The sequence below is a fragment of the Magnolia sinica genome, chromosome 4, assembly GCF_029962835.1.
Source record: "Magnolia sinica isolate HGM2019 chromosome 4, MsV1, whole genome shotgun sequence".
NCBI classification, from domain to species: domain Eukaryota; kingdom Viridiplantae; phylum Streptophyta; class Magnoliopsida; order Magnoliales; family Magnoliaceae; genus Magnolia; species Magnolia sinica.
The window spans coordinates 5,785,141-5,857,229 of NC_080576.1; the positions used below are offsets into that span (position 1 = coordinate 5,785,141).

Below are 72,089 nucleotides of genomic sequence, written 5' to 3' on the forward strand. Positions count from 1 at the left end.
AATCGCGCACTTACGCAGAACTGCATGCATTGTTAGTCTATGCATCGTTCGATCGAGGACTCATTGATCAATCAAGTGCTCGCTATTGATCGACATCAATTGAGTAGTCCTCAATCGATCAAGCCAACATGTTTGATCAATCGAATATGCGTAAAAGTATTCAGAGAGTTAATTGGTTTTTTTGAATTCTGTTGATTGATTGACCAGACAGTTCAATTGATCGAGATCGTCCAAAATTATCTAAAGACCAATTTATATAATTCAATATTCACTCGATTGATCAACTAGGTCGATCTATCAAAACCTTGTTCCATGTACAAATTGAAGATATCCGACAACATGTTTAACCCAAATTGAGCCGTCCGGATGGTGGGCAAATACAACAATGTACATTTGAATTAGTCTATTAATGAACTATTGGTGAATAATTAGGAGGATGAAAGTGAAATTGTCAACGATCCCAATCCATGAACCAAATACCCATTTGGTCAGGTGAATTTCAGATTTCTGGATGGTTATGTAACGGTTAAAAATGAATAAATCCAATGGTTCTATTCCAACAAAAACAAGAGCCTATGAGTCAGTGGTAATGATCGTAATGATTGTTGACGAACGTGGTTTTCATAACATTTAACTTATTTACCGTGATTTACACGATTTAATTGTACCTAATTGGTTCAATTTATGCCCATGCGTATAATTTCTTATCGACTCTGTATCAAGCCTTAAAAAATATGAAATAACTCGCAAAAAAGAAAAGAAAATAAAATAAAAGCCATTAGCCGAACCGAGCCAAGCCGTACACCAATAGCCTACATGCTTGTGCACCCAATAAAAAGTCCACACGTTTAACATTCTCGTCAGACGCCCGTCGTGGGTGTGAGAGCCGCAGTTGCCCACGAGATAAACACATACGTGGCATTCACTCATTGGCCAAGTACCACGAACGGGTTTCGGTAGGAGAAACGCATTTAAAATGCACTCGCCTACACGTGGACCAGAGTCAAACATGCAAAAATCAGATCCGTTCGTAAGTTTTTTATCAGAAACTCAAATCCAATTCTAAATCCTTCTCTACAGCATCTTCAGCCATTCCAAAGTTGTACAAAACAAAGGAACGGTTGAATGAAATTAACCAACAGTCTAGATTTTATGTATGAGTGTGGTCCACTAGTTGATCATATCTGCCTGAATATTGGATGATCGAATTTTAAACACTGAGGATCGCCGAATGAACAGGTCTGATCACACATTCTTAGGAATCATCACACGTGTGATACGAGTGCGTTTGAAAAATATCTCGAGCGAGTTAAAGGAAGACAGCAAACGCGTTTATATAAGGCTGGTGTGTGGCTCTTCAACCTCAAATAAAATCAAAGCAATTTCGAGAGAAAAAAAGAGAGGATTTTTGAGAGATTTTCCATCTTTTCTTCTGCAATTCAACGACTTCCTCTTCTTTTCTTCTCCCCCTCTGTATATCCCGCTTCTCTGTAATCCTTTCTGTCATCATCTGTCTTCTGGAAAAGCTGTTTTATTTTTATTTTTAATTGGGTGGTGAGAGAACTGAGATTCAGTTCTTTTGATTTGTTGGGTTTTTTCTTTTCTTTTCTTTTCTTTTCTTTTTGTGATTTTTAGAATTTAATCAGCCAAGAGGGTTTGTTTTTCTATCCCTCAAGTTGGGTTTTTTTTTTTTTTTTTTGTAATTTTCTTGGAGAAAAGAAGGTGTTTTTATCATAAATCTCTTTGCTCCTTTGTGTAGAAAGGTCTTTTGGGTTTCTATCCTTTTCAAATTCCTTGCCTGTTCTTTGGTTTTTATAAGAATCAGGTGGGTTTTTATTTTTTTTTCTTTTAATTTGGGCATCTTTTTCTTGTAATATACTAGGAAGTCTTTAAAAATCTTTGCTTGTTAGAGAAGGCAATGGCAACTGCTATAGATTACTACAGTAGCAGGCCTGTTTTCTCAGAAACATTTGGTGGAGAGCTCATGAAAGCACTGCAGCCTTTTATCAAAGGTGCTTCAACCTCTTCCACCACATCTCCTCCTCTCCCTTTCCCCTCTTCCTCTTCTCCTTCTTCCTATTCCTTATCTCCTTCTTTCTCTTCTCTTTCAAATCTCCCATCTGATTCTTGTTCAACTTCCTCAACCCACATGGATTTTCAAGGGTTCTCTTGCTTTGATCAAATGGGTCTCGCCCGATCAGGCCCGATTGGGCTTAACCAACTCAACCCATCTCAGATTCAGCAGATCCAAGCCCAAATTCAGCAACAGCAGCAGCAGCAGCAAATGGCTCTTGCTGCTAACCAGGGTCTTCGGCATTTGCAGCAACAGGTTGGGAGTTTCCTTGGCCCACGGGCCACCACCCCCATGAAGCATGCTGGCTCGCCGCCAACGAAGCCTATGAAGCTCTACCGAGGCGTCCGGCAGCGGCATTGGGGGAAATGGGTGGCGGAGATTCGGCTACCGAAGAACCGTACCCGGCTGTGGCTTGGCACATTTGACACTGCTGAAGAGGCTGCCTTGGCTTATGACAAGGCTGCATATAAGCTCCGTGGGGAGTTGGCAAGGCTGAATTTCCCACATCTCCGCCATCAAGGGTTTCTTTTTGGAGATGAATTCAGCAACTGCAGACCTCTCCAGTCTTCTGTTGATGCGAAGCTTCAAGCAATTTGTGAAAGCTTGGCTAATCCGCATAAACAGGTGAATCTGCCTGACCCCATTTTCTCCGTCGAGGCAAAGATTGATATCCGAACGCAGATGGGTTCTTCCAGGTTCACCCCAGTGTCAGAGGTTACAGATGTTGCGAATGTGGAAATTGGCTTCTTCGGTTCTGAAGATAGTCACAAGGTGGAGAACGTGAGCTTGCCATCAGTATCCGACAGCGACGATTCTCCTGGATCTTCACCAGCTTCTGATACAAAGTACCCAGATTTCAATGAACTGTCGTGGGATGAATCAGAGAGCTTTCTGTTGCAGAAGTTTCCGTCGTTGGAGATCGATTGGGATGCTATCCTCTCCTAATTGTCTGTCTAAACTTTTATCCAGCTTTCAATATCCCTTGTTGGTCTTTTTTGCAATTTTAGTTTGGGATCTCCAGTAGCTGTTTGCGATGGTTTTTTTCACATTTGCAAAGCTGCTGTTGAGAGTGTTTGGGTGTGGTAATTAGGTGTCATTATCAGTAATTAGGATTAGAGTCTGCATTAGTGTAATTTTATTTTATTTTTTTAACAAGTTAAGATCCCTGGAATGCTGGTTTTTTCTTGCAATGCCAGGGAGGAGTCTCTCATGTACTTTGTTTGTAGCAGTGTAGTTATCAATGTAGTGTTGTTATTATGTGGTGTAATCTGTTTTGGTTTTCCTGTTTATGAATTGTAGCAGAACTTAAATCTAGATAATCTTACTGCTGTGTTTGGATGCACACGAGTCAATTCAATAATTCATCCAAAAGCACTCTCAGCATGTTTTCTGGCTCATGGTTTTCTCATTTGCTGGGAGGGCTTTCTCATTGTTGGGGGCTGCCATCAGGGGAAGTCAGATGGCTAAGATCATCCCATCAGTGTGATTTTGGGTATATGCTGCTCCATCCATTTGGGACTACAAGATAATGCAGAATCGAATGGAGTGTAAGCGTTGGTTTCCATGGTTGCATGTTTCTTCTCAGATGGTGTTACAATCAAATGTCTTTGCGGACTAAGGGTGCATTTGGACAGCCCCTGATTAGTTAAATTCTATGTAACATGCTTGCCAAACACATGGGAGGATCATCTGGCCAAACAGATGACGTGCAGTTGCAGTTGTTGCTAATTACCATCTGAAACTCAAATGGTATTAAGTACAATTGTGAAGCCAAACACTAAACTTTTTGCTTTGTTTGATTATGCTTTCTAAACTTCCAATCCACAAGCGAAAGGTATCTGCAAGGGTCCATTTGGCAAAATCAGGAATGGTGGGCCCCATATTCTACGCATGAATTGCCACACATGATTGTAAATTTGTAACTATGTGAGTTTCACCCATGACAAAGATGATGGCCGGCCTGGATCTGATTCTGAAGCCATCATCAACGTAGGAAAATGAGCCCTTGTTTTGTTCCTTTGTGCTTAACAACCAACGACAAGGGGCATGAACTTTCCTTCCAAAATGCTATGATTAGAATATCCCATCATCCTCTCAGGCTTGAAGTTTACTATTATCATTAGTTAGAAAGAGATGCAATGATCCACCTCCAACTAGTGGCCCCAATTCCATTGCACATCGGCACCGTCCATCACAACCAAAAACGTGGGTTGTGGGTCCCACCAACCTAACTTTGGGCCGTTGGTGATGGGTCATTACTAAACAATGGATCATTCTTAAAGTGAAGGAAACAAATGGGGTTTCCATTCCATTTTAGAAATGTGAAAGTTGAGAAGAATCTGGAATCTCCCCACCAAGGAAAGTGAAGGAATGCTTATCCTTGAAACTCCAATTGACAAGTGGGAACACCAAAACCATATTTGTTTTTTCTTTCCTCCCAAGATAAGGAATTTGGAGATGAGCTCAAAGGCAAACCCACCCACGCCTCTTTATTCTTTTATTCTCTTTCTTCCCACCATGCAAAGATGAATACATGCAACCAACCAATAGAATTTTGGGTCTACACTATGGTTAGTCCACCGCCACTATTGAATTTTGTGGTACCTCATTCACCGTTCATGTGGCATACATTATATCTACAACAACCTACAATCTATCAGAATTTAGGCCCCATCCTAAAATTCTTGCTGATCAGACAATCTTAACCATCTGATTTTGCTTTTGGCCAGAATCATAAAATAGGATTCAAACAGCTGACCCCAATTAGTTGGGATAAAGCTTACATGGTGATAATGATGATGAATATTCAATAACTGCCATTGGGATGACGAGGATCATTGGATGATCGATGTGTACAAATGGACGATTCAGATTAACACGTGCAGGCCATTTAAACTGTGCACGAGACCCCAGCTTATAAAAAATAGGCTTTAGTTGCCTACCCAAGTTGTTCCGTTCAATGCACCCCAGTAGAAAACCAGAAGAGGTGTGAATGGAACTTGCGTTTTCCTGTTTGAGGTAGAAAGAGGGGCGATTTCTTTCATTTTACTTGGAAGAAAAGCTAGTCCCACTTGGGCTTCTCTTGCTTTACAGGTAAGATGGGTATATTCAAGTGGGGTTGTTTGCTTTGTGATCTCTCTATCTCTTCAAGTGGGGTTGTTTGCTTTCGTGATCTCTCTCTCTCTCTCTCTCTCTCTCTCTCTCTCCAATGGAAATGAGAATCTAGACTTTTCCTCAAAAGCTCTGATTTTAGTAGTTCTAGAGGATGGCAAGATTTAAAGGAGAGAATCTCTGTTTGGGGACCACGGAAACAAATTTAGAATTCATATCAAACACGCGAAAGATAAACTTAGCAAAGCATGCACAGGAACACACAAATTTTGTATGGAAAACTCTCATAGGAAAAAGCCACGGAACAAAGCGACAACAAAATTTACTATAAAACGATATTACAAGAGAGAGGTATACTTACAGATGTGAAACCCTTCAGAAAACCCTAGCCTTCCTTTGAAACCTTCTTAGAACGTTTAAGCTTTTTTAATCATTTCGATACCATAATCCCGCATTACACCCATATCTATAGTAAAACAACCAGAATAGAAAACTATTTGCACAATTACGCAAAACTGTGCACACTCTTTTATGAAAAACATGTGGGACTTAATCTATATGCGGAATAGGCCCACAGATCTGTCTGTACAAGGGACATGGCGATCAGGGGTTCAGATGGCTTACCTAGATGGGACGCCGCCATGGAAGCCGGATAAGAATACCATAATACCAGAATTCCTGTAGAGCTAAGGATCTTCCTCTCCCTTACACCTTTTCTGCAATTCAATAGATGAGACTCGAATTTCTGCCGTGGTGTAGGATCGGGGACCCAGCTCTCTTTTATAGAGTTTGTGGAGAGAGAGTTTGAAACTCATCACAACTCTCTCTCCCATGCTCCACATTGTAGCATCCTAGTTTAACTCAAACTGCTGTCTGCGTAAGACAGTTATAGCATTCCAGCCCTAGTACACAAAGTTGCGCAGATAGACTGTGCAACGCATCACCTGAAGTGGGGCCCACTGGTTTACTCAATCATCCAGTCCAACTGAATGACAATCCAGACCGTTGATCAGTAAGGCCTACTAAACAGAGTTCTTACATTCTCCCACTTGGGCCTCATTGAGCAACGTCAATGATAGTCATATATAATAATTTTGTAAACAAGTTTTGATATTTTAAGAAAATATCCAAATGGTTAACCAATGAAATAGTTGGACAATATGAGTAATGCTATTCAATCTGGTCCATTAAGATGTCAGTATCGAAACACGGTAGTCATCACAACATTTAATTTAGGCGAAGTAAGTTTAAGCGCGATCACAAATACTTTCAATCTTAACGACATAGATCACAAACTAGGAAATATGGTATAAGGATGACATACTTTAGTGTGATGATATGTGCCTATCCCTAAGAGGTCCTGAAGCTTTTTCATGTCTCCAACGAGACACAACTGTAGTTCCACTTATTCAAAATTTGTGCATATATATAGAGAAGTAGAAATAAATCTTTATATCAAAATCATCCAAACAAAATGTATAAAACGAGATCTCTAAGTGTCTGTGAAAATCAAAGTACGCTCAACTCCCACTAACTTAAAACATCTGTGGGATCAATGACTCCTATGAATGTTACATGCTCCTAAAATAGCGTGATAGGGAGCCCTTTAGTGAGCGGATCTGCAATTATCTACTTAGTGCCGATGAATTCCACGGACACTTGATGATTCTGAACCCTTTCCTTTACAACAAGATACTTGATGTCGATATGCCTTGGCCTTAACGAATGCTTGTTGTTAGTAGAGAAGGAAATAGCAGAAATTATCGCAAAATATTCTCATTGGTTTCGGGATATGCTCCATACACGCAAACCTGAAAAGAAACTCTGTAACCATAGTGCATGATTAGATCTCATGGCAGGCAATAAATTCGGCTTCCATAGTAGATGAGGTGTGGTAGATTGTTTCACGCTTTTCCACGACACAGCTCCTCCCACCATCATGAAGATGTATCCTGAAGTAGACTTCTTAGTATCGACGCAGACTGCGAAGTCTGCATCTGAATATCCGATCAACTCCAACTGATCAGACTTTCTGTATGTGAGTCCGAAGTCTTTTGTTCTCTGAAGATACCGTAATACTTTCTTTGCAGCTATCCAATGTTGCATTCCTGGATTAGATAGATATCTTCCCAACATTCCAGTGACAAAGGCAATGTCCGGTTGCGTACAGACTTGAGCATACATGATGCTCCCTACTACTGATGCATACGAAATTTTTTTCATTCGATTCTTTTCTAAATCATTCTTTAGACATCGAAATAAACCAAATTTGTCGCCCTTCACAATGGGCGACTTTCCTGAAGCACAATTTTGCATGCCATACCTTTTGAGTACCCTAGCAATATAGGTCCTCTGTGACAAGCTGAGCAGTCCAAGTGTTCTATCACGGCGAATCTCAATGCCGATGACATAAGAAGCTTCACCAAGGTCTTTCATTTCAAATTTTTGAGATAAAAATTTCTTGGTGTCGCTCAACATACTGGTATCACTGCTAGCTAACAGAATGTCATCAACATACAAAATCATCATAACGAACTTACTCCCACTGGTTTTAATGTAGATGCACTCATTTGCAGTGTTTTCTACAAAGCCATATGAAGAAATTACTTCATGAAACTTAAGGAACCACTGTCGCGATGCCTATTTCAACTCATAAATGGACTTCTTAAGTTTGCAAACCAAATGTTCTGCGCCAGTAGCTACAAAACCTTCGGGCTGCAACATGTACACATTCTCATTTAGATCCCCATTGAGAAATGCAGTCTTTACATCCATCTGATGTAACTCTAAATCCATATGAGTTACAAGAGCCATTATGATCCTGAATGAGTCTTTCTTGGATACTGGTGAGAAAGTCTCCTTAAAGTCAATGCCCTTACGTTGGTTAAAACCCTTGGCAACAAGTCTGGCTTTATATCGTTCAACATTACCTTTGGAGTCCCGTTTGGTTTTAAATATCCATTTACAACCAATCAGCCTTATTCCAGTGGGTAACTCTACAAGATCCCATACTTTATTGTCTTGTATGGATTTCAACTCATCTTTCATGGCATTAAACCAATGAGAAAGATCAGCACTTTGTTTGACTTGTATAAAGGATTCAGGATCCTTTTCCACCCCTATATCAAAGTCGTGTTCCTATAAGTATACGATGTAATCGTCTCGATTTTCAGGCCTTCTCTCTCTTTCAAATCTTCTTAATGGTTCAGCTTGTTAGGTCTGATCTTGATTTTCCTCCTCAGTGGTTTGTATATGAGGTTCTACATGGTGCTCTGCAGTGACTACAGAATCAACTGCATCATTAATGTCCACGTGATCTGGATTGACTATGACAGGAGTTACAGTCCTTTGTTCTCAAATACAAAATTTCTTATGTTCGTGCTCCCACTGTTTTCAGTGTCCTTAATGAATTTGACATTCTCAGTCTCAACAATCCTGATGGAGGGGGAAGGACAGTAGAATCGATAGCCTTTTGATCTTTCTGGGTATCCAATGAAGAAACAACTTATGGTTCTAGGATCAAGCTTCTTTTCATGCAGGTTATAAATTTTGGCCTCAGTAGAACAACCCCAAACATGTAGATATCGGAGACTTGGTTTTCTCCCATTCCACAACTCAAAAGGAGTTTTGCTTATTACTTTGCTGGGAATCCTGTTTAATATATGAACTGCAGTTTTGATCGCATCACCCCACAGAGATTCTGGCAATGTTGAATTACTGACCATACTTCGCACCATATTCATAAGGGTGCGATTACGTCTCTTAACAACTCCATTTTGCTCTGGAGTACCAGGCATAGTGTACTGAGCAACAATGCCACAATCCTGCAGGTATTTAGCAAATGGCCCTGGATTGTGTCCTAATTCGTCATATCTACCATAGTATTCACCACCACCGTCAGATCTGACAACTTTAATTCTCTTATCGAGTTGATTTTCAACCTCAGCCTTATAGATTTTAAAAGCATCCAGGGCAGTTGATTTTTCACTGATAAGGTATAGGTACCCAAAGCAAGAGTAGTCATCTATAAAGGTAATAAAATATTTGTAGCCACTTCATGAGGCTGTAGGAATGGTCCACAAATATCTGTTTGTATAACCTCTAATAGACATACACTCCTAGTTGCACCTTTCTTTTTCGTTCTAGTCTGTTTTCCTTTTGTGCAATCAATGCATACCTTATAGTCAGAGAAGTCTAGAGAATGTAGAATTCATTCTTACACAAGTCTATGCATTCTCTCACGAGATATGAGACATAGACACCTGTGCCACAACATGGATGAATTCTCATAGTTTAGCCTTCGCTTGGATCCCGCTACATTTCTATGCAAGGTATTAATATTATAGACGTGAGAGACAATCAAGTCTAACTGGTATAAGTTGTTTACTAAAGAGCCGGTTCCAACTTTAATCGAAGTAAATACTAAAACTTTTATTTCCAAAGTGAAACGAATATCCCAACTTATCTAAACAGGAAATTGAAACTAAATTGCGCCTTATAGACGGCACACGGAATGTATTAACTAAATTCAAAAAATAACCAGACTTCAACTTAAGCCTATAGACTCCTATTGCCTCCACGTCAACTTTGACACCATTGCCTACGTATACTGAGCGCTCCGCATCAGTTGGTGGCCTGGCCTGTAGTAATTCCTGCATAGAAGTGCATATGTGAATAGTAGTTCCTGAATCTATCCACCAGGAATCTGCTGACACATCGGTCAGATTAGATTCAAAACAGACAAGAACAGAATGATTACCTTTCTTTATGAGCCAATCCTTAAAACCTTTGCAGTCTTTCTTTAGATGACCCGTCTTTTTACAAAAGTAGCATGGTTTGCCTTTAACCCGTTTGCGTTTAGATCCATTTCCAGATTGATTCTCATGGTTTCCAGATGGAGGACCAGAGAATCCACTATTAGAACCTTGTTTCCTCTTCTTTCTACCTTTATTTCTTTGCCCATGCGCTTGTCCTGAAGTCACCATATTAACATTTTGAACTTTTATCATCTGTCTGATCCTGTCTTCTTCTTGGGCCTGAGTGATGAGTTCATCCAATGTCCACATGTCCTTGAGTATTATAGTTTACCAGAAACGCCGAATTGGGGAAGTAGGTTGTTCATGATCAAATGAACCAGTTGATCATCGGTGAGTACAAGCCCCAGAGCACGGATCTTAGAAACAACTTCGATCTGCTCTCGATGTATTCACGGATGTTGCCTTTTCCATCGTAGGACGAGCGAGTCATTTATTCAGAAGAAAACCCACTTCAGCTTTATTCGATTTCTTGAATCGTTTTCCCATTTCGATCGGAAAACTTTAGCCTTATCTGTTTTAGGCATGGCACCCTTCATCGATTCAGAAATTGAATACTTAATGACTTTCAGGCATGTATCATTTGATCTAAACCATGCAACCCATCGATTATATTCAGCTTCGGTGGCATTATCAGATGGCTTTGGCGGTTCTGGTGTTATCAGGGCAAGGTCTAATTGAAGACAACCCAGTATAACTTCAATGGCGTTCTTCCATTGAGTATAATTAGATCCATTTAAGGCAGGGACTTGATGCGTATTAGTTGGAATTGAGACTGAAATATAAGAGATACACATATACTCACATTAGTTCATTATTTCACAAAGCAATTTAGTGAATGTAAATGAATATCAGGCAAAGAAAACTGATTCAGTTAGGCATTTGCTGAATCATCCAAGATGAAGATGGGCCCAACCATCACATCTTAGTGAGAATCTGTCACATCATCATCATTCCTCCTGTGGGAGGTAATAATAACATATTAGTGATCTTCCTGAACATGAAGCTGAGTGATGTAAGTCATGTAAATTTGAGACACTCAACACCTATGGGTGAGATGAGTCTTTCAGTTTTACATTACCAGCACCATTTACTTCACCCGTTCACTTGACTACCAAAATGGTAATCGTCTATGTTTTCGTTACCGTATGCATGAAAATGTGAACGCAACTGTATGCAATCCACTTATCCCAATGTTACAAGTCTGTACTTGCAATATTTTCATCGATTGAGGTCACTATGGTGGCTAACACAACCAAATCCAAAACTACAAATATAGACTTTAGGATTGCTATTATAATCCTGCCTCTCTATGGATTATATCTTAATTATTCTGATGCGGCCCACTAGATAGTTAGTTTTGATCAATGGAAAATAGATGATCTAAAGAGAGAAACTATCAGATATGTTTCGCTTTCTACGATCCAATGGTCTGTAATAATATTAAGGATGGGTAATGGGCCTAAATAGGGGCTTCATCAAAATTTAATCTGTATGATCTATACATCATCCTTAAGGCACTCATAATTAGAATAGAATTATCACAAGATGGGTGGTAATAATATGTTTAGTTCAATTATAGTGTATACACACCCTTGATCCCCGCTTAGTGAATATTCTACATGAGATGCCTACGGAATACATGATTAGATTTATTAATCAATGTCCACAATGTAAACACAATGTTTACAATGTCAATCATATATGACCTTGGCCCATCAATGGTTATGAAAAATCAGGCCCATGGATGTCTTTTAGAAGACTAATGGCCCAAATATTCAGTGGAATGTGCCTAAGAACCAGAAATGGGTTTACACATCATGTCAGGCCCGGTTCATAGACCCAGAGAGCGGATCCGATTGAACTGCAATCGGGTCTAGAGAACGGATCCGATTACACTAAAATCGGGTCGGAGGACCCATACTATTATAAGGTTGGTTTTCGACCTTATTCCACTCGCAGAAGAAAAAAAAAACCGTAGGTCGTTTGCATTCTCGGAAAAAGAAGAAGAAAGAGCCGGTAGATCTCGACCCGCTGTTTGCATTCTCCGAAAAAGAAGAAGAAAGAGAGATGAATCTCATCTGTCTTCCTCTGTCCGCTCGGTCAGATGAAGGGAAGATCGACGACGACATCTTCTCAGTTTCGAAAACCTCGTCTGAAGAAGCGGCAGCGGCTGTGGCATTGGCTGCCATTGATGGACGCTGAAGCTCGAGACGCTGGCAATGGCTCCAGATGGAGGAAGAAAGGAAGTTGAGAGCCATCACCATCGTCTAGCTCGAGTGGAAGAACCAATCGTTCATGGCGGTCTTCACCTATTCATAGGTATGGGTATACAAATCCCTAATTAACGGGATTTAGGGTTTCGAATCTGAAATCCCAACATCTGGATTTGGGATTAAAATCCCTAATTCCGAATTTGGGATTCGAAATCCCTAATTGGATGACTGGATTCCAAAATCCCGATTTGGGGTTTTGAATCCAAAATCCCTAATTGTCAGAATTTGGGAATCTGGATTCCGAAATCCCTAATCAGATATTTGTATTTAGGGGTTCGAATCCAAAATCCCTAATTTAACTGGATTTGGGGATTTCGAAATTGAAAACCCTAATTATCTGCTGAATACAGGGATTCTAAATCCCTAATCTTAGCTGGATTTTTGGGGTTTATGAGACTGAAATCCCAATATTGGATTTGGGATTAAAATCCCTAAACATTAACACAGCTTCGAATTTGGGAAAAATTAAACCCTGATTATCTATATGGGTTTTGAATCTAAGTGCAAAAGTCATCCATTCGGATTCAAGATAGGTGCACGTTTTACTGGAGTAGGATATCTATAAGCTGTGGGACTTAATCTATATGCGGAATAGGCCCACGGATCTGTCTGTTCATGGGACATGGCGATCAGGGGTTCAGATAGCTTGTCTAGCTGAGACGCCGCCATGGAAGCCGGATAAGAACACCAGAATACCAGAATTCCTTTAGAGCTTAGGATCTTCCTCTCCTTCACACCCTTTCTGCAAATCAGTAGATGAGACTCGAATTTTGCTGTGGTGTAGGATTGGGGACCCAACTCTCTTTTATAGAGTCTGTGGAGAGAGAGTTTGAAACCCATCACAACTCTCTCTCCCATGCTCCACGTTGTAGCATCCTAGTTCAACTCAAACTGCTGTCTGCGTAAGACAACTATAGCATTCCAGCCATAGTACGCAAAGCTGCGCAGATAGACTGCGCAGCGCATCCCGCATTACACCCATATCTATAGTAAAACAACCAGAATAGAAAACTATTTGCACAATTACGCAAAACTGTGCACACTGTCAATCTAAGCATTGATTGACATCGATTGAGCAATCGTTGATTGATCGAGCCATTGAGTTCGATCGATTGAACATGGCCAAAACTGTCAAATGAGCAAACTAGAAAAAAAAAAAATGAGATTTCTCGATCGTTCGATCAAACTCCTATATTTCATCACATATTGAAGACATTTAAACAACAACTTCCACCATGACTTCAATCATCATGAATCACAGTTCTTAGCTCCAAGATCTAATCGCCTCCATCATAGCTTCCCCATCGTCGTCGCCTTTCGTGCACACTACGTCTTCATTAGTTTGACGCTAAGCCTAAAGAAGTCAAACGGAATCTACACGTTTCTGCGAAATCACCTTCGTAAGTATATTTGTCAGGTTCACACTCATGTGAATCTTCACGAGATTAACACCACTTTCCTCAAGCACATGTCATACAATGATGAAGAAAATTGATATGTTTAGTACGAGAATGGTAAACCAAACTCTTTGCCAAGTTAATTGCACTTTCACTATTATAATTAATCGGCACGACCTCTTGTTGAAAACTCAACTCATTCATCATTCCACTTAACCAAACACCTTTTTTAAATGCTTCTGTCACTGCCATATACTCAGCTTCGGTTGCGGAAAAAGTAACCACAAACTGAAGCTTTGACATCCAACTGTTCCATCTACCCACTGGTACAAATGAATAACTGGAATTTGACCTTCTGTTGTCCACGCTCCCTGTGTAATCGACGTCCTCATAGCCTACCAATTTCCATTGTACCTCGACCTCTTGCTAAAGACCCAACTCATTCATCATTCCACTTAACTAAACACCTTCTTTGAATGCTTCTGTCAATGCCATATACTAAGCTTCGGTTGCAGAAAGAGTAACCACAAACTGAAGCTTCAACATCCAACTGATCCATCCACTCACTAATACAAATGAATAACTAGACGTTGACCTTCTGTTGTCCACGCTCCCTGTGTAATCGACGTCCACATAACCTACCAATTTCCATTGTACCTCGAAGATACCAAAGTAGTTATTTCACTACTTCTCAATGTTACTTACCAGGGTTTGACATGTATATGCTCATAATCCTAACTTCATGTAAAATATCTTGTCTCGTAAATGTTAGTGCACTAATTTGTGCACATTGTTTGTCAATCAAGTTGGTTGAGCCTTTGGAAGCTGAAGACCAAAAACACATGAAGATTGAAGCGTAAAAAAAGTGAAGAACAAGAATATAAGGTGCCTTAGTGACCATAACCTAGACCCAAAACAACCCTAAATCTCTACATGATCCTAAACTTAATAAGTAAACCCTTGGTGATCATCCCTTAGTCTTAGAAGCCCAATTAGAATAAGATAAGTTAGGCTCAAAGAAGTACGAAACTACTATGAAACCATATTCCCAAAATAACAATATTTCAAGTGGTCTTCAATGACATTGAAGATCCCCTTGATAGCATCTAGGTAACTCAGATATGTCTAGCAAGATTGTGATTATTTTATCTGAGTTTCTTAACGGCATTCAGGAACCATTCGATCACATCGAAGGATACCATCGATGGCATCGAAGACCACTCGATGGCATCGGGTATAAGTGCGTAAACTGTCCAGCAACATTTCAGCTGAAAATATGAATTTCTCAATAGCCTTTGATGCCATCGAACTAATCGATTCCTGCCCGTTGGAGCTTGAACTTTATATAGAGAGCATTCGGTTCTTAGACAGTTGGATGAGTTTTTTGTGCAATGGAAGCTTAAGAGATTCCTTACTCATATCCCTCATTCTTTGCCTCTAAATCCGTGAGATCTAAATCATCTTCATTGTGGTTCATCACTTGAAAGATGATTCCAACTTTAATGAAGAAGATGAACTTGATCTCCACCTTGTTCTAGATATTAGACTCGAACTTATAGTAAAATCTTTATCTAAACCATCAAGAATACTCATCTACGTGAATTCCCAAGGAATACAACATTCTCATAAGTTGTAGGAGATTCACCCAACCTCTCATTACCCTAGTCACCTCAATGGAGCATCACATGCAAGGTGTTTGATATTGGAGCTAAAACATTAGCAAAACATCAACATCAACAAGCATTTGAAGAGCGAATTTTTGAAGAGCGGATTCAAACACAGGGAAGCTTTGAAGAAGTGACTCAAGAATGACTAATGACTCATCAAAAGGGCTCAATTCGATAAGTGTCGTGTATGAGTTCATACTTTTTTTATGTAGGATTGATGGTAAGATTTTGTGACCCAAATTCGATAGGTTCTTATGTAGGACCTAAGCTCTTGTGTAAGCCGAATTCATTGGACACAGGTGTGTACGTGTTAGTCTCCATGGGAGCCCCCGACGGGAGTAAACGTAGGTTTTTGGACTAGGACAAAGGTTGATGGTTAGTTGATAGAAAACCAACTACAGTCTCTTGCGGGAGCCTTCGACGGGAGTGTATGCTACGTTCTTATATAGGACCACGATCATTGTATATGGATGTAAAGGTTAAAGGTGAACCTGATTTTAAACATTCGATAGTAAATATCGATACAATTAGGGAGAGTTTGTCCGCTGGGAGCGGAGTAGAAAAATCGAACCACTATATATGCTTGTGTTTAAGATTGTCATTTGAGCATTTTTCAAATTACGCCTATGTAATTGATTAGTGTATTGTATGTATGCATGATTAGATGAATGTTAGGATTTGAATAGTTAACACATCCTACACACATACACTATTATTTATAGACTAGTTCCTTGGAAGCTTTAATGTTAATTGACTTAGTTTAAATTGACATATTAATTTAAGTAAGAAATTATGTGTTAAAAGATATAAATTTTATTTTGTCCTAATCACCCCCTCTAGGAATAGTCATTCATTCCTTAGCTCCTCCGAGCTTACACGTGTCGTAGTAGACTATTCCATGCAATTTCAATAGAGATTATGGCATACATCAAATAGCCAACCGCGCTTGAGCAGGGCACACGAGACATAAACTGATTTTCTTCATTTCTAGTGGGACATTGCTTAAAGAATGCTGAAAGTGAGTGGCATGGGGTGTGCTAACTAATTTAGCTTTATCCATCCCAAACTTAATCAAACACCTTCTCAAGGTATTCAGCTTGAGGCAACTGTAACATGCTCATCTCTCCATCTCTGTGTATATCAATGTCGAAAATCCTCATTGCAGCCTTCAAATCTTTTATTTCGAATGTTACTGACAACCAAGTCTTCAATATATTGATGTCAGACGTGCTACGGTTGGCGATAAGCATATCATCAACATATAATACAAGTATAATGAAATCTCCATCATTCAATGCCTTAAAGTAAATATAATGATCAAATTCACTTCTGATCAACCGCTGACTCACTATGAAAGTATCAAATTTCTTATATCACTGCATAGGCGACTGTTTTAAGTTGTACGACGACCTCATTGACCTGTGAACTTTATTCTTTGACCTCTGCACCTCAAACTTATCTGACTGCTTCATGTAGATCTATTCTTCCAATTCCCCATATAAGAAAGTAATTTTTACATTTATTTGTTCTAGTTCTATATTGTATTGGGCAGCCAGTGCCAACACAAATATGATGGATACCTTCTTGACAATTGATGCAAATATCTCATTGAAGTCGATGCCTTCTTTTTTAGCATACCCCTTCGCAACCAATCTCGCATTGTATCTGTCATGTTTCTTATTGTAAATCCACTTACATCCGACTACTTTACGTTCAACAAGAAGCTCCACTAACTCCTACATCTCAATCTTGTATAAGGAATTCATCTCGTCCTGCATAGCCACCATTCGCTTCTTAGCGTTTGTGTCATCTAATGTTTCTCGAAAGGTAGGCCAATCCCCCGCATCTGTAATGATAGCGAATGCTGTATGTAGTCAGTAATTTATGATCTCTCGATAAATTTCTCCTCACAGGTGACAGCTCCACCTCCTCAATGATCCAAATTGTTGGTCTTTTAGACTCCACCTAATATAGATAAGATATATCCAAATATGAGATCTTCTTTCAAGGTACAACTCATCCATTAATGTTGTTTGGCCACTGAGAATCCAGTCCTAGGGAAATGAATCCCATTAGTTAGGGGCGGAATTTGTGTTTGTTCTGGAAAAGGATGGAAAATGAATTTCCACATAAATTCCTTTCTCGAAATTTACCCCCTTTCCGATTTTCATCTTCACGATGGGATGCAAAATTTAGAGAAATGCATTCCCATCAAACGACTGTTTATTTATCTATTTATTATTATTTTGCGTTAAGGATAAAAGCTCTCTCCTCTCTCAACAACTCTTTCCTATGGTCCAAACACAAAAATTGGATTCTGACAATAGCTTTCCCAGTATCCAAACACCGCAGAATCTCTTTGACTGGAATCATGTGCGGCGGTCCTACGATCCCTTGTCTATACCAAGAAGAGCCGGTTGATACGTTGAAGGGGCGTGGATTGATGTTCCACCTCTTGCCAGACCCCAAGAGCTAAAGATGAAAGGGGCGTTGATTAGGATGGGAAATGGGCCAGGCTGTGCTGAGCCATAGCAACTGCAAGCCGAGCCCATGGGCAAAAGACCCAAGTCCAGTCCAAACCAGTGAGCAAAGCAATCAGTTCAGGCTGGGCCGGCCTGCCATTGGTCTGCTCACCAATTTCTTTTTTTTTTAAATTTAAAAAAAAATAAAAAAAATAAAAAAGAGAGAGAAAGAAGCAGCCAGGTTGCACCTATCTTTCAGGACAGAGCAGATGCAGGCCAGGTCAAGTCCAATTAATTATTCAGCTCAAAACTCAGGGCCAGATCCAATCCACAGGCCTCTGGGCTCAGGCCGAATCCAGTGTAAAGCACACTGATCATCTCACATTGGAATGGGCAATGCATCAAATTCCAGTTCCTCCATTTTCTGGGGTTTGGCAGACACTGCCAACGACAAAGGGAGAAAATCGTTATGTTCTTGCATTCCACCGACTCCCATATCAGCAAAAAGGCAGCCCCCCATAAAAGGAAACAGATATGGAATAATCTTTCTTAAAAAAGAGGGCGATCTCCTGCTCCTAGGCTCCCACCGGATGATATACTGGTTGATTACTCTCTCTAAAAGTGAGGAATGAGTGATCCTGCTTGATTTTACACCCGAGATTCTGCTTCAAAAAAATAGGCAGCCGGTCTTCCATACAATATCAGGCAAAACACTAAAACACAAGGACAGGATAACTAACCTTTTTTTTTTTTATGGCCATCTGACATATGGTAGGATGTTGTCCTTCAGCATCTCTGCCTTCAATCGTGGAATCAGCAAAATGCACATGCAAGTTTCTGAAATTTTCTGCAAAGTACTTGGATTTCTCCAAAATTACTAGATCATTTCATTCACAAATCACAAAATTCCCACCAGCTTTCACAATCTAGATGTTCAACATTTTCTAGCAATGGTCCATTTTTTGCAGGAAAACAAACAGAAAATGCTAAATTACATTGAGGTACTTTCGTGAAGAGGTAAAATAGCAAAAAGAGGGGGGGAAACTGATCTTATTGACTCGCTAAATTAATTTCATGACATCATCTAGTTGTTACCTGCCAATCTTTGGCAGAGGCCATTCCATCTTCTGCACTACAGAAAGCCATTCAACATTCAACCTAGAGGTGAGCCCATGAATGGAAATTGACAATCAGCTGAATTTGACAAGCATCCCAAAAGTAATCATCTCAACTCATCCTTCTGTCGAAATCCATTCAGCTGACATGCCAGAGTCAAGCTGTACACATGCAGTTGACAATCAGCTGAACTTGCCAATTTCCATCTTCTTCTTGATCGCCTTCTGACCATGATAAATGAATGAATCCAATATTCCAGAAACTGTGAAGACACCTGAACATAAGTAAATATATACTTAGATTGTTTTAGAATATTCAGTCAAATATTATAGTCTTGTTACTTTGAAAAGCTTAGATTATTTAAGAATATTAAGTCAAAATTACAAACTTGAGACTTAGAAAATACAAGTGTGGAAAAATAAAATGAAGAAGACGAAAGTAAATATCCTTCAACAGTAAATGCTCATGTCCCTAGTCTGCACTTATAGCTGATGAATCCTGACAAAGATGAAATGTTGCTATACAAAATTTTCAAGAATGATGACGAAAATCATAGCGGTTAATTGAGAATGGAACTGGATCTTAACCTTTCAATTTTTGGCCTACAGGTAGATGGTTATTAAGAGAATAAAATAACTATCCACATTCAACAGTAAAGGTTCCTAATATTGGTCACTGAGATCTCGGTGGGACTTAACAGACCAACGCTCTGGATCATCAAACTTATCAGTCTGCATTGACTTACGGGCTATCCATCTCTACGTAACCCATGAAATCAACAATCCTGATAACTGCACAATTTCCATGCGTACAGTAGAATTTTTTGGAGTGCACTCAGAAGCAACAAGAAGGAAAAAGAAGATGAGAGTATTACCTCCAACAATAGCACAAACATTTGTGAGGAAGTGTAAGAAGGACACATGTTGCTCTATGAAAGTCACCTGCAACAGAAGTACTAATTTAAACATGTGATGAGAAGTAAGCCAAAAGGAATGACTACTGCTTAGTTTGAGTAAAGAGAATCGAATGTTCAAGATTTCATTGCTGAAATCAAGTTGTAATAGGAGACACCCAGATCCATAGCTCAACTGGCAGACTGAGTGGAGATACCTCGTTTCAACACTTGAAGTCTTGGTATCGATCCCTAGTGGAGGTGGCTAACATGGAGTGTGTGTACTGACATGGATGTGTACTAACAAGCTAACCCAAAAAAAAAAAGTTGTAATAAGAGAGAATCATGCAGAAGCGTGTTTATTAGTAGATCAAAACACCTGAAAGAGAATGAATGCCATAAACAGTCAAGAGAACAAAATAACTAAGGTTGTGTCCATGAGATTTTCGAAGGGATGCATCAAGTAACAGTAACAATGAAACTCTGCATTGATCAGAAACTGAAATTGATTGTAATGATTACTAAATCATGATAATGACACCTTTATGATGTTACAGTCATCAACAAGATCTAGAGTATCGACATAAACCAGTACATATCACCCAATACGAACTGATTCCAGTGCTGAAGGATACACCTAAAACGCTCAATACAGGGGATACAAACGGACTTTGTTGGGGACCAAAGCTCACCTTAATAGGTGAAAGATCATAAAAGAAGAAAACTCCAGGAAGAGCCTGCACAAGACCAAGTTCTGCACCCCTAAAATGCTCTGTTACAGAGAACTGCACAATCCAGAATGCAAGTTAGTTAGAATCAGATAACGCTGCAGAACAAAGCAGAAATTGCAATTTAAATGTGTTAGTTGCACCTGATTTGACTGGATTGTGTGCCTGCTTATGTCAGTGTAAACAGTAGGAACCACCTGAGACAGCAAACCAAGAAAACATCTCTCACTGAAACATATCTAATTCTGACTCAGTGAAGTAATACCATGTCTTTGAGGCAAATATGAAGAAATAGGGGGAAAAAAAACAAAGAAAAAAAAAAAAAAAAAGAAGAAAAAAGAATAATGAAAACATAGAAACCAGACTGTGCACAATAATTGAATTGCCTGCCATTATGACTGTGCCTAGGATGATTTGGCCAATACAAGAAAATAGCAGTCATGTAGATGATGGGCCACCGACTAGGTTCTTTTACTGGCCTTCTCTCAATTATGCATGGGACAGAAAAATAAAAATGTCTTGGGCAAAACAAATTTACTTCTTTGGGCTGCCGTATTTTTGTTCCTAAAGAATAAGAATTTCATTATACATACATTGATGAAGGCAGCTTTGTGAGACTAACCTTGATGAAATACTGATACATCCCATATGGTGTCTTTTGCACCCATTGTACCCTGAAAGTTCCAGCGATTAAATGTAAGTCAATATTCATAAAAATTCTTTCAGTTTCAATCAACTGAATGGCTTACTGGGATGAGGTAAGAGGATTTCTTTTCTTTCTTTCTTCTTCTTCTTCTTTTTTTTTTTTTTTTTTTTTTTTGAGGTAAGGGGAATTACCCATCAAGAGGATTAACAACGCCTGGGAAATGTGCTCCAAAGGATAGTTTATTGATTGTGTGGCTAATCTGGTGACAACAGATGAATTAGATAACATTATTGTTGTTGAGAAAAAAATGATAAGAGAACATTTACGCAACAGAATCTCATATTTACTAAAATGACAAATTTTAGTGCAAATTTTAGTGGCCATTTCATATACAGAGATCGAGATTATTTCTTTTCAATGAATATCTCAAAATTTTATTGAAAGGAACTGAAAAGATAATACGGGATCAATCTTACATTAAAACTATCCTTCTGAAATGCCAGCAAATCATGCACATGAATATTTGACTGTTGGAAGCTTTTCCCAGGGGCAAAATGAAAATTACCAGCGACCTTATTAACTTCCAAGAATCCATAGATGTTGCATCCTTCACCTTCTTCATCTTTAATTCTTTGGAGAAAACCCTCTCGTTTGCACTAAAAGGGTAGACACAAAAGTTAGAAACATTTGAACATCATCCATCTATATTCATAATCATAGGAGCCAGCTATTCCAGTATTCAACTTACATAAGTTCACAATTCCGTATACTGGCAAAAATATGTAAGGCATATCATATTGATTTTCCCCATTGGTATAAAGAAGTTTTGTGGTAGTCAATTATGGGATAAAACCGCCATTTCATCCACCCAGCCATCACTGAGCTAGAGGCCACAGGCATGTGCCTTAATAGAATGTTGGTTGGTCCGAAGGGTTATATCCATAGGGGGGAAAATGGTAAACCTGCAAAATTCCATAGTCGTAAATCTTTTCTGGAATGTAGTGAGTAGTGATGCTTCCTGCAAATTTGTATAGTTGCAAATCTTTTCTGGAATCTAGTGACACTTCTCCACCAAAATTATTGTTACACAGCTGAGAGGCATAGATACCCTTAACATCTACATATGAGGATTCTTACATAGTGCATGCAAGGCCTATGGAAAAATATTTTTTTAGTTAATAAACAGCCTCGTTTAACTCCACTAGTGTGCGTTTTTGTGCTCTCATTGCTGGTCCCAAGGTGGATAAAGGAGGGTTGTGTCAAGTGGGCAACCAAAGCAAACTTTTTGCCATATCCTTCTCATGAATCCTGACATGACATTTCAAGCTCATGCTAGGGCACTCCCTGCAAGTGACATGCTGCACCAACACCTGGGGACAATGAGAAATGGGCAAGGGGTTGGCTAGGGGGTGTCCCTTAGGAGTGACATGCCAAAATGGCACATGGTTGGGGTGAAAAGTAGCAAGGATTCCTACTTTGTTTTGAATGTGTGGGTAAAGAAGCTAATTCAGAAGAATATGACTCGTCTTGTCCCATGAAATGTAAGAATTTTGACAGGTAAGAATATAGAGTTAGTGGTTATGATGAAGCTATATGAGAGACCAATGGAGGGGTGCAAAAGCTAAGGAAATTTATTAGATTTGAACTTTGTTATATAGGAAAGGACAACAATAACAACGGGGCAAGGATGGTGGTAGACAGAGATTTAAAGAAAAAAGTTGTAGACGTTAAGAGAAAAAGGTGTATGCAGAATTAGAGGGGATAATTAAGAAACAATTTTGAGAGGAGATGGATGGACTAATTTAATGTATTTCAAATGGAGAAAGGATATTGATGGTAGGGGACTTAAATGGTCATGTAGAAAAAGATAGTAGGGGATATGAAAAAGGTACATGGAGGATATGGTTTTGGAAATAGAATTACAATGGGAGATGCTATAATTGATTTGCCATGACATGCGATTTTGAAATAACAAACACATACTTTAAAAAAGTAAAATGATTACTTAATAACCCTTTAAAAGTTGATCATATACAAAGCTAGATAGACTTATTTCTACTTAGGAAGGCAAAAGGTCAATATGTCAAAATTGCAACGCCATGCCAAGGAGGAGTTTGGCCATGCAACGTAGGCTAATAGTTATGGATGTTTACATCAAGAGAGGGAAGAGAGTGAGTGAAATTAATAGGTCTCCATGGCGAAATTCAAAAGGAATAAATTCCTAAGACAGTGTTATTGGGGAATCAAATGATTAAATAAGAAAAGTGGTGTGTCAAGGAAGTTAATATTATGTGGAAGGAGATGGCTAATTTTTGAAAGATGACAAGAAACTTCATTAAAGGGGCACTGAGATAGCGCCAACAGAAAAACAAGATGTGCAAAAAAAAACAAAACAAAACAAAAACAAAAACAAAAAAACAAAAGGAAAAGGGAAAAGGAGATTTATTTTTACTTACGAAGGCAAAAGGTCAATATGTCAAAATTGCAACGTCATGCCAATGAGGAGTTTGGCCATGCAACATAGGCTAATGGTTATGGATGTTTACATCAAGAGAGGGAAGAGAGTGAGTGAAATTAATAGGTCTCCATGGCAAAATTTAAAAGGAATAAATTCCTAAAGCAGTGTTATTGGGGAATCAATTGATTAGTGGTGTCTCAAGGAAGTTAATGTTATGTTGAAAGATGACAAGAAACTTCATTAAGGGGCACTGAGATAACGCCAACAGAAAAACAAGAAGTGCAAAAAAACAAAAAACAAAAGGAAAAGGGAAGGATTACGCATGCCGCCCCCCCCCCCCCCCCCCCCCCCCAAAAAAAAAACAGCCTTTACTCACCACCCAACCAAAAACTGAAAGCCAAACATTAGTTGCTACCCACCCTACTTGTTTACTTTCGTTATGGTAACATCCAGCATTTCTTTCTCCCCAAATCCGCCAAAGGCCAGCAAGAAGATAAAGCCTCCAAACATCTTTAGGACTTTTGCGGATAGAGACCCGGTGCCAAGCCAATAAAAGATCCTCCACTTTCTTTATGAGACATTATCCAGGCCAAATGGAATTTAGCGAGAATAGAATTCCAAATGCATGTCACAAAGGAACAATGGATGAATAGATGGTTGATCATCTCGGCATCCAACTTGCACATGCAGCACATATTGGGAATGAGCATTGATCGTTTCTGAAGATTATCAATTGTTAAATCTCTCTTTCTACCGACAAGCCACGCAAAAGCTCCAACCTTGGGAGGAGAGCCATAATGCCACACATGAGCCGTTACTCCATTCTTCTCTTCACTAATGTGGAGCATGTGATAAAAAGATCTAACTGAAAACCTTCCTGACTTATCATTTGTCCAAACCTGTGAATCTTCCTCATGAACCGATGGGATACACAGGAGCAAGAACTCCAGCAGGGTGGCAGACTCTTCTATCTTGTCATCACGAAGGTTACGACGGTATGGCGAGTTCCAAAAGATCGACTCTCTACAGGTCTCGAAGAAACTTTTCACCACGATGGAGCGATCTAGAGCTAAGCGAGAAATCTTAGGGAATCTGGTTTGAAGAGGCTCATTGTCCCTCCACACATCTTCCCAAAAACGAATTCTTTCCTCATTACCCAAAGAGAGAGTCATCCCCTCCTTGACTTTAGCCTTATGAAAGTGGCGAATAAACTTTCAACAGTATCTCTAGGAAAAAACTAGTCTTGTAAGGAAACTTAGCAGTGGAATGATGAGGTCCATAAAGCTATTATTAAGAATGATCATGTTAGAAGGCTTGGCAAGGGATATAAACAACAGAAATTTAGAAGATTATGGACATGCCAAAAAGAATGCTAGAATGTAGCAAGTGAAGCCAAACTTAAGGAATATGATGATTTGTCAATAGATTGGGGACAAGAAAAGGTGAAGGATGTCTTCAAACTTGCAAAATTGTGGGAGAGGAAGTATAGGACCTAGATCTTGTTACATACATATCAGTGATAACCATATGTTATTAGTTAAGCATGGCGAGAACAATGAAAGGTGGAGAAGTCATTTCTAGAACTTCTTGAACGACGACCACTCTTGAGAATTTAAGCATGAAAAGAATCATAAACTCAAATGAGGCCTGAGACCGTAGATACTTTCATAGGATTAGTATATCGAAATGAAAGAAACTTTGAGAAAAATGGGGAAAGGAAATGACCTTAGGTCTAAATGGTATACCCGTAGAGGTCTTTAAGTGCACAGAAGACAGATTTTCTTTTCAGCTGCCTAAGTTGTTCCAAAATATTGTACGAACTACGAACAAAGAAAATGTCAGACGAATAAAGGAAAAGTACCGTGGTGCCTACTTACAAGAATAAAGGATACATGCTTTTGTACTTTAAAGGGATCTGTTATGGGGGTTTCTAAAAAAGAGAGATACATGCATAGCAACACTAATTATCATGATATTAAACTCACAAGTCATACTATTAAACTCTAGAAGAGAGTGATCAAGCTTAAGAAGACATGAGTATCTGAACATCAGCTTGGATTTATGCCAACGTCAACCATCAAGGTTATTTTCTCACTTAGACAGTTGATGGTGAAGTACAGGGAGAGGAGAAAGGATCCCTACATGCTTTTTATTGTCGTAGAAAAAAATGATAACATCCCTATAGAGATAATTTGGTGGTTGTTGGAAACAAACAAGTTTCAAGATAATACATTAACATGATGTGAGGGAGCAGAAACTAATGTGAAGATCACTAATGGAGAGACAAGTGAAGTTTTCTAATTACAGTACGCCACCAAGCATTAGCGTTAAGTCAATATCTCTTTGCATTGGCTATGGATGTGTTAATCAGGCACTTACAGGAAGAGGTCCTATGGTGCGAGTAGTTTGCAGATGACAAAGTTTTGATCAATGAGACAATGGAGGGGATAAAGCAAAGCTCAAACCAGGGCGAGATGCTTTAATATAAAGGTTTTAAAATTAGACAGGCAAAACTGATAATATGAAATGCAATTTTAGAAACAATAAAGTGGAAATGATGAATTAGTTTAAGATTGATGCCCAAGAAACACCAAGAAATGACCATTTGTGATATTATGGGTCGGTAATTCATGAGAACGAAGAGATTAAGAAGGACATTGCTCACAGAATTAAAGTTGGGTGGATGATGTGGAGTGCCTCCGGAGTTTTATGTGATCTCCACATGCCAATCAAATGGAGAAGGTTTTATAAGATGGCTATAAGACCAACTATGCCTTATAGGACAGAATGTTGGGTAGCCAAAGAAGAACACGTTCATAGAATGAATGTAGCTGAAATGAGGATGTTGAGACTTTAGATAGATGTGTGGCGAGACGAGGAAGGATAGAATTATAAATGAACACATTTGAGGGGACTTATGAGCATATCCTCAGAGATAATAAAGATTTGGGAAAGTAGACTTAGATAGTATGGTCATGTGTATCAAAGGCCAAGAATTGTAGTTAAGAGCAGTTGGTTCAAGTTGAAGGTTATAGAAGGGGAAGGAAGGCCCAAAAGGACATGGATGGAGGTAAGAAGAAAACATTTTATTACCTATGGTTTAACTAAGATATGCTCCTTGATAATGTGGAATGCCGGAATAGGATACACATAGCCAACCCCAAGTAGTTGGGATAAAGCTTAGATGATGACGATGACAATGAAACTGCTTAATTTTGTTTTGTTTTGTTTTGTTTTTGTTTTTGTTTTTTAAATCTTGGTGATTCAGAATTTACTAACAGTGTCCTAGATGATCATTGTAACAAATATCCCCTCAAACATCATGTACTGAGTGCTTTTATGGAGTAAAGAGTATGGACTAAACGTGAAAACAGACAATAGGTTTCTTCCAGAAAAACCTGGTCAATCAAATCAGGATTCGACAGCCCCCAACCTTTCTTTCTGTATGCTTCACGAACTTCTTCACACGAGTTACAACAATCTTCATCAAACTGCAAAAGGAACATGGAACTCAGATGCAATGTAGCAGGAAAGCATCAAAAACATAACTGAACACAACGTACTAGAAACAAGAAATCAAATTCTAACACAGAAGCAGAAAAGCAATAGTTGAAGCTTTGACTATGCATTGGCGAGTAAGAGCAAAGTAACAAATAAACGGCAAAGTATACAAATGTTAGCAATTACGATATCCAGTCTCTTAAAGGTATGGATATAAAAGATCATTAAAAACTTGAATAAGAGGTATCTGATTCTGAACCTTGGACTCAACTATAGTACACCCCACAGCCCACACTTGATTTAATCTAAGCCTAAGCTGAAGTGGCAAAACACTGTTCAAACTGCAGATCCATTATACATACACAATAACCTTACGATCACAAGAAAGAAAATAATATCTAGAATAGGGCAATTAGAAAAATCATTAACTAAATTACTTCCAGTGTTTTAAATAGCACATAGTGTATTGCGTAGCGTTCAACCCTCTATAGCATGTATCGTAAACTACACGATACTTCTATTTTTTAGTTAAAATAATAGGAAAAAATGATAAATAGTATGAATAAATATAAAAAAAAAATTAAAAATGCCTAATAGTGCTTCATTTTTTCACATAAAAGCATGTTCAAAACAAGTTATTAATTATCAATTATCAAAGTCAATCTATTTATATTTAAACCAACTGTTGCATGGAAACCCACATGATGGTTCAATCAACCATAGAAAATAATAGACAGACACAACATAGAAAACACAACCACCACCATCATCACGTGGACACTGCACACCACATGCCACAGGACAACCACTATACACTACACAAATGATTGTAGAACAAGCTTATTCTACAATATTGCACAGTACTGACTCCCAAAAATGAAAAAAAAAAATGGAAAATAAAATCAAAAGGCACTCTAAATCAATCACAATAAAATAAATGTTATTAACTGAGATAAAGAGTAAAAAAAAATACCTATATTTAGCTTTAAATCAATCAAAAAATGCAAATCTTCAGCCCCACAGCCGTACGCACTTCAAATGGGGAATCTCAAAGTTATCCATTGTTTGGGCTCCAATGCCCGTGAAACTTCAGCCATAGGACCTTCTCTCAGGACTGATCAATGCCCTAAAGATTCGTCTCTAATGGCTGCTTGGATTGGGAGAATTGAAGATAGGAAGTTCGGTGAAAAGAGGGCTTGCCATTGAGAGTATTAGGGCTTTTGAAAGAGGGCTTTCTAAGACTGTGAGTCTTAGAGAACTCATAAATCTTCAGCCTTACAAGTGTAGGCCCTTGTACAGATGGTTAAAACTATCTGGTATGGGTATATGTACAGATATTCTTCATCAACAATAGGACACACCATTTGGATCGTCTTGATACTTCCAAATCATTGCCACGTGTCAGAAGGATTGCTCACCACCATTTTACATCAGCATCTAAACTAACATTACTAAATAAAAGGAGTTTCTTTTAATAAAACTGGCAGTATGGTGTAGTGTAAGCTACACACGCTACACGCTACAAGCTTGTAGCATATGCTACAGTACATATAGCATACGCAACATGGGAACTACGCTATTTACTCATGCGATGCTATTTAAAACACTGATAACTTCTGAATAAATTCTAAGCTTGAAAGGAGAAAGAGACAAGATCATGAAAACCTCTAGTGGATAAAGATTGGGTCAAAAATAGTTTACTCAGAAACCCTACTTTGAGGTTCAGATAAAATGCTGACATGAAAGTAAAATAATAATAATAATAATAATAATAATAATAATAATAATAATAATAATATCAAATTTATTCATTGTGCATCGTTTTTAGGTCAGGCAATTTGGGCCTTCCCAAAAACAAGTACAATATCCTATGCATATATAATGAAATAGTTCAAAACTCTCCTTACAAAATACAAAACCCTATGTTGGTTTTCCTGAATAATTTCTTCCCATATGATCTCAAAGCCATAGACAATAAATCATGTCATTGCTGAATCTAACAACAATTGAAGGCTGATCGATGAGCGTGAAAGTAGGCAAACTGAGATTGCATCTCAAATACCAACTAAAGAACAAAGCAAACAAAAGATGAACCAATAATGGAATAGAAAAACTAGCAAATGGAAGGTCATGGAAATGCCTCACAACAACATTGGATGTAAGGTGTCTAAAATTTTCATTACAGACCACCAATTACGAGTTCAAAATAACTAACTTCTGGCTTCTTTTTTTTTTTTTGAAAGAACACTGAAAATTCATTAGAAGAAAAGAAAGAACAAAACAGGAAAAGGCAAGAAAGAGCAACAACAAACAAAAAGAAACAAAAGAACCACCCAGCAAGAGAGACGGTCCGCCGAGAAGGTGGACCTTACAGCACTGATAAAAAAGAAAAATCAAGATTTCTAAGGCTAGCGTCAGACGCAGCCCACTCAACGAGCAAACGCTTAGCATAAGCGGTAATACTGTTCACTGGATGAGATATATTATCAAAGCATCTGCTGTTTCTTTCTGTCCAAACTTCTGGCTTATTATAATTCAAAAAATAAAAACTAGTTATTTGGATCAACACGAGTACAGACATAAACATACCACTTCCGCACCATAACAAGAACCACAATATGTCTCATTATGTTCAAGCCTTCCACCATGTCTCTGTAATGGCTTTTCAATCTGCATAAAACCAAAAAAAAAAAAAAAACAAAACAAAAACGAAAACAAAAACAAAAAACAAAAAAAAGTTGATGTGTTAATTAATGCAATGCAACAAAACAACACAAAAAAAAACATAAAGGTGTACCACATAATCTTAGTGCACAGCAACTACATGTAAGGACAAAAAAATCAAGCCAAAATCACAAAGTCTGCTAATGTAAGAAAACAATAGATAAAGATTTGCCCTCTCCATTAAATATCAACCATTTTCTTAGAGTACTACCCAATACAATGTTGTATCAGCCACTCAAAAATGCCACATCAGACAAGGTTGTATTGATTTTCTTGTGAGGGTTTGATGTCATTGGATGCAGTGCCAGATACATGAGTAATGGTATTAGACTTTTAGAAGACTTTTAGAAAGCTTTTGTTACAATGTTATCAGCAATTGAGATGAATGGGCCAAAAATATGATCTCAATGTATTACAACAAAAGAAAGTAAAATGCAACTGGAGACTAAGGAGGTTCACAAATTTTAGACACCATGCAGAAGATCAGCAACAAGGTAGCAAGTTACAAACCTTAGGTGCACCAATTCCATCCGGCCTAGCCTCAATATCATTCCCGTTAGCATCTATCCTTTTCTTGATTATATCATGTCTCTGCGAGTAAATATGATGCATATTAGAGTCTAATCCACCACAAACAGTACATAACAGCACGGTTGGAAACTTGAATGAATTATAGAGTCCAGTTCTCAGCCAGACTCCATATTCAGAAAGAATGGATAAGACAGGATCATCGAAAGCTGATGGAGAATGTAGGTATTGAGCATAAAATTACAAGATGACACTTTTCACGATAAAGAATGCAAGAATTGATCATAAAATTACAAGATGTCACTTCTCGTGATACATACTACATCAAGATGTTGCTCTCCACTGATATCCATGGCATCGAGACTTAGTATTGAACATGGGAGGGCAGGAAAGGTGACATCAAACTGCACTTTCAAAAAAAGAAAAAAGAAAAAAAGGACAAGAATCAATCAAATAGAACTACAAAACTACATTCCACAAGTAAATACTTCGTACAAGGAAAAAGGATCAAGACAAACAATGCCCTAGCTTGAACTTCTTTGACTATCCACCCTGCTTTTAATGTTTGTTCCAAATCACCCCTTGCATTTCAGAGACTGCTCATTGTATTGGAGAAAATGGAGGGAACATTAATCTAGACCATTCAAATCATTAACCTAACTGGGGATAGAGCATGACTCAAAAGAGAGAACTGCTCCAGTGCCCTCAGAGCACTACAAGGTAAGTCTCCTAGTTGCATTGGTTCACTGGTACAGTCCATTTAGTCGATCTGAACTGTCCATTAAGTCCAGAACACTTTCACACGTATCATACAAAAATCATACCGATCAGAATATCCCATCCATCATTGATTTGGCCTTTACTTTCCATAGCCATCCATTTTCGAAGCCATGGATGTGATGGTTACAATTGCTTGACAAAAGTGATTCTTTAGATCCATAAGCAATCCATGGCAGGCCCTAACAAATAGATGTATCAAATTGTTGTTTGAACCTACTTTTATGTAAATTTTCTTGACCATCCATATTAAAGACTACTGATCAAATGGTTCTTATTTGTCAAATTGATGTGATGTTTGCATGATAGCTCATGAAATGTGCAGTGAACCCAATGAACAGTCGTGATCAATGGTTGGACTGTCTAAGCATCCCAATGAAACTAGAAGCACCATGTCTTATAGTGCTCTGAGAACACTGGAAAAAAATCATACCAAGAATATGATTGTAACTGTTTATTTTCCATTGGAGTTTGGACCACTCGTTATTTTATTTTTAACAATCTACTTTGATATCCATGAAATGAGTGGTTAAAATTGCTTTATTTTAAGATATATGGCCCTTGATAGAGTGAAATAGCTGAAAAGGATTCATGTAGCCAGTCCCAATTAGCTGGGATAAGATTTAGATGATGATGATAATGATGATGTTCTCTCCAAAATGTACCCAACAATTTAGATGGTCTAGATAGTTGCATGAGTGTGACACTGAGAAGGATGAGTCATAGTAACCACAAGTTGGTTGCCCTATTGCCCATATGTCAAACTACAACATTCAAGCTGCTCACTCAATGGGTCTCATCATGACCATACACGGGAGTAAAAATCAAGTTGGTCACACATCTCCTAGGCTACACAAGCACATTGGTGTGTTTGACCATCCTTCTAACTGCCCCCTTTTTTGCATCTGTTGGCCACTACTTATTAGATTGGCTAAATTTTTTGCCCAGCCCATGAGACCATGTCATCCACCTGATGAGCAGCTTGGATCTTTTATTTGGTATGTGGAGATGTCAGTGCATGAGCAGGTGCACTCAAACCAGTGTATGTCTCTGGAATCTCAGAGACAACAAGAGGATAGGTGAGTATATGGGGAATAATAGAAATTTAATGAGTGCAATTTTTTTTAAAAAAAACTTTATTGCAGGGCTAGCAAGGAAGGGTTTTCTAAGAAGGGGATTTGTTGGAATGCATATATGAAGATGGACTGATCGAGAGCTTAAAGCATTAGGAGGGGATAATTGGTCCTTTTCCCAAAAGAAAACATACATGACTCAACTTAAGTGCAACTAAGATAGATGTGCCAAAAATCTTTCAAAATCAGCAATGCTTAGCATCCCTAATAGCCAACCTATCATTTAGAAGCCAACCCCAATGCTGGGAAAAAGGCAAAGGCAATGCTGGTTTTTTTTCTGAGAGACTGATGAACATCCCAAATAGCCAGATGAACATACTAGCTGGACGGGTCTCAAGAAAAGTACTCAAATATCATAGGGCCCATAGTGCCAACAAGGTCGGCTCTTGAAAGATTAGTGTTTTGCAAGAGGCTACCTGCAAAATGGCAACACGCCAGCCTTGCTGACATTGTGAGCCTCATGATTATTGGGATTTTTTTCTCCAGAAATCTTGTCCAAACTGACTCTGAACAAGGTCTTTCACATGACATGAGTGATGAGAAAACCAGCTTAGTACTGACAGAGGGCACTCAAGTAAACTTTCAGTAAAACTGACAAGTTACAGAAAATCACGACAGGCAATTTATTCAGAAGTTTAGATCAGAATTTTCTTAGAAACTACTTTAAGATTCAAAAGATATCTAGAGATTTAGATCAGGATTTTTCTTAGAAACTATTTTAAGATTCAAAAGATATCTGGAGATGTTTACTGGAAACTTGAAAAACAGTTGAACATAATACTTGGTTCTTAGCTGTAATTAGAACATCTACATCCCATGAAACAGCAGCAAACTTTTGAAGTTTAAGATCAAGATTTTCTTAGAAACTATTTTAAGATTCAAATCTATCTAGAAATGTTTAATACTTGGTTCTTAGTTGTAACTAGGACACCTAAATCCCATGAAACACCAGAAAATCATCCAGATTCGGAAAACAGTTATCAGAAAGTTGAGATATTTCTACAGTAAATGTGACTTTTTAAAATGGTACAGTAAAATGTGATATTACATTGATACGAAGAGTTTCTCCTCTAGAAGTATCTACTACAAGCTTCGTTTCAGTAACTGCAAGAAGATATAGTCCTGCAAATGAAAGGAAAAACATAAGCCATAGATGAAAGAGCTAGGAAACCCTATGAGAAGAAAAATAAATAAACATATATTAGACAATCACGAAAGAAAAAAAAAAAAAAAGGAAAAAAAGAAGATCTCAAATGAGCTTCATGTCTTATAGAGAGAACTATGGAAGAGATGGGATTGAATGGAAAAGGATAATAATTTTACTGATTAATTTAAGACACAAAAACTTCAGGCTAGCCCTGGAACTCAAGTTGTCTTTTTATAACAAACTGTCATAAAAATTTCTGGATGGAATAAAATTACAAATTAAGGCAAGAGCAGATTGCCCAATATGAAGAGACTGTCGGGTGGGCAACATCATTTCTCCAACAAAGAACTTGTGAATTCTATCTACGTCCACAGATGAAACAATATCCCTATTTTCTAAATTCTAAGACAATGTAACCTGAAATATAGAATTGGCGAATCCCACTCCATGATCCCTGCCAAGGAATCCAACAACATCAATTTCACAAGCAAAGCCTTCACTTACGCTTTGTTGGAACCTCTTACTCTGAAAGGACTGGAAAGCAAGTCGAAGTCCAGGCTACTGGTATCATGGGGCTATCTGTTACAAGGAAGATGGATACATCGTACACTGGTACACTACTTCCTTTTGTACGTGGTATGCCAAGGGTCAAGGTTTTAAATCGCTATATCGGGTATCATATCATTCACCACCGATATGGCCCTCTATCATCCTGTCTTAACCCCTTTATCAGGCAGTTTCAGTCCAATACAAGCCGGTACAGCCATATCATTGTTGGGCGATACTGGTAAATATCGGGCTATATGTTTCAGTTTTGGACAATATAGTTTTTAAATGAATGGTAGAAATTTTATTGAGGATTTTAAAAAGAAGAAGAAGAAAGAAAAATAAAAAAAGGAAAACAGCAAATACAACAACTGAAAAGGACCCGCTCTGAGAATCCAGGGACAAGTTACAAACCCCAAACCAGACTAAGAGATCCAAAAACCCAGATATTCTATCTCCTGACCATGATCTGAAGTTGCTTCCCCATAACAACCTTCTAGGCTAACCTTTCAGCCTCTGAATCAGCGTCCTGGTGCATGTGAGAGAAAGATATTAATGTTGAGGCATATGTCCAAAGTTTCCTCAATAAGATTGGCTATAAACCAGGGTCACCAACCTGATTTAATCCATCTGATAGAATTGCTTGAGTCCCCTTCAATGATGATTGGGTTGAAATTTCTGTCCATTACCAATTTCATCCCCGGGAGAAAAGTGGCATATTCAGCAACATTTGAATCATGAACACCCACAGGGCCACAAACTCAAACAGGGTCTCTGCCTGTTCATCCCTAACTAGGCCTCCAATCCCAGCCGGACTCAGGTCACCAAAAGAGCTCCTATCAATACTTAGCTTAGCACACTATGCCATTTTCTTTAATAGGCAGAACCCCAGCTGCACATTAACAATTTTCTCAAATTAGAAATCAGCAAAAGATTTGGAAGTCCAAACATCTTTTTCTTAGCCTTGCTCCATAACACAACAAGGCTGAAGATATTCTTAGAAATGTCATACCCAGTGTTGGCTTCCCCCCTAAATATCCTATTATCTCTTTCAAAACACAAGCACCAAATTGATGCTTGAATAACCAATTTCCACAAAGGAACCCGATAAGTTGCCAGGCATTCAACCACCAGCGGCAACGAATGCTTCCAATGAATCGGGAAGAACCCAGCTAATGCAAAATCTCGAGGAAATCGATGACCAGATATGCCAAGCGAAAGGGCAGTGCAAAAGAAGACAGTTCTATTTCTTCAGCATCTGAGCACATCGAGCATCTCTGGGGAAGAAGTGATCCCTGCTTTTAAGGTAATCCAATATTGGAATCTTGGCTGAACACGCTTACAGAAGAAAGCTCTTACCTTCAATGGAGCACCAGTTCATCAAACCGCGGAATGCCATGCTGCATCATGTCTGAACTCAACAGACTGAAAATCTGCCATTGGATTTGAGATCCCAGAGGCTCCAATCAGCACCCAAGCATAGAATATAAACTCCTCCTAAAAGAAACGCCTGCTGAGAGAAGGAAACCATCTCTTCTGCTCTAAGATTGCGTCTAAAAATGTGGCCCCAAAAACTTTTGTCCCCGACTTCTGAAAAGAAAAACTGTCAACTCACCATCTCTATTGACAGAAATCTCATACAAAGACTCGAAAATATTGCATAATGGCATGTCCCTGCACCATCAATCTTCCCAAGACCTGATCTATCCTCAACTCCTCTGAATCCGATGTGACTGGAGAAATCTCTGTAGACTGAAGAAGTTGCTCCCTTTCTTCAGTGAGCACAGTTGGCCTCCCAAGTGTTGTCCGATAAACCGTACTTTGCAAGCATGTGCACATAATATTGGTTAGCAACATAGTCTTATGCATGCATAATATAGTTATTATGCACAAAATAGATATTGTAATTCATAACTTATGAAATTATGAATGTTATCATTATAAATCTTTCACGCATAGTACTAAATTGTATCTGCCTGATATTACATAAATTGAAGAATAAATCTCTAATTGTAAATACAAATTTTAATTAGACGTAACCAATAATAAGAGTGTAAACCAGAAAAAAAAAATAATAATTTTGAACAATATGTAAACCATAATTAGGCAAGTAAAAATTGTGATCTGGTTCATATATTGTCATTACTATCTGATTGTGCAATTGGTAATGGAAGATGTAAGGGGGTGAGCGGCATAGGTAACATAGAGTCGAACTAGTCCTTTACTCACGCCTAAACACACTACCAATAACAACAAAACCCAGATTACCCATCAAAATACATTTAACAACACTTTAAAGGAGCAACCCATAACAAAGAGGCTCTATTCCTTCTCTTAACTCCTATCACTGACTTCTAATTCAACTTGAGCTCAACAACAATAACATATCTCTTTCCTACAAAGCATCAATGAATATACACCATGATTCTACTTCCCTGGCTGTCTCTGACCACACATCGATTTAAACATGGCTAATACTATTGTTATCATATGGACATGTGGATCAAAAAAGAGAAAGCACAACAATTGTGGCACATTTGCAAGTAACACAATAAGAAACTATTCAAAGAGACTTCAGTATCTAACATGGCCAGAGAAACAATGTCAGAGGTTTCAGCACAGGCCAATCTTGAAACTTACAATAGAGGCATTTCATTGACACAACTAAGAACAAAATAGACAGGAATCACAGCAGTTTATTACCAACTGATGTGCCCCCCTGACATGTAGAGAGCCCAAACAGGGGGGCTGGGTCAAGCTAAACTATTATGGGAATTTTCAAATCATAGACCTGAATAGCAAGGCGGCTAGCAGGATTGCAGACATGTTCTCTAACAAAACAAACCAATTCACCTTTGTTTTAAGGGGCCCAACCAGTAACCAGAAAAAGACTGAACACAACTCTCAGAACTCAAAACATCACTAAATGGCTAAAGGAAAAAAGGTCCGTCTCCTCGCCGCTTCTTTTCACAAACATTTCAAGAATTTCACCATTCATAGCTTCTGACTGTCCTGACAAGAAGTTTTTTCATGAATTCATTGTCAACAAAACCACAAAGCAGAATAAAAACCCACAAACCACGATATAAATTGTTACTCAAACATGATTTTGGCGTGCACTTGTGACCGAATCTTAAAATTGTTTTTTCGGTTTTCATTTTTCATCTATTAAAATACCGTTCCAACTCGCTTTTGCCTAACAGGTATGACAGAGGTGTCATGCTTGATCGAGCTTTTGAGCAACCGAACAAACTACACAGGTGGGGCCCACCCGGCGATCCAAATCAATAGCGGTACGCATGGTGAATGAGAGCAAACCAAAATCTTCCCCAACAGACAGATCCTAACCGCCTGATTTGTCAATTTTTAAATCTCAAACATCGCTCGCAACTGCTTGTTTCAATTAGACGGGTAGGATCATCTGGCGGGGTAGACATTACGGAATGGCCCACCCCATGATGCAGCCCACCAGATCAACGTCTCAGGTTACCAATCCACTGCGATGCATATCGAAGCAATCCAATATCGAATAATGTTTCTTCCAGAAGATTGATTTCATATTCTTCTTATAGTAACGGTGAGGCCATGATCATCAACGGCAAGAAATAAAAGCAAAGAGAGAATCGAAACGGCGAAAGAAAATCCCAAAAACAGTAAAATGAAAGGGGAAAAGAGAAGAAGAAGACGCGACGTACTGAGCTCGGAGATGAAGAGCAAGAGCATGACGATGGAGGAAACGACGGTGATGATGCCTCCGGAGAGCGTACGGCTGTAGAAATCCTCGTTGATCTTTGGATACGCATCTAGATTCCGCAGCTTTTTGAACATTCCATCCATCGCAACGGACTGAGAGGAAGAGGAGGAGATTTCCTCCTTTGATGTGGATGGTCTGTTGATCAGTGCTTCATCGATCGTTAATCCACGTGATTAAAGAGAGGATTGGAGAGATTCGCCGTCCGTTCCTACCCGAGCCGAGAGCGATGTTTTCTCCCGTCGCACTCGCAGAATACTGCGTTTGCGTCTGTAAAATCTCGGGAATGCTATTGAGATTCGCGCGTGTAAATCTGAAGAGATGAATTTGTGTCACACGTGTCAATATGTCAAAATTTTAAAGATCCATGACAAGCATCAGGTCAGGTGGGTGATCCATTGGAAATTATATTTCTCATAAATTAGGGAATTAAAAAAAATTAAGTATGTCCCTAATGCTGTAGAAAAATTAACGATTAGGGATCCCTAACTGGAATTGTGTCTGGCCCACCTGATGATCAGACCAGGGAAATTTTTGATACATAGCTTTCTCAACATCTATATCCACATATTATGTGGAACAGATCATATATATGTATTTCCTGTGACTATTATACCCAGAGTAATCTCTTCAATGTATCCTCGTGCGAATCGCGTTAAAATCTTGATTAAATTTAAAGTGGACGTATAAATTGGTAGCGGATCAGGTGAGACCCGGGACTCACCCAGGACGGTGCGGCTCTTCAAGTGCGGCCCACCTTGATTTATTTATTCTGTTTCCACGCCGTCCATCCGTTTTTACAGATCATTTTAGTGAATTATCCAAAAAAAAATAAAGTAGCTTCAAGTATCAGGTGGATCGTATCAAAGGAAACAGTGGTGATTGAACGGCCTACCATTAAAAGTTTTTGCCGCATACCATAGGGGTTGTTTGGCGCATGTTATTGGGAAGGATCGGGTGGGATGAGATTAAAAAAAATGTAATTATTATGTATGGCAGGGATTGTCCTGTTATTATGGGATAAGCTTAATTCTATGCTAGGTTTGTAATACCGTGGTACATTGAATGAATATATTCACCATCATTTGAAACTATAGAGAATAACACATTATAACTTCATTTTATGGCACGGGCCTAAAAATAAGGTAGATCCAAAACTTACGTGGCTCCAAAGAAGTTTTTAATGATAGATATTGCTTTTTATGATGGGGTCCACTTGAGCTTTAGATCTACCTTATCTTTTGGCCCATGCTCTAAAATGATCTTGAAAAATGGGTGGATAGTGTGGACATAGCCCACACATCATGGTTTGACCTACACAACTTGCTAACATTGAGTGGAATTGGCAGGGGACAATACAATTCCATCTAATCTAATTCAAAGCTTTTCCGCTCCTCCCAAACTTGGTTGAGTGAAATTGGCACAGACCAAATGCAAGTCGGTCCCACCTAATCCCATCTAATATGGACGCGGATTGCCTACTACCCCCTCCCTAGTTGTGAAAGGGCAGTTTTGTAGGTGGGCCCACCATGATGTATCGCTGTCAATCCTTTTCTCATATTATTTTAAGGCATGAACAAAAAAATGAGCCATAGATTATTTTAAGGCATGAACAAAAAAATGAGGCATATCCAATGATCAAGTGGACCATACCAAATAATAAGCTTGGTTGCATTAAATGTCATTGCATGCAAGAGTCATCTATGGTGTGGTCCATTTGATTGTTGGATCTGCCTAATTTTTGCTTTCATACCTCAAAATAATCTGAAAAAAAAAGGATTGATAGCTTGGATGTAAAGATACATCATGGTGGGCCCGCCCACAGAACTGCCCATTCGGAGGTAGGGACGGGCAGGGGTAGTACGCAATCCACGTTCATCTAATACCATGCGCCAAACGCCCCCTTAATGTTTATGTTTTGTTTATTTGCCATCTAATCTGTTGATAAGGTCATAAGCCTGGATGAATGTAAAAACAAATATCATCTTGATCCAAAACTTTTGAGGTCATTAATGGTCAATTGCCACTGTTTCCTAGATTATTGTCTACCTGTTAATTGGACTGGCTTCATTTTTGCCATAATTCCTTAAAATAATCTGAAAAAAAACGTATGAACGGTGTGGATACAGAATACATACATCAAGGTAGGCCTTACGGTAAGGGCCGCACCGTCTTGGGTGCGCGAGGGTCTCACTAATCCACTCCCGGATAAAATACATCCGATTGTTTGGAATTTGGATACAACCTACTTCTGGCCGCACATGTGTTTGAAGAGAGAGCATAGATTGGATCCGTCTGTGTAGTGAGAAATAATCTGGATCGTCTAATTTAATAAATTATACTGCCATATGATTTATGAGGACTTACAAAATGTAAAGATCATGTATAAAGTCTCAGAGGAAAGGTGAACGCAAGTGTTGGATAGGATTGTCAAATTGACGTGGTTTTCTAAATGTGGTCCACTCAAAGAAGCACCCAATATATGGAGGGCTCCAATTCATCATTCCCTGTACCATCTTAAAAAATGAATGGAGGTCGCATGGGAGTTTTCTACAATCGGGCGTTTGTATCATCGACAACTTGCCTACTTTCATAAAATGCCCCTCGATTTTGTTGATATCACGAAATAGCCCAGGTGTACTAAGTAGGACCTAGGCCTAGCAAACCAGAAGTTAAAAAACCCGACCCAACAACTAACGGGCCTGAAGTCCACTAGCTAGGCCCGAACCCCAAATTCGTTGGGCGGGTCCGACCCAGCCCGTCGAAAATTATCAATCCCTATTTGAAACTATTCATGTTATTAATTGATCCCTTGATCAGGTGGACCCCACCATCTAATAAACATTGATAAAAATGAAAACCATAATCTACATTGAAAGCATGCTATATGTAAAACAGAAAACATACGTACACATAGAAGCCGAGATGGGCTAGGCCGACCAAAGGCCAATCCCAGTCTGAAAATTGATTGAGCCATACAAGACATTACTACACTTGGCTCACGGGCCAAGCTAATAGGTCGAAGCCGGGTGCTTGTTGCCAACATCCCTTACGGTATATGTACGAGTGTATGATTGTCGAAAGAGCGGTCCAAAGAGTGTCCGGGGCCAATTCATCATATAACGGTAAAAGGTCCAGTCCTGCCCATGAGATAATGAAACATGGACGGGTGGGCCGAGTTTAGTAGCTATGTGGCCCAGTTAGAACCGAGCTGGCTTGAGGCATTTTGGAAGGCTAGAGCCTAAGCCCAGGCTCAACTGATGGGCCTGTACACAGCCCCAAAATGGCTATGCTCTGTCAGCCCAGCCCAGCCCTATAGTTCATTGGCCCTATCATTAAATTCGAGCTACCAATGGATGCCAAGCTTCTATTTTGGAGCTTGGAATGAGTGGTTAAACTCAACGTGGGCGAAATAGACCGTGATCAGCTGGCCCAACGCATTAATACCCTCAGTCACACGTATATTTCAGCTAAGACGTTGAATAATCATCTTCGCCATTCATTTTTCTTTACACGTGTGGCCACGTAGCGGACGGCGTGATGTTTGGGTAAGAAAAAGTGCACACTGCGGGCCAAATTGTGAATGGTGTAGATCTTGAACATGTTTCAAATTAGAAAGCGTTCCAGATGGTCGGGCAGGGCTGATGGAGAACAATGTATTTCTGCTGCTGGGCAGTACGTGGAAATGGGACGGGCGGTCAAGCTTAGGAGCCCAAGTCCCGCACCGAATTAGGTCCTAGGTGTTGGGCGCGGTAGCATCAACTAGACATGATAGAGATATAAAATTCAAGCACGTCTAGAGAATATATCAACTTATGTGGGAAAAAATTTACGGGAAAAATTATGGTAGAAAGCGACAAACAACCAATTATAAAAATGAAATTACAAGTGATGATAACAACTTTTATGCAAACCCTAAATTTGAAAACCCTCTCCTTTCTTCAAATCCCAACTCTCTTGGCAACAAGTTTCCAATCATCTTATGTTACCCTAATCTCATATTATACCAGTTTATGTAATCCAAATCTAGAATTAGAAACAAAACCTTGTGCGAACTATTGGTAGGACTTTTGATCGGATCGACTCCAATCGAGGGTCATCTATCAAATTGACCACACTTGCGATTTGATTGAGAGAGCCAAAAATCATCCAGAGAACAAACGTTTATTTTTGAATTTCCTTGATCGAATCCAGAACATCTTTAATTGAATCAAACATGACCAAAACAATCCAACGTACAATTGAAAAAAATATAAAATTTCTCAATTCAAACATGATGTCAATCATATAAAAAATTCATGTTCAGCATAGATAAAGACACTCCATTACAACACTAAGCTCTGATTTTGAGGCTTGGGGTCGAACCCAAGACTGGATTTTAAAATTGTTCATTAAAAGGGATAAAAGTCAGACCGGTTTTGCAACTTTTTTCTATAAAGCCCAGCCCAATGGCTCATATGTAGCTCATCTATGATACTAAATGGGACAGTCATGGGCCTTAATGTCAGTCCCACTTAATAAATGGTATAAACCTGGCCCTCTATTCTATCCGTCTCATAAAAAACGCGCCTCTGATGGCCCAAATTTGATCCATGGCTATCCCTACATACACTCCATCTCATCAGGCGGACCACTCACTCTCTCTCTCTCTCTCTCTCTCTCTCTCTCTCTCAAATCGAGTTTAATGTCTCCCCCATTTTGATCATTTTCCCAGGATTCCAGGATGAGAACTCTGAAGTAGTCTTGTGCGGCTGTCAATTGTACAGCCCAAGACATTGAACTTTCTGTCCTGGCCCGCTTTACTCTGGGTCTGGGCTGGACTTGGGCCACGCCTTGCTCAACAGTGAAATGCCAAGATCAAGCTTCTGGCCAGTGGGCCCAGGCCTAGGGTATGGGTCGGGCTTGGACAAAACTAAGACCATGCATTGACAACCCTAGAGCCTGACCCACAGTGCACGCCCAAGTTGTCTCACCACGTTATACTCGGACTATCCAAAAAAAAGTTGAATTGTAAATGGTCCATCTGAGCCATCCTTACAAATCACACATATATTTTCACCGTCCATACATATATGAGATAGAAATTGTATTTATGTACCACTGTTTGTAAGTTACATTTGATTAGATAGTGGGGCCTATGGTGAGGGAGATTTCTTTTTCCCATATGGTCCATCTATGGTGGGATATTCCAGCCTCGATGAGCAGTTTTATGATTCCAGATTATATATGTTATTTAAAATTGTCTTATGCTACAACAAGGAATTTGAGTTCGTGAGTTCGTTCCGCTAGAGTCATTACTACGGGCTAGCAAAATGGGGTCCATAAGCTGAGATGGTCGGATGATGGAAACTATCCATGTTTCAGATGCCACGATGTGTGGCCCCAGAGGGCACATTTGTTTCCACACCATTTCGATATACAAATCAAATTCACATATGTAATTAGGTATCTAAACATTTCAATACTGTTCATCTTTGGGATCATCAACGGGGTTTAGTACACTCCAAATAACACTACTCCTCTCCCAGCAGCACAGTCCAAGTGAACGTAAGAAACCTCACTATCCGCCTGGCCAATATTCTACCAATATCTATCCGGCATGTCGATAGCAGACTCATTTACGAGCTGGTCAAACTCAGCCTAGCTATGCCCCCTACCCTCGGGCGGGTAAGGCCACACCCCCTCCCAACCGACCACGACACAGTGGGAGACACGGCCTCCTGGTATTCGGCACTCAGGCGCTCATGCATCGGTCACGATAATCGAAATCGATCGATAATCAAAATCGACAAATCGGTCACGACAATCAGAATCGGCCGAACAATCGGCCTCGATACTCAGCCTCGACAATTGGAATCGGCCTCGATAAATCAGAATCAGCCTCAATACTCAGCGTCGACAATCGGAATCGGCCTTGATAATCGGCCGAACAAGGCCTAAGGAAATGTCACAATATGGACATTCAACCACCATTGCCCATCAATGTGGACATTTAACTAACATTGCTCACAAGGAGTGGCCCACATAAACATCATTACATACATCACGGCAAAATCACACATCACATCGGGCCTTGATTACACAACAGGTGGGCCCTGCACCTGGGCCTCAAATACATCACATGGGTCTCTCCTATACATCACGTCGGGCCTCGCCAAGGGTCATGAACACATCACAGTGGGCCTTCTCACGTGGACCATATATACATCAATGTGGGCGTCGCCAAATGGGCCACAAATACATCATAATGGGCCTCAACCCATGGGCCCTAATATATCACAATGGGCCTCAACCCATGGGCCCCAGATTCAAGTAAGTGGGTCCATCATATGGGCCTCAAATACACATCATGATGAGCCTTATCATATGGGCTTCAAACACAAACAGATGGGCCCCATTACATATGCCAAAAGTACAAACAGGTGGGCCCGACACATGAGCCAAAATACATCATGATGTGCCTCATGGATGGGCCGCACCAATGGGCCTCAAATAGGCCTAGACCAGGCAAAAAAAAAATCATTTTAATAGTTGTAGGTGTAACATGTGTACCACTGTACACTATCATTTCGTGAGGCACATAGCCCACTAATGATGATCATCACGGTCCAAACATCATCCAGATGAATCAGCACCATCCAAACACTATCCATGCAAATCAACATCATCCAGGTTGTCCAGTGCCGATCAAACATTGTGGATGGTGTGGATATGGAATATACATTGAGGTGGGGTCCACAGCACCATCCAAACATGTCCAACACCGTCCAGCACTGTCTGGACGGTGTGGATGAAACAAATACGTTGCGGTGGGACCCACAGTAGGTGGGTTTCCACGTGGGGCCACCAGATATGAATAAAACATAAATATTATATTATTATTATTATTATTATTATTATGAAAATGACCACTGTCCAGTCCAGGCCCTGGCCACTAGGGACGGACGGTGCAGATGAAGCATACATCAGGGTGGGGTCCCATGCACCTTGCATGGACGGTGTATGTACAAAATACATGTATCTGGTGGGGTCCATGACCCAGCTGGACGGTGAGGATCTCGCACATGTGGCTGGGTCCCACCGTCCAACATATGAACGGATGGTTTTGATATAACATATAACTCATGATCACACCCACCTAATTGGGCTGCTGGTCCACAGTCCTTAAATGGATGGTTTGGATGAAACACAGACCTCAAGAGGGTCCCACAGGCCTTACTGACATGGAGCAGCAGTTGCTGCATATTGCGTGGGACCCACCACCTGGATGGACGGTGTGAATACAACACATCACGGTACCCTTGCACAGCACCGTCCAGTAATGGACGGTGCAGATACAGATACATCACGGTGGTCCCTTAGCACCGTCCAGATTTCTCTGGACGGTGGGGCTCTTAGCACGACACATGGATCAAGGTGGGTTCCACCCACACGTGTGGGGTGGGCCACACAGGAGGGCAGAGTGGATACACCACATGCATCAACGGTAGGCTCCCACAGAGTTTGGTGACGTTGCACAGCAGCAACATCATGCTGCTGGCCGTCCCACTAATGGACGGTCCAAATCTGCTACATGCATAAGGTGGGTCCACACGTGTGAGACCCACCAGCAGCTTGGAATAAGACTGATATTTGTGTTTTTCCTCAGTCCAGACGGTCAGTAAGGGACGGTGTTGCTGCTGCTACAGTACAACCCACATCCTGGTAAGATCTGGGCCATTGAAGCTGAATGGTGGGGGATAAAACCCTTACATCACGATGGAGTCCACTAGGGTGGGCCTCACAGTCTTAGATCAAGCCGATATTTATGTTTTCTCTTCATCTGGACCTGTCTAGACGGATGGGCAGCAGGCATATCCGCTGGACAGGCAGCAAGGTGGGTTCCACCACTAGCGGACGCCTAGATCGTGCATCAAGGTGGGCCATAGAATATGGGAACGAGAGAGAGAGAGAGAGGGATGGAGGAACATGAGTAGCGGAGGGACCCCGCCACTATGAGTCCCTCTTTGAACGATACATACATCAAGATGGGTCCCACCATATGTGGGCCCTCTAATCAACATAACCACACAAAAAATCACTCACCTTTGATCTTCTCTTCCTTCTTCCGCCTATAGTCTCTAAAGCTCCAATGAAACGATTTCGACGATTGAGATGAAGTTTGAATGATGGAGATGGGAGGTAGGAAGGGGGGCCACACTAGCTCTCTCATGGGGAGCTTGGACATGGATTGCTTGGGAGGAAAAATGAGAGAGAGAATGAGAGAGAGAGATGATGGGAGATGAGTGATGAGAGAGAAGGATGGATGGGTGTACTTAGGCAAGGAAGAGAGTTGACTTTTAAGGGTTGCTTTTATACTTAGGGATGGGATAGAGTAATGAGTGTACTTTGACAAGTGAAGTGATTGATGTGACATTCTCTTAGGATTTGCAACGCACAGCGTTTTTCCTCAAAATGAACGCGGGCCCACATCTCCTGGCCCGGGTATCGCCTCAGCGCGCGAGACGCGGCGTTGAAACTGCGGCGACGGTGCGAACGTTAGAGTACAAGTTTCGGGTCGAACCGACTCTGATATATGGGACATGACTCATGATCGCTCGCAAATGCTGATAATAGATCGCGGATCATCGGAATTCGACTAGGAGGACCGCGGAAGCCTATAGAATGGTACAGGCTAGGATACAGGTCTTACAATTCATATCAAATTCCCTAGCTAAATAAGCTTTTAACATTGCAATAGTATCTCTACTAGTACCTGTAACTAGCATGTGATGCACATACAATAACAAGATAATAAAGTCAAGCATAACTATAAACATATGCACAATTGTCTGCCTCACATCTTTGAAATCTTAAGCTCACAATAAAGGAATGAAACAACTTGTACCAACATCTTAATACCTGCTTTAAATCGTGAAGTAATATGTTCAGCGACAAACGAGATTCTTTTTTTTTCCCTTCAATAAAACCTTTGGGTTGAGTCATAAATTTCTTCATTAAAATTCTCATACAAAAAAGCAGATTTTACATATAATTGATCAAGCTCTTAGTTAAGCATTACTGTCATACTCAACATAATACGGATATTACTCAAATGTACTACTGAAGAGAAAATTTCATTAAATTCAATACATGATTTTTAAGCATATCATTTTACCACTAATCGAATTTTGTATCTTTCAACATTCTCATTAGTATCATTTTTTCAGCTTGTAAACACGTTTGCAACTAATACCCTTCCATCATTTAGATAATTCAATCAATTCTAAGTCATGTTTTTATGCAAAGCTTCCATCTCCTCCTCCATGGACACTCTGATGGGGTTTTCCTCCTCAGGTTAGAGGAGATGAGATGTAGTTTGGATGCCACAAACAGTGGAATCCCCGCATTGCTTGACCACTCCTGCAGCCTACTCAACCGGTTGAGTGAACAGTGCTTGACTAGTCCTGGGTCACTTGACTCAAAGTCCAGCGAGCTCTGTGAACAGTGCTCGACTAGTCAAGGGTCGACTCGACCAGTCGAGTGAGCAGTGCTCGACCAGTCCTGCAGCCTACACGACTAGTCCTGGTTACGCAGATTTAAGTCCGATTTTGTGCGGGATTCAGAATTTTGAGGCGGCTTTTGCAAGGGTGCGAAAGAGAGTTTCTTAAACTATAAATAAGAGGTCCTTAGGGTTTTCAAGGGCATGCAAGAGGTAATGTAAGAGAATTTTCCTAAAGCTTTGCAAGGGTTTGCCAAAGGGTTTAGGGCAATCAAAGGTGTGTGAAAGAGAGAGAGAGAGAGAGAGAGAGAGAGAGAGGAAACTTGTGGAAGGGAGGTTATGCTTGTAGAGGTGATCTACTATATCTCAGCGCTTCCACGTCCTCATAATCAGTGAGATCTCTCCGTTTTTCCTTTTATTCTCTTATTGTTTATCCACTCCTTCGTGAGTGAAGAAGGTTATAACGTTCTACTTCATAGTGGATTGTTGCTATGGACGAGGTCTCGTGGTTTTTCCTCTTTGAGGGTTTTCCAAGTAAAAATCTTATGTTGTATAGTTTATGCTTTGATTTATTTCATTGCATTATTATTCCATAATTCTGGTTTGTTTTGGGAGGCTAGATCCTAAGGTTTTGTGCAAGGCCCCCAACAAAGTGGTATCAGAGCTAAGTTCATTGAACGGGTAGGATCGGTTTTGAACTATGAAAGGTGGATCATCAAGGATGATCAGCCTCAATGGTTCTAATTGGACCATATGGAAGGCTAAGATGGAGGACTTGTTTTATTACAAGGACCTATATTCTCCAATTTTAGGCATATCAGCAAAATCCAAGGATATGTCTGATGATGATTGGAAGAAGATGGACTAGAAGGCGGTGGGGTTTATTAGACAATGGTTGGACGATTCCGTATTCCACTATGTGTCTTCGGAGACCTCAGCCGTTAGCCTATGGCTGAAATTGGAAGGGTTGTATGAGAGGAAGATAACCGGTAATAAGATTTTTCTGATAAGACGACTTGTGAATTGTAACACCCTGTAAATCGGGGGTCGCGCATCCGCTCGACTCCCGAGTTCCCGAGAGTCACCATTACCAGATGATCATAAATGTGCATTTAATCTGTTTGAGTTGCGCAGTCTGAAGCTCCCTGAACATGAAAACATGAACGCACAAGTCTGCTGAAATGAAAGGTCTCACATATAAATATACAAGTCCAAAAATAAATGTAAATGGGTCGCGCATGGCGTTGCCCAACCAAAATGACAATGAATATGATGTCCAAAAGAATGGGGCTAAGCCCATAACCCAGCTATCCAATCCCGCTCCTCATACGGGCGACGATCCCTCCATCAGCTGAAAGTATGACAGCTCGACCTCCTCGTCTAGGCTCGGCTCTCCAGGCTCCTCCAGTCCCGAGTCACCTGCATCTATGAAAGGGTCTGGTTGGTGTTTTAAAATACCGTCCCAGAGTGGGAGCGAGTGATCAACTCAGTGGGTGCTATTAGCCATAAGTTAAACAAGCATCAATTGTAATAAGGATTTAATGAAAAATGATCAATCATCAGCATCTGTCTAGTCTTGTTAATGCGCATGCATGCAGGATGATATGATGTATGTCCTCGCCCAACACTCCCTCGTGCGACACCATCTAACGATTGCCAATGCCAACACTCCCTCAGTGCGACCTCGACTGCCGAGTCGCCAACCTAACTAATGCGATGCGATGCGGTCGTGTTAGCCGAGTTATTAGTTAGGTTTATTCATCCAGCAAATTTGGGAATCTAGAACACCCCACCTAATTACTGCCCTAAACTGGTTGCGAGGCCAAGACCCTCTCAACGCGTGAGGTCGAGGCCCCGCGGTCCGTGATCCCGTCGGGTTCCTCATCCCCGACTTCAAGCACATGAGGAGTGCCAAGAGAAAAGGGATCGCTTGCGGTCACTACGGGGAGGCGCAGTACCCCAGCGTAGGCCGACAGCTCGAACACGGTGTCCCATTCCACCATGCCCGGCTCACGAGGCTGTGGGCCGATTTCAAGTGGTTTGTCGTTGGGCTACAATGGTTGTGGGGAGTCCCAGGTTCCATACAAATGTGAGCAAAAAGGGTTAACAATCATGGTTGGCCAGACAGTAGGCTAGACCGCATGAGTCCAGGCAAGTGTGTGGCGGAACGACATCGAGTGCAAGCAACCCACGTAGTCTAACTACAGCCGCCCACACACGCTCGCCCAAATCCGAGGGTTTAGCCTCAAGGCGGTCCTACCAACGAGACCACCTTAGCTTTTCTGGTTTCCTGGGCCAACCGCAAGGTTTGAATGGTGGTTCACAACATGTCAACGGACAGGAGTATCAGCGGGCAAGATTATCATGTTCTCATACCTCAATCATATAGTCCAGATCTACCAAATAAGCAAGCTAACAATTTATGAGCAATGGTGCATGTGTGTTGGGTGTGTTGGTGGGGAAGTTGCTCACTTCCTATATCTCATGAAGACAAATTTCACATGATGCAGATAGGGCATACATAATATAGGGCATCAATCTTATGAGCAATTCATCAAGTCATCAACAAGCAGTCATCAAATTTCAACAAGTCATGTAAGATCCACGAATAGCATCATGTAAGGAAATCGAACAAAACACACAATTTCATACATTACAATAGGCATACATCCCTAGGTTTTCTCTACACTCTCAAAATGCACACCCCAACAATCAAAATCATTAAACTCATATTGTAATTGGTGTTAGGCCACCTAGGAGTAATAGTCCGCACCTATGGCTTGATGGAGATTCGAAAAACGCCCTAGGAACGAGGGCTTTTGGGTAGAACGGTCGGAATCCCTAAATCAAGCTATTGCATGTTAGAATTCCAACCCAAAACCACAATTCTACTCGAATTTCAAGAAGGATGGTGAAAAAAACTCACCTAAGCAACCCACGGATAGTTGTTGCGGCTAAGGAAAGGAGTTTTCTCCTTGCAAGAGTGGCAAGCGTTGAAAGGGTTGGCTTTCTTGGGGCCCACTTGATCTAGGGTCCTCCTTGATCCCCTCCTTCTCTCTCTCTTCTCCTCTTTACTCTCCCTTACTCTCTTTCTCTCTTGGTAGTTGTAGCAAATGGGAGAGAGGTTTATGAGGGATAGGGTTTATTTCCCTAGACTTGGGCCTTATGGCCTTAAGTTCCCTTAAATTCCCATATTAGCCTACTAAGGGACATTTTCGGGGTTGGCGTGGCCCTAATGCTCCTTTGGCCACCAAATTCGGTGGGTAGATGCCTTATGGCCCGTCTAGGACCCGTGTAAAATTTGGGAATAACCGGATAGACGAAAGTGGGGTTTGAGTCAGAGGCTTTGATCTTTAAACGGCCCTGTGGGGTCCATTTTAGTGATTTGAGTACTTCTGATGGTCCTCAGGCTATGAAGTTTTTTGGATGGGTGCTTCATGTCCCGATGAAGGGCCACGCAAAATTTGGGGACGATCGGGCCAGGGGTTTGGCCGCACGGGTCCGATTTGTGATCGACGGTGAACGGCCCACGATCGGGTCCCAGAGTTGGTGAGCAGGTGTAGGAAAATCCATTAGGCCTCCACGGTAAATATGGAAAGGATCCAACGGTCGGATAACCTAGAATCTTGGTTCCATTTGCAAGCGCCAGATTTTGGTTCTGGCGTGGTTGAGGTGCATTAAGTCCGTGCCAGATCCCACTTCCGAGTGTCTGCTGGGCCCGCGGTCCGCGATGGTCTACAAGCCCAGTGAGACCTATGATCTCCTAAATTTCTAGATTTTTCTGACCTTCCGGCGTCGCGGTACAGCCCGGACGGACTGTAGCTCAGTGTAAATGGTCATCCGGCTTGGCGGCCCGCACTTGGTCCTGTCATGGCCTGCCCGGTATAGGCAAATGGGCTAATCCTAGATTAACTTGCTCATGGCATCCCTGCCACGATGTTCCAAATGCTCGGTCCTGCGGAAGAAATCCTACGTGGACGCCTCAGGACACTGTACCGATTGGACGGGATGTTACATGAATCTCAAGTTCAAAGATGGTGATTCTGTGGCCAAGCACATGAATGAGGTCAGCAATATAGTGAACCAACTCTCCTCTATGAAGATGATCCTATATGATGAATTGCAGGCTTTATTATTGCTTAGTTCATTGCTTGATAGTTGGGAGACATTGGTGGTGTCTCTAAGTGACTGCGCGCCAGACAGAAAGATATCCATGAAACAGGTAACTAGTTGTCTCTTCAATGAGGAGACAAGGAGAAAGTCTCAGGGGTCTACTAAGCAAGAGGTCCTTATGACACATGAACGGGGAGAGAAAATAACAAGAAGGGTGGGAAGGCACGAGATAAATCAAGAGGCAAGTCAAGTAACAGAAAGGATATTGAATGCTGGAATTGTGGCAAGAAGGGCCACTACAAGCATGAATGTTGTTAGAATAAGAACGACAAGAAAGAAAACAAAAAGGAGAAGGAAGATGAATTAGATTCTACTGCGGTTAGTTCAGATGGTGACGTTATAGTTATTCTTTCAGCAAATCACGATGTATGTCTCACGGCTACGAGTCAGGACACCAACTGAGTGATAGACTCGAGAGCCTCATTTCATGCGGCTCCACGCAGGAATTTCTTCACAAGTTATAAGTCAGGTGACTTTGGGACAGTGAATATGGGAAATTCTGGCGTATTGAATATCGTAGGAGTCGGTGATACTTGTGTGAAGACCGATGTGGGCTACACATTGGTTCTCAGGAATGTGAGGCATATCCCAGACCTTCGCTTCAACTTGATGTCGATGGGAAGGTTGGATGATGATGGCTATGAAAGCCGGTTTACTGGTGAGCGGTGGAAGCTCATCAAGGGTTCGTTAATCACAGCCAGAGGAAAGAAGTGTTGCACCCTTTATAAGGTAAGTGTTAGTGTGTGCAAAGGTGGGTTGAACGCAATGAAAGATTCAAATATTGACATGTGGCACAGGCGTCTAGGCTATATGAGTGAAAAAGGGCTTCAGCTATTAGCGACGAAGCGACTCCTTCCAGATGTGACAGGTATACCTCTCAAAACCTGTATTAATTTTTTATCAGGGAAACAACATAGAGTTTCATTCGTTAAAACTGCTTCTCATGTTAATAAAGTGCATGCATTAGATTTGGTTTATTCTGATATTTGTGGTCCTATGAGGACAAAAACCTTGTGTGGGGCACTGTATTTTGTTACTTTTTAGATGATGCATCTAGGAGGGTTTGGGTTTATGCTTTAAAATCCAAGGACAAGGTCTTTGGTGTGTTTAAATTGTTTCATGCTATGGTCGAGAGAGAGATAAGTAGACCATTGAAGTGCATCCGTACTGACAATGGTGGTGAATACATTGGCGACTTTCTTGAGTATTGTAAGTCCTTGGGTATACGGCATGAATAGACGGTTCCCAAGACCCTCCAGCATAATGGTGTGGCTGAGCGAATGAATCGCACAATTATAGAGAGAATCAGATGCATGTTATCCCATGTGAAATTGCCCAAGACGTTCTGGGGAGAAGCAATGCACACGGCGGTGTATTTGATAATTAAACAGGTCTCCATCAGCCCCGTTGAATAGAGAAGTACCTGAGAAGGTGTGGACTGAACAGGATCCATCGTACAGTCATCTTAGGGTGTTTGGATGCAGGGCATCCTTTCACATACCAAAGGACGAGAGGTCCAAGCTCAATATAAAGATCAAGCAGTGTGTGTTCTTGCGGTACGGTGATGAAAAGTTCGGTTACAGATTGTGGGATCCAATCGAGAAGAAGCTCGTCAGGAGCAGAGATGTAGTTTTCTTTGAAGATCAGTGTATAGAAGATATTGGTAAGCTAGAGAAGAACCAGCCTAGTTCAGGTGAGCTAGAAGACATGGATCTGATTATTCCTCCCATGATGCCTGATAACGGGAGAGTACAACAAGGTGCAGAAGACGAGGGAGTTCCTTCAGAAGATGGACTAGGGGAGCAGCCCCCACTTGATCCACCTATTGAGCCACAGGTGAGGAGGTCATATAGGGACAAACAATCATCCAAGAGGTACTCGCCGCATGAGTACATTATGCTGACTAATGGGGGAGAGTCAAAAGATTATTCTGAGACCCTAGCCGACAAGCATAAGGGGGGAGTGGTTGAGAGCTATGCGAGAGGAGATGAGATCCCTGCATAAGAACCACACCTATGATATGATGAAGTGGATACTGTGGTATCTAAGAAGCTCATCCCTGTTGAGCATATACTATGGTGACGGTAAACTTGTGTTAGAGGGCTACACAGATGCAGATATAACAAGCGACATAGACTTCAGGAAGTTTACATCGGGGTTCATGTTCACGTTCGCAAGGGGAGCGGTTTCTTGGCAGAGCAAACTACAGAAGGTCGTGGCATTGTCGACGATAGAGGCCGAGTACATTGCAGTCACAGAGGCATGTAAAGAGATGTTTTGGATGAAGAGTTCCTACAGGAACTTAGCTTGAAGCAGGAGCAACATGTGGTTTATTACGATAGTCAAAGTGCTATATATTTGAGCAAGAACCCAAGTCAGCACTCCAAGTCGAAGCACATAGAGATTCGGTATCACTGGATCAAGAAAACTTTAGAACAGAAGGTGTTACAGCTTGAGAAGGTCCACACAGATGATAATGGGTCAGATATGATGATTAAGGCTTTACTCAAAGGAAGTTTGAGGTTTGTAGAAACCTGACTGGCTTGAAAAAGGTGAATTCCTCTTGAGTTGGAAAGGGAGAGATTTGATGGGATTTTCCTTCTCAAGTCAGAGGAGATGAGGTGCGGTTTGGATGCTATAAACAGTGGAATCCCCACGCTGCTCGACCGGTCAAGTGAACAGTGCTCGACTAATCCTGGGTCACTTGACTCAAAGTTTTGCGAGCTCTGTGAACAGTGCTCAACCAGTCGAGTGAACAGTGCTCGACCAGTCCTGGGTCACTCGACTCAAAGTCTAGCGAGCTCTGTGAACAGTGCTCGACCAGTCGAGTGAACACTGCTTGACCAGTCCTGCAGCCTACACGACCAGTCCTGGTTACGCAGATTTGAGTACGATTTTGTGAGGGATTCGAAATTTTGAAGCAGTTTTCGCAAGGATGCGAAAGAGAGTTTCCTAAATTATAAATAGGAGGTCCCTAGGGTTTTCTAGGGCATATAAGAGACAATGCAAGAGGATTTTTCTAAAGTTTTGCAAGGGTTTGCCAAAGGGTTTAGGGCTATCAAAGGTGTGAGAGAGAGAGAAAGAAAGAGAGAGAGGAATCTTGTGGAAGAGAGGTTATGCTCATAAAGGTGATCTACTATATCTCAGCGCTTCCACATCCTCGTAATCGGTGAGATCTCTCCATTTTTCCTTTTATTCTCTTATTGTTTATCAACTCCTGCATGAGTGAAGAAGGTTATAACGTTCTACTTCATAGTGGATTGTTGATTTGGACGAGGTCCCATGATTTTTACCTCTTTGAGGGTTTTCCACGTAAAAATCTCTTGTGTTGTGTGGTTTATGTTTTGATTTATTTCATTGCATTATTATTCCATAATTTTAGTTTGTTTCGAGAGGCTAGATCCTAAGGTTTTATGCAAGGCCCCCAACACGCTCGTCATTAGATAGCATCCACAGATTCACAAGCCTCTCTATATGAACGAGGCTTCCTCCCTTCTATCACATAAGCTGTAACATCCTGGATTTTCACTGTTTTGGATTTCTAAAAATTCTTAAATTTTTTTATATAATTAACTTATATTATCACTTACTGACCATTGGCACTCAATGTTAGTTTATACACGTGTGATACCAGTAAAGACCGCACAAGTCCGATTAATCAACCGTCTTACTGACTATTGGCACTCAATGTTAGTTTATACACGTGTGATACCAGTAAAGACCGCACAAGTCTGATTAATCAACCGTAGGAAGCCAATGAATCCGCCGATCACTTAAACATCAAGTTTAGCCCCATAATTTACTCACGTAGGGCCCAAATCTAACCGACTCATCGCTAACTAATCAAAACAATCATAACTAAATTAAAGATCTAACCGGGGTCGAGTCAGATAAGGCCCGGATCTTGACTAATAGACCAAATCAACCCCATTACTCTTTTAGTCTAAAACCGACAGTTTAGAGTAATCATGACCAAATCTCCACTTTCACTAGTTATAAATAGGCCACACTATGAATATAGTTAATCCAAACCCTAATCATTGCCCATAAGAAATCTCAATAGCTAATTCATTCCAGAAGTGCCCCGATTGTCCGAACAAGTTCTAGACCGCTCGTTGGTGGGCCACTAATTCCAAAACTATAGAATAATGTCCGTCTTACTGGGCTTGACATCCATCACGGGAGTCAGACCTGGGTACTGTCTAGAACCACTCAACTTGAGCCAAAGGATAAGTGCATGAGAAGTGCAAATACCCTAAAGGAAGAAGCTGAAACTTAAGTAGATTAGGTCTCCACTCTTATGCAAAGTTGAGAATTTCAGACCGTCGGTTTACGACCAAACTTCACACGTGGAGTAAGGATATTTTTCTGCTCATATCTGTATAGCCGCGGCTCCGATCGACCATCGGTGACCGTTGAACAAACTTCTAATCATATCTGTCGATCGGCGCATCCAAATGGCAGGCTGAACATGTCCATGCGTAGATCATTATTAGGGCTAACTATCCTATAGTGTATATCAATATGTACACCCCATAGTGGGCCCTAGAGACTAGAAAAATCCTCCCATAGGGCTAGTATAGTAAAAACCCAACCCTTGGGGCCATTTGCACAAAATCTGGCATTATAAAAGGACTTCATTTGGGCACCCTCTCTCCCCATACGAATTTACCCTAAAAGAAAGAAAGGGAGAAAGGAAGAAGAGAAAGAGGAGAAAAGAGGAGAAAGGGAGAGGGAGAGCTTAGAAGCATGAAGGTTTGTGCACCTTCACCCTCTCATCTCCTCTATAGCAATATCGTCCTTCATTGGTGCCAATTCGGTGATGATTAAAGGTAAATATGGAGTTATGTTTGTAGGTGTAGGTCTTAGGTTAAATTCCTTCTAATTCTTATAAGCTTGTATGTTTATTTAGGCATTTCAACAATAATTTCCTAACACCATAACCCTACAGGCGCCGTGAATCGAGCGGATCATCACAAAGTGTGGACTATTATCCTTAGGTGGCCTAGCACCAATATTACTATGAGTTTAATGATTATGAATGTTAGGATGATGTGCTTGAGTAATTTAGAGAAAACCTAGCCAAAACCCTATATGATACATCCCCTTAAATTCCATGAAATGAATAAGTGTCGTTTATTTGTTCTTCAACATGATTGGGTTTGATTTTGGTATGGCATGTTCATCCCATATATGATTTTACTAAATTTCATGACATGATTGAGTGTTGTTTATATGCTCTCTAACATAATTACGCTTAATTTGGTATGATATGTTCATCTCATATGCGATCCTAGTATAACCCTTCTTATGGCATGCATGATTGCATTAATCCTTATTGTATGTTTGTCCTATGAATGATGTAGAGTTCTTAGTCTCTTCGGTAACCCCACTCAATACACACACACATATTAATGTCGTATTTTGTTAGTAGTTGCATTGTAGAAAAATCTGAATCTTTATGTTGGATGTATGAGTGCATGACTTTACTTGCGATAGAAGATAAATACGAAATTGTTGGAATATTATTGAATGTCATCAAACCCCTAGGTTGGTCAGGGAACTGAGGTGGGAGAAGGTGGTCCATTAGTAGGACCATCCTGCGACTAAACTAGCGGATTTGTGCAGATGTGAATGAGCGACAGTGGTTGGACTACATGGGTCGTTTGTACCCGATGTCGTCCATCACGTACTAGTCTAAACTCGCACGGTCTAGTCCACTTACTGACCAACCATGTTTGTTAACCATGTCTACTCACGCCTGTATGGAACTTGGAAAACCCTTCAACAACTGAAATCCATTGATAACTATCTGAAACCGATCTACTGACTCGAGAGCAAGGCGTGGTGGAATGGGACACTGTGTCCGAGCGTCGGCCTACGCTGGGGTGACGAGCCTCCCCGTAGTGACCGCGAGCGATCCCTCTTATCAGCACTCTACATGTGCTTGAATCGGGGATGAGGAACTCGATGGGATCAAGGATCGTGGGGTCCTTGCTTTGCACGTTGAGGGGTCTTGGCCTCGCAGCCAGTTGAGGGCAATGATACGTGGGGTGTACCAGTTTCCCCAATCTGTTGGATGAACGGAATTAACTAAATACTCGGCTAACATTATCCATGCATCACATTAGTTAGGATTTGGCGACTTGGCGGTTAAGATCGCAATGAGGGTGGTTGGTCATACGCGATCGTTAGACAAAGTCGTTTGAGAGAGTGTTGTTATGAGGGCATACATCATATCATAATATATGTATATGCATTAACAAGATTAGTTAGGGATCTGTGACTATATGCCTTTTATTAAATTTATTGTATAATTGATGCTTGTTGTAACTTAAGGCTAATAGTAACCACTGAGTTAGCTACTCACTCCCACTCTAGGACAATGTTTTAAAACACCAACCAGCCCCTTTACTAGATGCAGGTGAGGCGGAGCTCGACGAGCCGAGCGAGGTGAGCATGTATAGGGAGAAGGAGCTTCCCTGCTTCTAGAATTTCGACGAATCCTTTTAGTTTGAGTTCGGGCTATCGCGGGACATGGACCAGGGCCCTAGTCGCTTTGGATCATGTATGGGTGAGACTAGTTCCCTATTTAGATTATTTTGGATTTGTGGTTTAGATATTTTTATATTTAGTAGCAATCGATACTACTTTTTGACGTACTTATGCTTCATGCCTTACTAAATCCGCCATTATTAATTATGAGATCATCTAAATGTAATTAAAATATGAAGCCCATTAGGGCACCCATGGCACATGGGAATTCGGGAGCCGAGTTCCTACACGGCCCTTGAAAACCCGGGTTGTTACATAAGCATAAGCTATAACATAATTCTTGAGCCAAATGGAAAATCCTATAACTCTATTTGGTGGACCTTGATCACTTTGAGTTTTAGAACCATGTATCTCATATGCATGCTCTTCATTAGATTCATTTTTAATGATATAATCAACTTGCTGACCTTCTGACTTAACAGACTAATTTTGAACATCGTTTAAAATTTTCAATTAAATTATTTCTCGTAACTCTGGGCTCGGCAATTCTATGCCTTTCTATAACAAATTTTCATTAAAAATTATATCTTGACTAAGCACTAACTTGTGGATACTAGGGTCCCACAATTTGTACCTATTTGTTTCATCTGCATAGCCAATAAAAATATACTTTTTTGACCTCACATCTAACTTAGTCATATACTCTTTTTAAATCCACACATAAGCATCATAACCAAAACTATGAAAGAATGAATAATTAACAGGTTTTTTCAGACAATACATCTGCAGGGATTGTACAATCAAGTGCAGTAGTAGAAGACCGATTTATCAAATAACAAGCTGTATTAATGGCTTTCGTCCAAAAACACTCCTCAAGCCTAGCCGAACTCAGCATGCTCGTAGCACTATACGTAAGCATATGACTTTTACATTCTGCAGCTCTGTTTTACTTTAGAGTACCAAGGACTGTGTAATGCCTCTCAATGCCATTCTCACTACAAAAATTCTTAAATTCTTTTGAGATATACATATTGTCCTCCGTTATCAATTCTTAGAAACTTTTTTTTTCCTTTTTGATTTTCAACTTATACTTTAAACTTAAAAAAACCAGTGAAAGCATCACTTTTTCTTTTTACACATGTAAACTCATACTTTTCTTAAGAAATCATCAATAAAGAAAATAAAATACTTTAAACCTCTCACGTATTTGACTGGAGCCTCACAAGTATCAAAATGAATAAGATTTAAAACATCCTTATTTTTAGCAGTGGATAAGGCAAAATGAGTTCTCTGAACCTTTCCAAATAGACAATCCTTAAAAAAATCTAAATTAATAAATTTTAAACTAGGAAGTAAATTTTAATCAAAAGTACATTTAGCATTTGATTACTCATGTGTCTCAATCTCCTATGCTAGATTGAAGTAGAGTCTGTCATGACATAAACAATAATAACATCACTAACCATGGTTTCTCTAATCAAATGATATAAACCGTTCATTAAATCTCCTTTCACCACCACCATCATCCCATTTACAATTTTCAATTGACTCGTTTCACCAAAAATTTTATAGTCATCTTCATCAAACTTTTCCAACGATAGAAGAATCTTCTGTAGATTTGGTATGTATCAAATACTAGAAACTGTATATGTAATACAATCAAACATAATAATTCTGTCATCTCCAATCCCTACAGTTTTACACATGCTACCATATGTCATGCCCCAAACTCGGGAACCGGGCTCACAAAATTCTCGATCGCCGAATCCGGCGCCGACAGCCTCTGTAGTACCCCATTCTCGGCTCCCAGCGCCCATTCGCCAGGTTTTGATCCTGGGATGCGACGAGGAGGATTTCCAATATCAGTTTGATTTGTAATAAGCATAAACAAAGGCATAACTCACAAACAACAACCAAAAACTCCATTACATTTATACTATGATAAAAAACTTTATAAGTACAATGAGCATAAAGGGAAATACAATGATGATAGACAAAAGCTCCAAGCTGATCTGATATGCGCTCCTGCCTCAGCGCTGCTGCGATCCAACGTCACCTGCACGCAACGGTCGTGCATAAGCTTATAAAAAGCTTAGAGGGTGGTGAAAGTGTGTGCGCAAGGTAGTAGTACAGTTATCCAATATCAGAATAATGCGGAATATGCTGATGAATCCATGAATACTATTAGCCATACCAAGGCCGTGCGATGTAAGCCATGAATGATGCCGGCCATACCAAGGCCATGCGATGCAAGATGCAAATCAAGCATACAAATCCTCATCTGAGTTCATATATCAATACAGTTCAACTCTGAAATATAACCGGGGTCTAGTATACTCCAACCAGATTGTCGCCCCATCGCGCGCAATAAGGTAAGTGGAAGAGACATCACTATCCGCCTGCCAATATTGGACTCGGCTCGTCGATAGCGGACCCATTCCTCGAGCTGGTCAGACTCAGCCTAACTTTGCCCCCTCCTCTCAGGTGGGTAAGGCCGCACCCCCTTCCAACCGACTACGACACAGTGGAGAGCGCGACCTCCTGGTAATCGGTACTCGGCGCTCATGTACCCACTTGGTCTAGACGTTGGAGCAACCTCATGGTACCATAAGGGTTTAGGGACTTTCACCAAGAGATATCTATATCACCCCATGTAGAACAAGATTTTCGGTATCCAATCCTGCCAACCACAATATGCCTGTGGAGGCTACGGCCCTGATGTCGCTAGGTCAAACAATAACCATGTTACACGATGCGAAATGCATAAATCACACTATCCAGTCATGCAGCAATCCTGCGCGTATCGCTCACTCATGTGGGCATTTCCCTTTACCAGGGAGTCCCATAACAATTTGCTCAATGGCATGTGCTATGATCAATCAATCATCTCATCACAAGCATGCAGATGATGCGCATGAGCATGTATTATGATGTTAGGTTGTCAGATATTCAAAATCGATGTCGATAATCAGCATCGATAATCGACATTGATAACCAAGGTCGATAATCGGCGTCGGCCTCGACAATCGGCACCGATAGTTAGCATCGATAATCGGCACCGATGATCAGGGTCAAAAGTTGGCGTCGGTCTCGACAATCGGCACCGATAATCAGCAAATAAACAAAGTGGGGTCCATAAATGATCAGCCGATCAACCATAATATAAAGATCGACACCCGACCGTGGTTATATCAAATCCGATAGCACAGAGTCATCCATCTACGGCGAATGGAGCCCACTTATTTGGGTTAACCCATGAAGAGAATGGGCCTAACAAGGCCTAAGGGAAGGTCACAATGAGGACATCTAACCATCATTGCCCATCAATGTGGACGTCAAACCAACATTGCTCCCAAGGGGTGGCCTACATACGGCTAAACATATAGTGGGCCCATGGCCTCACGTACAATCATGATGGGCCTCATTTACGTCACATAGGCCTCGTCATACGGGCTAACATACATCACATCGGGCCTCGAATACACAACAGGTGGGCCTCGCACCAGGGCCTCGAATACATCTCAATGGGCCTCTTATGTCAAGCGGGCCACATCACATGGGCCGCATTATATGGGCAACATCAAAGGGCTTCATGTACATCAAATAGGCCGCACCGATGGGCCCCATGTGTATCCAATTGGGCCCACCCTTATGTATATTGAGAGCCGACCTATTCATAAGTTAACATAGAGATGAAGTGGAAACATTATTGGGAACTAGGGTGACCCTTAGAAGTTTTGAACGGTGGATGTCACGGTCCACTATTTAAATGGTGGGTTTCACTTGAACCTTAGATCTAACCTATTCTTTTACTCACACCAAAAATGATGTTTCAAATGGTTGGACGGTTTGTATACAAAACATGCATCATGGTGGGTCGCATAATTAGAGGGCATGGATGGATCGGGTGGGACCCATGCATCTTGCTGCCGTGTACAGCAGCAATGGGGCAGCCATATGGCTGTCATACATGTAGCCACTGCTGTTAAAAGAGAAGCAGATGTGGGTCCCGCGTAGGGCCCACCCTTACATACAAGTAAGGTATATAATATATTATATTTAATATATGCTATGAAACTGCGGCCAGTGCAGCTTTATGTACTAAAAGAGAGAAGTGGGTCCCACGTAGGACCCACCCTCATGAATGAATAATAACATATAATATATAATATATTATATCATATATATTAATATAATATAATATAATATTAAGAGCATGCAACGTCCAGGCCCTGGACGGCGTGGACGTTCACGCACATGCAATGGAGGCCCCACACGTGGGGTGGGTCCCACCGTCCAGGGACGGTGGAGACCCCACACGCTGCACGGTGTGGCCCACCACATGAATGGATGGTCTGGGTGGGTCCCATGGACCCCACCGTCAGTCCACGCTCCCATGTCAGTACACACACCCCACGTTAGCCACCGCCACAGGGATCGATACCAAGACCTCACGTGTTGAAATGAGGCATCTTTCACCGGTCAGCCACCTAAGCTATGGAGGTGGGCCCCAGCGTTGAAACGAGGTATCTCTGACTCAGCCTACCATTGAGCCGTAGATCTAGGTCCCACTAACTGGACGGTTTTGGATCTCACGTGGGACCTACGGACCTTGCTGTCGTCGAGGACGCAGCGTCCTACTGCTGGCCGTCCAACACATGGACGGCCCAGCCGAATTGGATGGACGGTGTATATATAACACACACCCCAATGATCAGACACACCGTCCTAGACCATGGACGGTGAGAATGTACAACATATATACATTAAAGTGGGTCCCACGTTTTTGGTAATTACAACAGCTCGACAGCTGCTGTGCACGCACAACAACCGTTCATGTCCAGAACAGGTGGGTCGCACGTGGGACCCACACGTGCAACATATATATCTAATATTATATAATAAAATATAATATAATATTATATATATATATATATATATATATATATATATATATATATATATACACACACACACACACACACACATATTATACAATATGTATTATATCCAACATCCAGCCACTGTCTAGCAAGCTGGACGGTGCCGGATGATTGCACCTACATCATGGTGGTCCCACACAGTGGGCCAATAGAGTTGGATCAAGACGATATTTATTCTTCCCTTACATCCGAGCCTGTGTGACCGTTCGGTCATATGGACCCGAATTGGGTTCAAAGTGGCCCACTTGTTGGATGGTATGGATAACATACAAGTATCATAGGTGGGTCATTGATCATAGGAAGGGAGAGAGAGAGAAAGAGAGAAAGGGAGAGACATCGGTGAGGATGGAGGGGCCTCACCACTATGGGCCCCTCTTTAATACAAGCCTACGTCAAGGTGGGTCTCAATAGATATGGACCCTTAAATCAAACAAATGAATGAAAGACAAAATCCAAAATTACTCACCACATTCTTCTTGCTCTCTAGGCTTCCTTTGCTCCTTAGCTTCGATCATAATGAAGGAGATGGAGTTTTGATGGTTGAGATGGGAGATGAGAGGGGAGGAAGTGAGACACACAAAATCCTCTCATGGAGGTTGGAAGATGCTTGGACGTGTGGAGTTTTTGGTTGCTTGGAATATGTTTTGAGAAATGAGAGAAAGAGGGTTGTAAAGTGAGAGAGAGAAATGGGTGATGGATGTGTAAGAGCCTTTTTGACTTTTGTAGTAGATTGTGTCAGAAGGGGTATGGGCTTGTAAGAAACTTTTGACTTTAGGGGTTGCTTGGGGAAGGGTAAGAGGTGATGTACACTTGACATGTACTTGACATGATGGGATTGATTGGTTGCTTGATTGATGTGACATATTGTAGAGATTCTCTCGAAATTCACACACGCGGCGTTTTCCTCACACCGAACGCTGACCCACATCTCCTGGCCAGAGTATCGAATCAGCGTGTGAGGCGCGGGATCGGAACCGTGTTGACGGCGCGGTCGCAAGGGTATAAGTCTCGGTTTGAGTTGATTCAGGTTGACGGCGTGTGACGTAGGGTCGCACGCAAATGCCGGTTAAGGGTCGAAGGTTACCGGAATTCTACCGGGAAGACCACGGAAGCCTATAGAACGGTACGGTATATGATACGGTGCTTACACCATCACCCATGTAAATTATGCCACCATTACATAACCAATATATGTATAAATAATTTCTATGTGGAGTCATATAAAATGAAATGCTTAAATCTAAGATCCATTGATGCTCATATTCTATCATGAAATCACTGCAAACAACACTTTTCTGTCCTCGGATGAATTGACTTTCTCGAGTAGATTTCCTTATAGACCCTTTTAATCTAATGCTTCATCTTGCAAATAAGGTTTGTAATTTTTCTAATTTACTTTCTCGAGTATTCAATTTTTACTCAAGTGACCATTCTTTTTGCGATTCCAACACTTATTTGTTTTGTGCCCACCGGTACTATCATATAATCACCAGTAGATTCTTTATGTGTTTTTCTACGAGACTCTTTAGTAGGTAATGTGGACACGACCGACTCTATAGTGAGATTTGAACTATTATTGAGATTCATAGTCCAACGATCCCTTAAATCTAACATTAAACAGAGCAGAAGTGCGACATTTTCTTCATCGTTAATCTTCTTATTGACTGCTGCAAATATGTTAATGAGGGTATTAAACACATTAAAGTGTTTTGGCAAAAAGGACCCTTCATTCATATTCAGGTTATACCATTATCGTGAGATAAATATCTTATTTGACCTCGATTTCTCTTCATATAGGTTTCATGATTTGTTCTACAAACCTTTTACAGTGGTTTGATTGGATATATTAAATAAAACTGAATTATCTACAATAAGAAGAATGCCTGCCATAGTTAATTGATTTGTCTCCTCAAATACCCTGTCTTTCATCTCTTTAGGGTTCTTTTTCTTTCCTCGAACTGCAATTGCACATCTTTCATTCACCAATAATACACTCGTTTTTAGTTTCTACAACACATAGTTGAATCCGTCAAATTTCAATACTTCAAATTTGGTAGAACTCAATCTAGCCATCTAAAACACAATTATAAAACAAACACTAATACCGACTTATGTTAAAAGGTTTCTCAACCTTTGGCTCTGATACTAGTTGTTGTAGAAAAACTTCCGCATGTGATTAATATAGGCAAAAAAAAAAAAAAACCAAATAAAAAGAAAAGAAACAAAAGACTGATTTGGGTAGTTTAATAATATGCTTACTTCATGGACAACTACATAAACTTTTTCTTCTAACTAAAAATAAGAAAAATAGAAAAGCCTGATAGGATTTATCTCTCTCCCATATAACAAGAAATCTTATACTAAAAAATATCTCAGAAAATAAACTAAATAGGAATAGAGTAGGTATCTCTTCCCATGGTCCTCTGGTGTGTTCAGGAATAAAGTATGAAATCAGCATACATCATTAGTGATGACATGGACCAATCACCACATGAAAACAAACAATTCCTATTCATGTCAGACAAAAGATCTGAATTAATGTTGCACACAGTGGAGATGGCACGTGCACAGCCTGAAAGTAACGGGACTTGACAACGCACATCCGTACACATGTACTAATACACGGAAGGGAGGAGAATTGCCTGCTGACATAAGGCACCACTTCAAGAAGATGCACCTCCCATTTGCAAAACCACTATTGAGAAGATCCCGTTGCATTAAAGTGACTAGAGATGGATTGGCTATCAAAGATTAACCCCACGCGATGAACAATACACTTCAATGATTGAACTTCTCTAACATACTTAATACGGACTCCACATGTTCCGTACCACTAATCAGATGATTAAGATCATCTATTTGAAGTGAATTTAGAAGGATGGCTAAAGATGCGTCCCACGTAATGGATGGCCCACATTGATGCCTAGACCTTTCTAGCACACCCTATATATATACTACCCATTTCATCAAACCACCAGTAGGATGGGTAGAATCATCCAAACAAAGTAATTTGAAAAATGTTTAGAGGATATAAGGTGGGCCCTGCGTCAAGTACGGTCTGCATCATTTCTTACACTCTCTGCCATGCTCCATGCATATGGACTGTCCATTTCACCAAATCACTCATTGAATGGTTATGACACCTGACCAAACTGATTTGAGAGGAATGGGTAATCAAAGGTGGACCCTGAGTGATGAACGGTCTCTATCAATAGTGCATTAAATAGAATTGTCCATTTCAATATACATTGCATGGGTGGCTATAAGAATTCAATCAAAGTGATTTGAGATGGATGGGACATCAAGGGTGGGCCCCACATGATGAAAGACTTGTATTATGGATGTACAAATAGGTGATATCCATATGTAAATGGTGTGCGGACAAAACAAGTTGAATGGATATGGATCCTACAATCAGGGAGTAGTTGAACGAGGAGCGCCACTCACCTTCGACCCCAAACATCAATAAGTCCAGGATCATCATTGAAGAGTGACTCCAAAAATCAAAGGTCAAGATTATCATTGAACCATCTCTGCATGTGGGCTCCACAAGACAACACATCCAAGAGTAACTGAACAAAAAGCTAGAAGCAGTGAATATCATTCTTTTATCTTGTCATGCAGGATGATCTTTCCCGAGACGTGCCATTTGTGTAGGACATCCGTACCGTTCAAACGGTAGTCCTCTGCCATGGCGATCATTTTGCACCGAAATCAGACTGGTGCACTCGTTAGATGGGCCACACTGTCTGAACCAATGAACAACTGACCGTCTGACTCAAATTACATGTGTGGCCCATCTATAGTGGATGGATCTGATTTTCTAGATGAATGATCTTCAAAGTGAGGTACACCGTTTTTATGGCACGGATCTCCTACACAAGTGGGTTTTGGCCCTGTAGTGCAGCAGTTTTCTCTTTATTTTACCAAATAGTGCCTTTCTAACATGAGCCGGTATTTACTTCAGTACTCTTTCCAAGATGAAATTACATTAAAGTGGGTTTTGGGCCCCACCGTGATTTATGTATTTTATCCATTCCGTCCATCCATTTTACCAGATAATTTTAGTTCTTGAACCAAAAATCGATGTATATCCAAATCTCAAGTGGACCACACTAGAGGAAAGAGTGCGAATTGAACGTCTACCATTTAAACATAGTTGTGGGCCGTGTTTCAACGGTGTAAATCATTATTCCCACGGTTTCCTGTGGTGTGTTCCATTTGAGCTCTGGAGATGCTTACATTTTGGGCTCAACCTATAAAATGAGCTGGATAAATGGATGGATGGCATGGATTAACCACACACATTCAAAGTGGGCCCAACAGTGTTTACTCAGTACGGTAAAAGCATATTGACTAAGTCAGTACGCAATCCGATCTCGGTTAAGTGGAGAATCCAGAATTGTGGGGTAATGTGGTATGTCTCATGTCCAACTCATCCGACATTATTACAAGATGAAAAACAAAAAAAAAAGATGTGGCATTTTCTATCATAAGGTGGTCCATGAAAAATAATACATCATTTAGTGTAGCTCTTCTGATGAATTTATCAGCTTGATGTTTTGATGGTGATGTCACCATGGTTGGGTGGATGGATTGGAGGGGTAGGATGTTCTATCATATGCCACGTGGCTCCACAAGTCTACACGTGCACTGCCACTTAAAGTAGAAAGTATATAAGGGCATTTTTGTAATTTCATAACCCAAAATGCAATGCCACGTTATTTCCAATCGCCAATGCATCTTTTGGTAAAATCTAAGTTTTTCGAGAATTTTGCCATAAAAATCCTTCATTCAATTCTAAAAAATGTTCCATTGCTCTCAAAGAAATATAATAACTCTACGTTGAAACTATAGAAAATTATTTTTAAAAAGAGAAAAGTATAAAAACACCCTCATCAAAATTTTCTTTAAATGGTAGTGAAAGTCAAGGACTTCTGGGGTCCACATGGCATGTGTGAAGCATCCAACCCATTTAATAGATAGACCCCACCATGGTGATCACGCAAATTGATCAAATCATCAAATGAGCCAATTGAATCATAATGTGTGTGTTTTTTTTTTTTTTTTTTTTTTGTGTGTGGGCTCGAGTCCTTACCTCGATAGTAGACTCTGAGGAGTTTCAACACGAGGTCTTAGCATCGATCCCCATCGGTGGTGAAATCCCACTTTCATGTCTGTGGTGGGCGTGTGTGTTAAAAAAAGAAAAAAGATATCGTGATGTCTGGAATGATGTATATTATTTTTATGAATTGGCCTACTTTATGAGTGGATCCTTCTAAATTTTGGTTCATCTAATACTAATGTTGGTTTGCATTTGCTCACGGGCTGAATGTTAGACACATACTACATGGGCCCAATAAATCCCAATCTCCTCTTTGTAAAGAAAATACAAACAAAGGGCGTAGCTTAATTAAATGCATGTTGGAGTTGAAAACGTCTTAAGTTATTCTAAGTCAAGATATGTGAAAGTGCAGCCTAAGTGCACATGCCGAAGTTTAGAGGGCGTGGCACTGCAGGCAAGTTCGCGCCATCACTTGCCACGTAGATTGACCTGAATCCCACTCTTATCATGTCGCCTAAACACCATTTAGATAGTTGCATTTGGAGCATGGCATGGCTCTCATCGAATGCAAGAGTGTCATGTCATCTTTCAAACTTCCAAGAAGCCTAAAAATAATCCATAGGGCCTCTGGTTTAAATGCTAAGTAATTTTAATTTTCTCCTTTTCTCAAGTTTTTAGCTTCTTCTTTTTTTCTTTTTTCTTTTTTTATGAGCTTTGAAAATAGAACAACTTCCTTTATGTACAATTTTGGTATACATACACTATTTTTGGTGAAGGGGCGACCATGCCACCAACCCAACTTAGGAAAAGCCGCTCCTCTTAAGTTGTTTTATTAGTATTCGAATGTATTTCTTTAGCCACCATGTCATCTAAGGCGATGGCGTGACCACGCCATTCCCTGTTGCCCATATTAAATATACCCATTAGTTGGTAAAATCTCATTTTGAAAGGAATTTTGCTATAAAAATCCCTATTAGTTATAAGCCCATGGATGTATTATTTCATTTGAAAGATGCTACCAAGAGAAATGTTCATTATGCCAAAACACTTTTGGTAATCTACCATGCAAAAATTGCATTGAGATCAAGTGATCCAATCCATCCTCATTTTGATCTTGTTTTATCTAGCCATTCTTTTTCCAAGATAGGGATGGGATGGTAACAGTCGCCTAACGGAGTGATTCTTTGGAATCATTAAAAATCCATGATGTCTCCTAATATATAGATTTATCAAATTATTGGTTGGACCTAGTTTGCCTAGACAAAGCCATCCATATTACAATCTATGGTCAAATGGTTAGGACTTTTGAAACTGATGGGGTGTTGGCATGGTTGCCCATGAAACGTGGAAATGTGGATCTTAGACCTAATGAACAGTTGGATAAATGAATTGTATCCAAGTATTTCAATTTAACCGTGCACACTATAATTTATAAGTGCTCAGAGAGCGCCATTAGAGCATCTCTCTTTTTAAGGGCCTGTTTGGATACCACCAAATAAATTACTTTTTTTTTTTACTCACAACAATAGATATGTAAGCTATCTGAGATAAGTAAGTTTGGCATTTGATCAATTATAAATAGTTTTTTAATTTAAAATTACTTAATTACTTCAGTTTAATAAGTAGAATTTAAGATAGGCTTAGTAAGTTATAAGTAACTTAAGATCCAAACGTCCCCTTAATGTAAGATTTTTTACAGCAAAATTCCACCACAATTCAGATTTTATAAATAATGACTCGAGCAACTCATATTTTCAGCCATTGCATTTTTATAGGTGAAATTGCATTATTTTTCCCTTTTTTATTTATGAGTACTCATAATGCCCACATAGTATGTATTTGACATCCAATCCATTTTACAGATGAAAAACTAATATTACCTATTAGGTAAACTAAAAATATGACAGATGCAATCATAAGGTGGGTCAATCCATAAAAAAATAGTATACACCACTAAAAACATTCAAATTCAAGTGTGGCCCATATATATGCCAATTTGATCGGCCTGATTTTTCATTTGTGCCATCACCATTGTGTAGTGTATGTCTTGACTGCATTGTGTAGTGTATGTCTTGACTGGATTGGATAGTATACACATATCATATAGGGCCCTACAAGTCTCGCTTTTCACAATTTAAAATAAAAATAAAAATAAAGATGATGAGGCATCTTTGTAATTTCATTCTTAAAAAGCACCTCCGTGTGATTTCTAATCTTCCCAGGCATTATTTGTTAAAATTTTGCAGTGAAAATTCCTTTAACTTATTATTTTTATTCATCTTTTAGAGTGCGTTTGGATGCACCAACCAGCCTTCTGAAAAATTCGCCTGGATTTTCAAATTATCGTATTTTTTCCCAAAACAAGCATCTGATTATTTATCACGATAATACCATGACATTTTCAAAATCTCAGCTGTTTTGAATTTATCGTGATTTAATCATGAAATTATTGTAACATGAACGTAGAAATTATATAAAAGTTATTTTATAAAATATTTATTAATTTATAATAAAGATTGTTAATAATTTATTTTCAGCTAGATTTTCCTGATAATATACTGAGAAACAGGCCAATGGATGAAAATTTCCCAAATTGCCAAGAAGGTGGTTTGACCTAAGCCAACCAGTTCAAAATCTGGACCGAGCAACGGGCCTGGGCCGCCGAACCAGTTCGAAATCGGGCCCAAGCTAGCTAAAGATTGATTTCATGGGCCTACACAGGGCCATGAGTATCATGAAGCAGTGAAGGACTGTGCTTTTTCAAGGACAATCAAAAGGGAAATGATAGTGGCACGTTGGACCACTGTCCGAATATTGTATTGGCATGTGAAAATAATGTATCGTAAGGTCTCAATCGATAAATGTGCGGCTGTAATCTGCAATGATGTGAATCATGTGGGACTCTCCACAAGCTTTATTTCTTTCAACTAACTCAGTCAATTGGCCATGATCACTTTCACATGATCCTCATGGTTGGATTTTGAACGGTTATGATGATCTGGGTGATGAGCGAACTGATACGGCATCCATTCTTCGTTCTAGATAGTTTCTTCCCAACAACTTTTTATTGTGGTAGTGATTGTTATCTGCAAGGATTTTCGATTGACCGAATTTTGGATTGTTATCTGACGGCCGACATATCACCCTTATGCCGAAAGGAAGGCCCACTTTACACGACTGGACATTTTGTAGAGTGATATGGACTGTTTTTCTCAATTCAGTGACACCCATGGCATTTCAACCGTTGGTTTGGCTACGTGGACATTGTTATGATGGTATCTAGGATTTTAGTTTTGCAGAATCGATATCAAAATCAATGGTGATGATCATGACTACAAGGACAGTCATAATCATCAGCGAACATAGATTTAACCAACGTCTAGGATTTCAGTCACACACAAGTTCCAAACCATTGATCACTCTCTATCAGTTGTTTTGAATGCAGTTGATCAGATGGTTATGATCATAAAATGATAGTATTTTTGAACCATCTCCCATCCATAACCAGAGCAGTAGATGAACGGTCCATGAATGATAAGTCCAAGTCACCCGACTATGCGTTCCATGAAAAGATATATCTAGCTACCACATTTTCCTTACCATCATCTGCCTCTATAGCTTTCAGTCCATATGGAGGTTACCAAGGTAACGCTTGACGTGTTGTAGGTGATCCAAACCATGCATCCTATTGATGGATGGCCCACGGTTGAAATTTTTCACAGAAAAAAACTTTATTTTCCATAAATATGTTCTTCAATAGGATGGTAAGGCTGAAATAGTTATTAAGCGTCCAAATTCAACAAAATTTGGTTGATTATAATTAAGGTGTGCAACTTGGGACGGGCTCAACCCGAACCTGATTGACCTAACCTGAACTTCAGGTCAGCGCGGGTTTGGGTTGCGGCCTCAAGCAACTTGACTTGAGTTCATGATACTAGCTATTTGGATTCAAGCAACATTAACATCAAGACAGGCTGTTAAGGCTAATTGTGTTATTAGAAGCTATATAATTAGTTATGTCGTTGAAAATACTCATTTTATTATTTATTTATCAAACACCTTAGAATATAGAGTAAAAGTAAATTATAACACATGTAGAGAACTTAATGTGAATAATTGCACATACAATATTAGTGTATGACGCATGTCAAAGCATATGCATCATATGAGCCTGAGAATTGATG

The 72,089-nt window shown here is 40.3% G+C and overlaps 2 protein-coding genes and 1 long non-coding RNA gene across 14 annotated transcripts; 1 reads left to right on the top strand and 2 right to left on the bottom strand.

The window, feature by feature from the left end:
- Positions 1-1,347: 1,347 nt before the first annotated feature.
- Positions 1,348-3,341, top strand: LOC131242252 (ethylene-responsive transcription factor ERF056-like). Its single transcript, XM_058240777.1, has one exon. It carries the CDS (start codon positions 1,919-1,921, stop codon positions 3,017-3,019), a length of 1,101 nt encoding a protein of 366 aa, XP_058096760.1. The 5' UTR covers positions 1,348-1,918; the 3' UTR covers positions 3,020-3,341.
- Positions 3,342-16,601: 13,260 nt separating this feature from the next.
- LOC131242253 (uncharacterized) lies at positions 16,602-38,000 on the bottom strand. 12 transcript variants are annotated; one of them, XR_009169561.1, is made up of 17 exons: positions 37,693-37,832; positions 35,613-35,816; positions 35,357-35,510; positions 33,353-33,426; positions 30,715-30,798; positions 30,377-30,457; positions 29,732-29,812; positions 27,040-27,132; positions 21,660-21,839; positions 21,375-21,442; positions 21,160-21,211; positions 20,681-20,734; positions 20,502-20,594; positions 19,792-19,858; positions 18,389-18,648; positions 18,050-18,225; positions 16,602-17,304 (listed from the first exon to the last, which is right to left on the bottom strand). XR_009169561.1 is itself a non-coding variant. In XM_058240778.1 (13 exons), exons 1-13 carry the CDS (start codon positions 37,832-37,834, stop codon positions 19,100-19,102), a joined length of 1,161 nt encoding a protein of 386 aa, XP_058096761.1. In that variant the 5' UTR covers positions 37,835-37,999; the 3' UTR covers positions 18,665-19,099. The 12 variants fall into 12 exon arrangements, 3 of the variants coding, with proteins under 3 accessions (XP_058096761.1, XP_058096764.1, XP_058096762.1); XR_009169563.1 differs by lacking the exons at positions 35,357-35,510; positions 35,613-35,816; positions 37,693-37,832 and adding exons at positions 34,461-34,526; positions 34,614-35,310; XR_009169557.1 differs by lacking the exons at positions 35,357-35,510; positions 35,613-35,816 and having other exon boundaries at positions 37,693-38,000.
- Positions 36,076-37,678, bottom strand: LOC131242255 (uncharacterized). Its single transcript, XR_009169566.1, has 2 exons — positions 37,389-37,678; positions 36,076-37,348 (listed from the first exon to the last, which is right to left on the bottom strand). It is a non-coding gene; the product is annotated as an uncharacterized LOC131242255 (long non-coding RNA).
- Positions 38,001-72,089: the final 34,089 nt, after the last annotated feature.

Coding starts and splice junctions, on each gene's coding strand:
- LOC131242252 (XM_058240777.1), top strand. CDS start 1,919: ATGGCAACTGCTATAGATTACTACAGTAGCAGGCCTGTTTTCTCAGAA.
- LOC131242253 (XM_058240778.1), bottom strand. CDS start 37,834: ATGGATGGAATGTTCAAAAAGCTGCGGAATCTAGATGCGTATCCAAAG. Junction 21,840..27,039: donor ATCCTGATTTGATTGACCAG/GTTTTTCTGGAA, acceptor CTACCCTTTTAG/TGCAAACGAGAGGGTTTTCT. Junction 21,443..21,659: donor TTCAGAAGGATAGTTTTAAT/GTAAGATTGATC, acceptor TGTTGTCACCAG/ATTAGCCACACAATCAATAA.